Here is a 68837-nt window from a genome sequence, read left to right as displayed (position 1 = left end):
AAACAAACCACTTAAAGTGGCTTCTAAGAAATAGACTGCTGCCATTTTGCAGTGATTTTTTACCGCACCTATATATTAATTTATTTATCATGTAATAATTCCCAGAAAAAAACTGAACTGACAAGTATGTTTTAAAAATTGGATAGCTAAAGTAACCATCTCAAATTTAGCAGTGAAGTAGCAATTCTGAAATTATAAACCCCAGATATTCCTACTGTCATATATTTTGCATACTATTAAGTCATCTCACTTGATAGAACATTGAAAATCATCATCCATCTACCTTGACAAGATAGGTCTCACATTTCATGATCTGTGAGACCAATTCATAAGCTGCGTGTCCCACTTGAGCAATAATGCTCCTGATTCCCTATGAGTACTATTATGGCCCATGAAAAATGTGTTTTCTTTTTTGAGACAGCACTTTGTAGTAGGACATGTCAAAAAATTCACTGCACACACTAATCATTTCAATGTATAGGTCATCTTCTCCAAGCCAAACAATCACCAACACTCTGCACAGTCTAGGGAATGAAATTAAAATATCTAATCCACTCCTACTGCCCTCAGGTTAAATAAATTAATCTCTCAATATATAATCCAAACTGTGTCAAGTCTGATTTTTACATAGAGGTAGCTGCATTTTCTGCTTAAAAAAATAATTAAAAAGTGGATTGTATGTCAGAGACTCAGATTCACACTTCTAAGACTTCTTGGACACTGTGTATTCACTCCTAAAGCTCTGTGTATCCACACAGCTAAAGGTTACCAAGATTTTAAAAACAGGGGATATTAAGAGCAGGAGAGCAGGTGCTTCAGGTGACTTGTTTCCTCAAAGCTAGCTGCCTTGCAGAACCACACCAGTGCAGTTCTGTTCAGTACCAAGGCTGTCTGCATGTCATTTTTTGCCTTTTAGAAAGAGGACGACATAAAATGGTCTACAGCAGCTGACAATCCTAGAGTAGTGCTGCCCTCTCAGTTCTTGCACTGCAACAGCAGCTTGCAGCCTTTCCACCAGCCTCAGGACAACAGAATGCATTTGTGCCTGAACACTGCAACTTTTGAGTATTTTCAGGCTGGCTCCTGACTTACCCTGCAATGTGTGTAAGTCAGTGGTGTGATGGGTCACTGTGTTATTTTGCTGTAAAGAGCACAGGTTGTGGCCATGATGCAGTACCAAACACAAATCTCCAGGAAGCTTTCCAGACATTTTTTTCGGGTTATTTCCTGTTTCAACTTTTCCTCCAAAAGGTCGCCAAACCACCAAACAAGCTATCAGTGGGCTAATCTGACAATTAACTGATAGGACACATCAATGTCAGACCTGACAGAATTTTCTGCAAATACAATTGTTCTTACTGTTTGGAAGCATCTAAATCTTCATCGACATTGCTAAGAACTTGTCAGAAGATTTTACATCTTTCTTTACATCTTTATTTTCCTTCACTTTGTGGGGGGGAGAAGCCTGGGCCTTCCTCTCAAACCCTTGACACACTTCAACATAAATTAATACGTAAAAGGGCATTACAAAAACTGCTTGCATTTGAGTAATACTGAAAGAAATAAACTCAAGTAACTACCTAGGTTCACTTTAAAAATCATCTATAGTAATCCTTTGCAAAGTACACAGACATAAAAATAAAAGCTAAATGACTTGTTTTCTCCCTTCTTTTCTCACGGTCTTTCCCATTGTGGAAGGCAGCAAGCACCACATAAGATGGCCTGTAAGAAAAGCACCTGGCAAAGCTCCAAACCAGTGTTAACCATAGGAGAACGTGCCTACATATGATTAAATATAGACACCATAGAATAGAATAATAATAGAATAATAAACCAGATTGGAAGAGACCTTCAAGATCATCATGTCCAACCCATCAACCAATCCAACCCACCTAAACAACTAAACCATGGCACCAAGCACCCCATCAAGTCTCCTCTTGAACACCTCCAATGATGGTGATTCCACCACCGCCCCAGGCAGCCCATTCCAATGGGCAATCACTCTTTCTGTATAGAACTTCTTCCTAACATCCAACCTAAACCTCCCCTGGCACAGCCTGAGACTGTGTCCTCTTGTTCTGGTACTGGCTGCCTGGGAGAAGAGAGCACCATCTGCCTGTCTACAAACTCCCTTCAGGTAGTTGTAGAGAGTAATAAGGTCACCCCTGAGTCTCCTCCAAGCTAAGCAACCCCAGCTCCCTCAGTCTCTCCTCATAGGGCTTGTGTTCCAAACCCCTCACCAACTTTGTTGCCCTTCTCTGGACTTGTTCCAGCAAGTCAACATCCTTCCTATACTGAGGGGCCCAGAACTGGACACAGTACTTGAGGCGTGGCCTAACCAGTGCAGTGTACAGGGGCAGAATGGCCACCCTGCTCCTGCTGGCCACACTGTTCTTGATGCAGACCAGGATGCCATTGGCCCTCTTGGCTGCCTGGGCACACTGCAGGCTCATGTTCAGACTACCATTGACCAGTACCCCCAGGTCCCTCTCTACCTGGCCACTCTCCAGCCACTCTGACCCAGCCTGTAGCACTGCATGGGGTTGCTGTGGCCAGTGTGCAGAACCCGGCTTGGCCAGGAGTTTGCTATGGGGGACGGTGTCAAAGGCCTTGCTGAGGTCCAGGTAGACTATATCCACAGGCCTCCCCACATCCACCAGGCGGGTCACCTGATCATTGAAGGAGATCATGTTGGTCAGGCAGGATCTAACCTTCCTAAATCCATGCTGGCTGGGCCTGATCCCTTGGCCATCCTGTAAGTACGGTGTGATTGCACTCAGGATGACCTGTTCCATAATCTTGCCTGGCACTGAGGTCAGGCTGACAGGCCTATAATTCCCTGGCTCATCCAAATGGCCCTTCTTGTGGATGGGCACCATATGGGCCAGCTTCCAGTCTTCTGGGACCTCTCCAGTGAGCCAGAACTGATGAAAAATGATGGAGAGTGGCTTGGCCAGCTCATCTGCCAGCTCTCTCAGCACCCTAGGATGGATCCCATCCAGTCCCATGGACTTGTGGGGACCTGTGGTGAAGAGGTTATTAAATTTATTAATATGAAATATGAATTATGAAAATATTATTTTTATTAATAATTAAACTATTAATAACCGATGAATCACCAACTTATATACATGTTCTAGTGCACGTTCATGAAATAGATTCCACAAGTGGCTTAATGTTATGATTAGGACTTAATTGAACTAGTTACAGACTATTTCTATATTTAGAAGGGTGCGGTTCCGCCGCTTGGCCACTAGATGTCGACTCGGCAGGACGCGGGCGGTTTCTGGCTATACACAGCAATATTACAATCTTTCTATGTGTCAGTGCTTACTCTGCTAGACGCGGATACTTTGAACTGAGTGCTAATAGATGGAAAGCACGTGGAAGATATTCGATTCCCTTCAGACAACAGGGATCGGTCCTGGTCGGGGTCAGCCCATGGCTCGCACGGCAGGGCGGGACGACGGTTGCCGGTAGGTGGGCTTTGAGGACACAGCAGGCAAAGCTACGGGGGTTGGCCCAAGCACGGCGATTCTTGGCGCTGATGCAAACAGCCTCGGGGAGAGAATGCGGCTGCGTTAGGCGGCGGATTCTCGTCTACTGAGCTTAAAGGAGCAGCGGGACTCTCGGAGTGGTCCCGGGTTCAGTGCAGTATAGGCACGAACAATGCTTTAGTCTTCCCTGAGATGCACAGGGCTCAGAGCGACACATGGCGGCTCCTCCTGCTGCGGCGGGGCTAGGCATACGTGGACTCGGTATCGATCAAGTCCCTTCTCCCCGGTAACTGGGCAGATCTTACCCTCGGGGGTTGGTCCAGTCCTCCGGTGGCACGGTGGGCTCTCCCAGTCGATACGACTGGCTGTGGCAATGCTGGATTCCTCAGAAACAGCGAAGGTCCTCCCTCTGGGCTTCTTAAACGATGCAGAGGCTTCCAGTACGCGTGCATGTATAACAGAAGCTAACAACAATAAGCTCAATGGCAAAGGCTGCAGCTCGAGAGTTACTCTCCCGAGCAAGCACAGAGACAAAGTGAATGAGGGGGCAACTTGTTTACCAAATGGGGTGATACTTATAGATTCCTCGAGGCTGGGCTTGACCAATGGGCACTCTCATAAACAACTGGCCTATAGAAAGCGTGAAGCAAGAATTATGCCCATACTTGGTGTCAGCACGAGCACTGCATGCGCTGGGTGCATGCAAGCCTGGCTAATGCCTTGGCTTTTGTCTTCCTCCAAGGGAGGGGGAACTTGCCCACATGCTGGGACAAGATTCAGTATCTGGGCATAATGTGCCTTCACCACAGGATCCAAGTGTCTGAGGAGAGCTCCAACTACCTGCTCATGGAATACAGGGAAACTATGCAGCTCCCTGGCTCCTTCTGCCAGCTCTGCAGGCCAGCTGTCTGGAAGACATCCTGTCCTCCTAGTAAAAATTGAGGCAAAGAAGGTGTTAAGTACCTCTGCCTTTTCCTCATCCTTTGATACAATGTTTCCCTCTATGTCCACCAAGGAGTAGAGATTGTCCTTGCCTTTCCTCTTGCTATTAATGTATTTATAGAAGGACTTTTTGTGGTCCTTCACAGCAGAGGCCAGTTTAAGCTCCAAATGTGCTTTTGCCTCCCTAATTTTCTTCCTACATGATCCAGCAACATCCTTAAACATTTCGTGGGTTGCCTCACTTTCCTTCCAAGGATGATACACCCTCTTTTTTTCCCTTAGTTCTATTAAAAGTTCCTTACCCATCCAGGCTGGCCATCTGCCCCAGCAGTTCATCTTCTGGCACATTGGCACAGCCTGTTCCTGCGCCTTCAACAGTTCTTCCTTGAAGCAGGTCCAGCTCTCCTGGACCCCTTTGTTTTTAAGGGCATTATCCCAATGAACCCTCTAAGTTAGTTCCTTGAGTAACCGGAAGTCTGCCCTCCGGAAGTCCAGAGTCGAGGTGTTCTTGCTACCCCTCGATAAGCTTGACTGAATACTGAAAATTCAATTATCTCATGGTCACTGGACCCCAAACACCCTCCGAGCACTACATCACCCACCAGCCCTTCCCTATTGGTGAAGAGGAGGTCAAGCATAGCCTTGCCCCAGGTAGGCTCACACAGCACCTGGGATAAGAAGCTGTCCTCCATGCACTCTAAGAACCTCCTAGACTGTCTCCTCTCCACTGTGTTGAGATCCCAGCAGATGTCAGGCAGGTTGAAATCGCCCATGAGAACAAGGTCAGGCGATCCTGAGACAGCCCTAAGCAGCCTATAGAATGACTCATCAACATCTTCCTCCTGGTTGAGTGGTTTATAACAGACTCCAACCAGGATGTCTGCCCTGCCGGTCTTCCCTGTAATTCTTACCCACAAGCACTCAACCCGATCATCCCTAATCTCCATCTCAATGGCATCTAATGCCTCCCTCATGTACAGGGCCACCCCTCCACCCCTTCTTCCTTGCCTGTCTCTCCAAGAGCCTGTAGCCGTCAATTGCAGTGCTCCAGTCATGTGAGTTGTCCCACCGCGTCTCTGTGATGGCAACTACATCATAACTTTCCTGCTGCAACAGGCTTCCAGCTCCTCATTTGTCACCCATGCTTTGTGCATTAGTGTACATGCACTGCAGCTGGGCTGCTGGTTTCACCTCTGACTCTAGCTTATTGCCCCCAGACTCCTGCCTGAGGGGACTAGTTTCAGCCCCTTCCCCCTTCGAAACTAGTTTAAAGCCCTATCAATGAGACCTGCCAATTCCCTTCCCAGAATCTTTTTTACCTTTTGGGGACAGGCCATTCTCATATACTGTGACATTTCCCCTCCTCTGGGACAGATGTACTCCAACTCCTGAGCCGTCGGGGAAGGCGACCAGCCTGGATGAACAAGCAGCTCCTGAAGGAATTAAGGGATAACAAGAGGATGTATCACCTTTGGAAGGAGGGGGAGGCTTCTCCTGATATGTTTAAGGAAGTTGTTAGATTCAGAACCCCGCACGTGGCTGAAAAGAGGAGGCAGCTTGAGGAGCTCAGCTCTCGGAGTTTGCTTTTGGCTTTGCTTCCCTTCTTTTCAGGTGGTATGGGGCTGGTGGCTCGGGACCTCCCGAAGAGGGGAGGAGGGGCAGCGGGCTCGGGTTGCCTACGTGCCGGGGGGTTGCTGTGGAAACCATGCACCAACCAAACAGAACCTAGCGCGTTGCTGAAGAGAGATGAGGCACCTTGAGGAGCTCAGCTCAGCCTTCTCACTGACAGGGGGAAAATAAAAATAAATATTAAAAGCCAGGTGGAGAGGGTGGTTACTGCAAGATGGTTACTACTAGAGCAAAGGCTAACAGAAGAACAATGGGCACCCAAACAGAGACCACTCACAAGCATGCAGACGTTCAGGTAGGTGGCTGCAGTGAGTGCTGAACCTGATACTCAATATGGAGGATGGAAGGAACAACTCCTGTGTTAGGTGTGAGCAGATCAGGGATCTGATGAGTATGGTGGCCAAACTAAAAGAAGAGGTGGAAAGGCTAAGAACTGTAAGAGACAGCGAAAGGAAAATTGACTATTCCCGTAATCTAATCTCTTCAAAACCAGAACAGGGGGTAACTCTTAGTGGAACAGGGAGTTTAATACCTTCCCATCAGCAAGCCTTTTAGCCTTCCTGTAGTAACCCACATGAGCAGGGCCAATGGTCTCTGCCCAACAGAAGAAATGCAAACGGAGAAAGTCTGCTACTTTGAGCAGCATGCTGCTTACAGTGCAATTCCAGAATAGGTATGAGGCTCTGCAGGAGGAACAGGTCATTGGTAAGGTTGAGGACTCAAGAAGGTCAGAAGCTGCACCAATGACAGGTTGCCTCAGGCCAGCCATCAAAACTTATCCGGAAAAGAAACCTCGTAGGGTCATCGATATAGGAGACTCCCTACTGAAGGGAACAGAGGGCCCAATATGCAGACCAGACCCATTTCATAGAGAGGTCTGCTGCCTCCCTGGTACCCAAGTAAGACATTGTAGATAAATTCCCAAACTTGTGAGTCCTTCAGACTACTACCCACTTCTGGTCTTTCAGGTGGGTAGTGACGATGCAACAATGACAGGCTCACAATCAACTAAAGGAGATTTCAGAACCTTAGGGCAACTGCTAAAGGGATCAGGAGCTCAAGTTGTGTTCTCTGCTATCCCTCTAACGTCAGCAATGGATGAGGGAATATTGAGGAAGAGCCAACAGGTCAATTCATGGCTCTGGGGCTGGTGTCATCGACAGGGCTTTGGGTTCTACAATCATGGATAGGCTTTCAAGGCACCAGAGCTGAAAACAACTTATGGGACACACTTGTCCCAGAGGGGGAAAAGGATCCTGGGGCAGGAATTGGCAGGGCTCATTGACAGGGCTTTAAACTAGATTTGAAGGGGGAAGGGGTTAATAGTCTCCTGCTGGCCTGTGACAAGCAGAGGGGCAGCTCACCAGCAGCAGAGAGATGGAGAGCTGGTAAGGGCTCTCAACTTGCTGCCCTGAGGCAAGCCACGAATGATCCACCAGGACATTCTGTGGAAACCAAGGGGAATTGGCACAAGAGGACGACAGGGCCAGCCCAGCTGAAGTGCTTTTATGTGAATGCGTGCAGCTTGGGCAACAAACAGGATGAGTTAAGGGCCACTGTGCTGCTGGGATGCCAAGATATAGTGGCGATTACTGAAACTTGGTGGGATGATTCCCATGTTTGGAATGTAGGGATAGATGGGTATAAGCTCTTCAGGAAGGATAGGCAGTGAAGGAGAGGAGGAGGTGTTGCCCTCTATGTCAATAACCAGCTGGAATCAGTGGAGCTCCACCTGGGGAGGGATAATGAGCTGGTTGAGAGTGTATGGGTTAAAATTATAGGCAGGACAGGGGAAGGAGATATTACTATGGGGGTCTCCTACAGGCCACCTGACCAGCAGAACCAAGCAGATGAGGCTCTCCACAGGCAAATAGAAGCAGCTTCCAGGTCACAAGCCCTGCTCCTCATGGGTGATTTCAACCACCCGGACATCTGCTGGAGGGACAACACAGCAAGGCACCAGCAATCCAGGATGTTCCTGGACTGCATAGAAGACAACTTCCTCCTTCAATTGGTAGAGGAACCAACAAGAAAAGGCGCTATGCTGGACCTTTTTCTCACCAACAGGGAAGGGCTGTAATCAATATGAACCTCAGAGACAGCCTTGGCTGCAGTGACTATGAAGCAGTTGAATTTAAGATCCTCAGGGCAATCAGGAGGAAGTATTCTAAGGTTACTACCCTAGACTTTAGGCATGCAGACTTTGATTGCTTCAGGGATCTGATAGACAATGTGTTGTGGGATAAAGCCCTGGAGGGAAGAGGGACCCAGGACAGCTGGTCAGTATTCAAAGACCACCTCCTCTGTGTCCAGGAGCTATGTATACCAACAAAGAGAAAAGCAGGTAGGAATGCTAGGAGGCCTGCCTGGATGAGCAAGGACCTGCTGGACACACTATCACTTAAAAAGAAACTCTACAGGAAGTGGAGAGAAGGACAGCTAGAACAGGGGGTATATAAGGAAGCTGCCCGAGCAGCAAGAGTCCTGGTCAGGAAAGCCAAAGCAGAGTTTGAATTTAATCTAGCCAGGGAGATTAAAGGGAACACTAAGAACTTCTACAGGTACATTAGTGGGAAGAAGAAGACTAGGGAAGGTGTGGGCCCCCTCAGAGAGAAAACTGGTGAAATGGTCACAAGTGATGAGGAAAAGGCTGAGGTTCTCAATAACTTCTTTACCTCAGTCTTCACTGCAAGGGCTTCTAGCCACACTCCTGATGTTATGGAAGACAATGCCAAGGACGGGGAGGAAGAACTGCCCATTGTAAGTGAAGATCAGGTTCGTGATCACCTGAAGAACCTGAAAGTGTTCAAGTCCATGGGACCCGATGGGATACACCCACGGGTACTGAGAGAACTGGCAGATCAGGTTGCTAAATCCCTCTCTATTATATTTCAATAGTCATGGCAGTCTGGGGAAGTCCCCACAGACTGGAAAAGGGGAAATATTACCCCCATTTTCAAAAAGGGTAAGAAGGAGGAACCAGGGAACTACAGGCCAGTCAGTCTCACCTCTGTGCCCGGAAAGATCATGGAGGAGATCCTACTGGAAGCACTACTGACTCAGTAGAATAGTGAAGAGGAGATTTGGAACAGTCAGCATGGCTTTGCCAAAGGCAAATCCTGCCTGACCAACCTGGTGGCCTTCTATGAGCAGGTGACAAAATTAATAGATGAGAGGTGAGCAACTGATGTCATTTACCTGGACCTGAGCAAAGCCTTCGACACTGTCCTGCATCACATCCTGGTCTCCAAACTGGTGACACATGGGTTTGATGGGTGGACCACTAGATGGATAAGGAACTGGCTTGATGGCCGCACCCAAAGAGTGGCTGTCAATGGCTCCATGTCCCAGTGGAGGCCAGTGACAAGCAGAGTCCCTCAGGGATCAGTCCTGGGACCCATCTTGTTCAACATCTTTGTGGGTGATATGGACAGTGGCATTGAGTGCACCCTCAGCAAGTTTGCTGATGACACCAAGCTGTGTGGTGCAGCAGACACGCTGGAGGGAAGGGAGGCCATCCAGAGGGACCTTGACAGGCTGGAGAGGTGGGCACAAGCCAACCTCATGAGGTTCAACAAGACCAAGTGCAGGGTCATGCATCTGGCTCAAGGCAATCCCAGGCACAAATCCAGGCTGGGCAGTGACTGGCTGGAAAGCAGCCCTGAGAGACTTGGGGGTGCTGGTGGACAATAAGCTCAACGTGAACTCTCAGTGTGCACTTGAAGCCCAGAAAGCCAATCAGATCCTGGGCTGCATCATGAGAAGTGTGGCCAGAAGGTCAAGGGAGGTGATTCTCCCCCTCTACTCAGCTCTGGTGAGACCCCACCTGGAGTACTGTGTCCAGTTCTGGAGACCCTATTACAAGAGGGATGTGGAGGTGCTGGAATGTGTCCAGAGAAGGGCCACGAGGATGATCAGAGAATGGTTGGCAGAGAAAAGGAAAGCCTATTTGGGCTGCTATCTGTGTCAGGACATTGCTGATCGAGTTCAGAGAACTCCAGTAAAGGTGAGACACATTGATGCTCACATTCCTAAAATTACTAAGGAACAACAACACAAGCATCAGGCAGATCAAGCTGCAAGAGACATGAATAAAGAGACACATGAAGTAGACATGAACTCTGATCTTGATCTTGACTGGAAACACTGAGGTGAGATGTTCTTAGCTCAGTGGGCTCACGATTCATCAGGACATCAAGGCAGAAATGCAACCTACCAGTGGGCTCATGATAGATTCATAGACATTTCCATGGATGCAATCACACAATTCATCCATGAATGTGACATTTGTGCTACTATTAAGCAGGCAAAGCATTTAAACCCTTGAGGTATGGTGACTGATGGTCCAAGTACAAGTATGGTGAAGCCTGGCAGATTGACATCACTCTACCTCATTCTCAATCTGGTAAGCAATATCGGCAGCACTGTGAGCTGGGTTAGGAACTGGCTGGATGGCCGAACCCAGAGAGTGGTGGTGAATGGTGTCACATCCAGCTGGCGGCCAGTCAGTAGTGGAGTCCCCCAGGGATCAGTGCTGGGCCCCATCCTCTTTAACATCTTTATTGATGATCTGGATGAGGGCATTGAGTCTATCATCAGTAAATTTGCTGACGACACCAAGCTGGGGACAGGAGTTGATCTGCTGGAGGGTAGAGAGGCTCTGCAGAGAGACCTCGACAGGCTGGACAGATGGGCAGAATCCAACGGCATGAGATTTAACACATGCAAGTGCCGGGTTCTGCACATCGGCCACAACAACCCCATGCAGAGCTATAGGCTGGGGTCAGAGTGGCTGGAGAGCAGCCAGGCAGAGAGGGACCTGGGGGTGCTGGTTGATGGTAGGATAAACATGAGCCTGCAGTGTGCCCAGGTGGCCAGGAGGGCCAATGGCATCCTGGTCTGCATCAAGAACAGTGTGGCCAGCAGGAGCAGGGAGGTCATTCTGTCCCTGTACACTGCACTGGTTAGGCCACACCTCCAGTACTGTGTCCAGTTCTGGGCCCCTCAGTTTAGGAAGGACGTTGACTTGCTGGAATGAGTCCAGAGAAGGGCAACGAAGTTGGTGAGGGGTTTGGAACACAAGCCCTATGAGGAGAGGCTGAGGGAGCTGGCGTTGCTTAGCCTGGAGAGGAGGAGACTCAGGGGTGACCTTATTGCTCTCCACAACTACCTGAAGGGGGGTTGTAAACAGGCAGAGGTTGGTCTCTTCTCCCAGGCAGCCAGCACCAGAACAAGAGGACACAGTCTCAGGCTGCGCCAGGGGAAGTTCAGACTGGAGGTCAGGAGGAAGTTTTACACAGAGAGAGTGATTGCCCATTGGAATGGACTGCCCGGGGAGGTGGTGGAATCTCCATCACTGGAGGTGTTCAGGAGGAGACTTGACAGGGTGCTTGGTTACATGGGTTAGTTGATTAGGTGGTGTTGGATGATAGGTTGGACACGATGATCTTAAAGGTCTCTTCCAACCTGGTTTATTCTATTCTATTCTATTCTTACTACGGTAGAGGCGAATACTGGAGGTTTGGAAACTCACCCAGTTCCACATGCAACTGCATGTAACACGATTCTTGGTCTGGAAAGACAAATCTTATGGAGACACGGAACTCCAGAGAGGATTGAGTCAGACAACGGAAATCCTTTCAAAATAATCTCGTGAAAAACTGGGCCAAAAAGCTCAGCATTGAGTGGATATTCCACATCGCCTACTATGCACCAGCTGCAGGGAAGATTGAACACTACAATGGTTTGCTGAAGAGCATGGGGAGTGGATCTTTGAAAAACTGGGAGAAACATCTAGCACAAGCAGCCTGACTGGTAAATAGTAGAGGTTCAGTGAATCGCGCTGGACCTGCACAAAAGGTAGAATGTGATAGACTTCCTGTTGTTAAAGAATCTGTTGGGCAAAGCTGTTTGGGTATTTTCTCCTTCAGGAAAGGCTAAACCTGTCCAACGGGTGGTTTCTGCAGAATGCTCTGGTCACACTTACTGGGTAAATGCAAGAGAATGGTGAAACTCAAGTGTGTCCCACAAAGAAATCTAACATTAGCTGAGAGAGTTTCAATTCAGAGTGTTGTACAGATACAACATCGCACCCAAAGGAAGAATCCATGAGGAATGTACGGTGTACGAATCCAAAGGACCCTGAGTCACCTGCGAGTCCCTGACCCTTTTCTTTGCCTCATCTGCAGAGAGACAAACTGTTTTCTGTTTTCTTGTTTCCAGGTTTTTGGACTTCTGAATCATCTACATCTCAGACAGCCAAAATGGACTATGATTTTTATTTACTCGTTATTATAGATATTGGTTTAGATTAGATGAATACCATAATTGGCCAATGAAATGGTTTAGAAGGGGTGGATTGTGGCAGTTTTAGTCTGTGCCTTTAAAATATAGTTACAGATTTTGAGCAGAAAAGTAGAAAAATATAAATAAATCACTCTTGGGTGTTAAACAGAAAACAAAAGATTATTGTAAACAAATTCATTGGCTAAATATCTAGATTAAGAGGAGCTGTACTATAACAATTCTTGTTTTCTCTTGTCTTCTGATCTCTGACTGGTTTTACTTCACTTGGGAGAGACAACGCGCTCTTGGCTGGCATTGGTTTAGTCTAACTTCTCTGCTCCTTTCTCTAGTCCCTTTTGTACAGGGGGGCGAGTGGGTGGCAGTGAGGGAGAAACTAATAGCTTCCCGTGGTCCTTTGCCAGGGGGATCCTTGTGCTGTTTATTAATTGTAAGTATCTGTAAATAATGTAAATACTGGGGTTTTTTTTTACATATTCATTGCATTCCATTGTAGAGTGTAGATTTTGCTTGTAAAGACAGTTTCATTTGCTTCTAAGTTGGTCTGGCAAAGTTAATGTTGGGGGAAAACTTCAACCCACCACAAACAGGAACAGTCTTTTGCTGTGGGGCATCAGGAACAGGTGCAGGTGAGATGATGCAGAAGTCCAATAGAATAGAATAGAATAGAATAGAATAGACCAGACCAGGTTGGAATAGACCTTCAAGATCATCACGTCCAACCTATCATCCAACACCACCTAATCAACTAACCCATGTAACCAAGCACCCTGTCAAGTCTCCTCCTGAACACCTCCAGTGATGGAGATTCCACCACCTCCCCGGGCAGTCCATTCCAATGGGCAATCACTCTCTCTGTGTAAAACTTCCTCCTGACCTCCAGTCTGAACTTCCCCTGGCGCAGCCTGAGACTGTGTCCTCTTGTTCTGGTGCTGGCTGCCTGGGAGAAGAGACCAACCTCTGCCTGTTTACAACCCCCCTTCAGGTAGTTGTGGAGAGCAATAAGGTCACCCCTGAGTCTCCTCCTCTCCAGGCTAAGCAACGCCAGCTCCCTCAGCCTCTCCTCATAGGGCTTGTGTTCCAAACCCCTCACCAACTTCGTTGCCCTTCTCTGGACTCGTTCCAGCAAGTCAACGTCCTTCCTAAACTGAGGGGCCCAGAACTGGACACAGTACTGGAGGTGTGGCCTAACCAGTGCAGTGTACAGGGACAGAATGACCTCCCTGCTCCTGCTGGCCACACTGTTCTTGATGCAGACCAGGATGCCATTGGCCCTCCTGGCCACCTGGGCACACTGCAGGCTCATGTTCATCCTACCATCAACCAGCACCCCCAGGTCCCTCTCTGCCTGGCTGCTCTCCAGCCACTCTGACCCCAGCCTGTAGCTCTGCATGGGGTTGTTGTGGCCGATGTGCAGAACCCGGCACTTGCATGTGTTAAATCTCATGCCGTTGGACTCTGCCCATCTGTCCAGCCTGTCGAGGTCTCTCTGCAGAGCCTCTCTACCCTCCAGCAGATCAACTCCTGTCCCCAGCTTGGTGTCGTCAGCAAATTTACTGATGATAGACTCAATGCCCTCATCCAGATCATCAATAAAGATGTTAAAGAGGATGGGGCCCAGCACTGATCCCTGGGGGACTCCACTACTGACTGGCCGCCAGCTGGATGTGACACCATTCACCACCACTAGATTCACCACTCTAGATTGGTGCTTGTGTGTGGTGGGTTCATGCTGAATCCTGGATGCTAGGTTAGTATTAAACTAGGAGGGAAAAAAACTTAGAACATCTTATAACTATTATACAGTGACTATATTACATTAAGCTGCATTACCCCTCTGAGTTTATCCCCTCCCAGCCAGGATTATATTTCACTGTGGGATACACTGAATGCCCCCAGTTTCTAGCATGACCCAGCACATGTGACCAGGCCCCTCAGCAGAGACCACCCCTTGGGTTGGTTTGCCCCCACCCCACATCAACTTCCCCAGCAGGTTTTTCTCACAAATCACAGGAACTCCATCTCCATCCACTGTTTGCAGCATGTGGGTCTTTTGAACAGGCAAGGCAGGAGCAAAGAGAGCACATGGCCACAACATCTTCCTTTTTATAGGCCTGCTGGACAGGAAGGGGTAGTGGAATAGACAACCTTTGATCTGGGGGACCCCTCCTTCTGGGAAGTGACAACCAAGTCCCTCTCTGTTCACCTGGATCAGGTTTCATTTGTCCCCTGGGGAAACGGCTCTTGCAGCCCTCCCCCAGGATGGGTGTAACCCAGCACAGACCTTTAAAGGTCATCTAGTCCAGTCCCCCTGCATTACGCAGTTTTCAATGGATCAGGTTGCCCAGAGCCCCGTCCAACCTGACCTTGAATGCTTTCAGGGATGGGACATCCACCATCTCTTTGGGCAACCTGTTCCTGTGTTTCACCACCCTCACTGTAAAAAGTGTAAAAGTTCAACCTCAGAGAGCACAATTGATTACACTTCAGAAGGCACAATAGCAGACCAATGAAAATGAGGCACACGCAACAAAAAAGATGAGGCGCACTAAACAGTTAAGAAACCAAGAGTCTGTACCCGTTAATCAAAATTTATGAAGATCTATATCTAACTCTTTCAGTTAAGTGTCAAAGAAACTACAAAGATAACCACATATTCAAGGGTGGTATTTATGGAAGAAACAGATTGTGATGGCCATTACAGTACACTGTATCTTAATGTAAAAATGCATCCAATTTCTTTTTTATATGTTCAAAAGCATCTTTCCCCATATAGTCCATGTGCCCTTCCTCCCATTTTCTCCGTTCATCTTCTGGACTTGGTTCTTCTGGTTTGACATGAATAGACAGCTCTGAAATGGAATGTGCAATCTCGTTCTGTAGGAAGAAGTAGAAGAGTGGGAAAATAGTCATTTGGTTGTTTGCATTTCAGTACTGTGAAGTGCTGCATCTACAGTCCCAGTTAAAACAATAAACCGAACGGTATTCAAACATTCATTCTTGTTTTAATAAAGTGATCTCATTTTCCCATGCTTTTATTCCTTGTCACAGCATCTCTGAACATACCACTTATTTCACTTGTCTTCACTCAGATTTTGGCATACTAAGCCACAACACAGTATTACAAATACAACCTGTTTAGAGCAGAGTATCTTCTACAATAACTGTAACCATCTATCTGTGCAAATTTTGTCTTCAACAGGCTTTCATGTGAACATAGGTTCCTAGAACTTTTGGTCATTTGTTCTATCTGATCTTCAGTGAGATCAGTTTTATTTAGAAGATATCAGACATATTATTTATATAAATGACTTCAAAAGATCGACACTATTCATTAAACCCATAACCAGCTTGTTTTGAGTCATGGTTCAAAATGGTGCATCCTGGTTCAAGACCAAGTTATAATGTGCTCAAATGCAAGATGTATTATTAATGATAATTTCAACTACATAAAATCATATGCATGACCAAGTAGTGTTAAAACTGGAACATTCCAACAATTATAATAGGTAACAAAGCTGGAATACACCAAGAACAAATGGAGGCAGCCACTGGAAACCTGCTTTGAGTACTACTCCCAAGAGACTCCCAGACAAACAACTTACCTCACGTTATAATCAGTATTGACATTGACCAGAATGGCCTTCTAGCAAAGCTCTCATAGATTCAATATAAAAATGTTTCAGAATAGATTTTGATGCAAGAAGCAGTATCTTAAACTGCCTAAATGCTCTGGAATAACCATTAAATCTGGCAAATTTGGGCTTGTGCAAGACTTGCACCTGCAGGTAAGGTATTTCAAAGAGCCAACATGATACTAAATACTTAGGCATCTGCATCCTTCCATATGTATCCCCACCTGGGTCTCGCTCTGTACCTGACTTTGAAAAGGAATAAAGTGTCTTGGAATTTCCTATATGTGCAAACATGCAACAATACTTGGTAATTATTGTTCAGGCTTTATATACACATAATTGCAGTAATTCAAGAAGATTCCTCTCTTTACCATTGGCAAGCCTTATCAACAGCTTTGGACATCATTAACAAGAAGACAGGAATTATCATGTTTTTAGAAATTAAGGATTTTAGATAGGGCCCAAACAGCCCTGGCTGTATGGGAGCTAGTTTCCCCTACAGGTTGTTTTTTTTTTTTCCTCAGTCTTAAGGTATTTCGCCACCATACAGAAGACCTCATACGGAAAACGGCAGTGTTGTGAACCTTACAAGCTACACCTTGTCACCCCCAGTCTGGGTCTGGCAGGGCAATGTTGTCACACTGCCCACAGATAAAAGCAGTTCAAGATGACAAAGGAAAGCCTAGCAGCTTAGGCTCAGTGCCCAACTCACTAAGTTCATTTTCCACTTGTTGGGAAACATACTTCAGCAGAACAGAACAACAAAACCCAAACAGCTTTGCTTGCATTGATTGGAGAGCTGAAATTAATACCATGTTTTTATTACTTGAGAGCTAGCAAAGGAAAATACACATTTAAAAACTATAACTAATAGAAAAGGAAAATACTGCAGTACTGGAAGGAGTAAAGGAATTATAGCTAGAAGATTCAAGATTTGATTTGAAAATTGCATCATAATTAGTTGAGATTTCCCAATATTATGTTGGCAGCAAAGACATGCATACAATTACCAACAGATATACAATGCAGAAAGGTACCTGTACCAGTTCTGAGGTATCCTGAAACGCAGGGTGAAATACAAGTGGTTCTGAAGGTCCCTCAGGCTCAGCGAGATGGACGTTAGAACTGCTTTGTTCAACTCCACACAAAGTTTGCTAAAAATACAGCCACTGAGTTTTTATTAGGATAATACTTTTTCATAGTTTTCTTATCATGTGAATTCATACAGTACAAATCAATTTCAGTCTTTGGGTAGGGAAAAGCAGCAGACAGGAGGAAAAGGAATGAAATACGTTGTCACCAAGGACAAAATCCATCTCACCCACTTTTGCTATCAAAAATGGCATTGAATTTAATCTCCTGCTATGGTCAATCTAGCATAAGTACCTCCAGAGAGCAGCTCATCTCACCCTAAATTAGGTTCAAAAGTGTCTGCCATTCTTCAATGTCTACAGAAACAACCTGGAAAGCTAGCTGACAGTAGATACCTAGCATTCCTGAGGCCAAACTTCAATGAGGAAAATCTTATTTTAGGATAATAATTTGTTCTATAACTCATGGACTTCTCATATGTATAGAATGTACACAAAATAGAGACAAAACATATTGCCCAACACATGCCGTCCCGAATATTTGCTTTTGCCAAATATCAAAACATAAGTAAGTAGACAGGTCCACCAAACCTAAGCAATCCCACAAGACTACTGAAGCTAAGCAACAACAACAACAAAAAAAGTGGAACAATGGTGCTCCTAAGTAAGAAGACAATCATGGTATTAATTTTATAATTAATATGCTCTTCTGATAAACCAGTCTAGTAATTAAGAAAAAAATAAAAGAAGTTTAAACATCAATGTCATCACTTTAAGTGAACAATGGGGGTAAAAAAAACCAAACAAATAAATAATCATAAACAAATATCTTGAAAATGTGTTCCTCTTTGAACATTTCCAATGGCATGAGATGCATGAGGCACACAAGATAACACACCTTTTGCAAAAAAATTACTCTTAAGTTAAATATCTGGAAGGCTTGTAATTTTCTTCCAGCCTCTCCACATACTGTAGAAGGAAAGGAAGGAAGAATACAATTTTATTTTATGGAGTAACTATAGTCTAAAGGGATGAAGCACTAAACACAATAAAAACTGTCTTCATCTTACTAGAGAGTAGTCCTCAAGTTACAATAGCAGATGACATTAGAATGGTACCTCCCAGTGGTACCTCACTGCACTATGCTTTATGAAACAACATGCAATGACTTGCAGCTGAAGAACCATTCTACTATTGTGTCCAACTTAATTCCTGCATAAAGTAAGGGGAGTTAGTGCAACAGAAACACATGAATACAAAACTTCAAACACAGGAAGAGTGAAAAAATAACCAGGACCCCTACAGTGATCATTAGTGGATTCTTTTAGGATATTCCTTGTTGCCCAAATCACAGAAATTTGGGGAACAGTTTTCCCAGTCAACACTTCTGGGGAAAAAAGAAATAAATGAAAAAAATCTACAGAGAAGTGATAGAAAGGATTCTAGTTGTAAATACATAAATTTACAGGAGTATTGATTTTTTTTTAAAAAAAACTTTAACAAAATCTAATATAAAAATTATTTTGCTAAGTATCTAACAATGTTCAATAAGTAATCTATTTATAAAGTTCAATGCAAATTCTTTCACTCTCCAGACACATCACACATGAATAAATAAAGCCTAAAGAAAAAAAAAGATACTCTTAAGATGCTTTCTCATGCTAGAAAGAAAATTCAATAGCTACAGCAAAACTGGTAAAGATATAATCTCCCAGATCAGAGGCATAATTGAAAAAAAAATAAAATTTCATTGTAGTATATAATTTTATTTTGTTACTGCACATAGTAATATGCAATATACTTACAAAAGTGAATTCCTCAGGTGAACATGCTGTGGCATCTATTTCATATACCTCCTCTGGAAGCACAGGCATTTGCAGTGTATTGGCCACATAAGGACTGACCTTTTTTAGGGTGATTTCAACTCCATTGGAAGTGTGCTAACAAAAACAAGAACATACCACCATTTAAAAGCATTTTTAGGGGAAATTCATATCTAATTTACAACAGTTCCACTTCCTTACAAGGATCTCGGCATTAAATGAGTAAGTTAATAAATTCCACAAAGTTTGTGGTGCCAGATTCAAAGAATGTTGCAGTTTCAGTTTCACCATTCCTAAGGATCCAGAATCACCAGTAGGTAAATCCAACAGGTATTTCCAGCTTCATGTTGTCACGGCTGAAATATTTCTTTACTGCAGATTTTCTTAAGAATTAAAGCATGCTAAAGTATGAGATCAAAATCTTCCCATTCCTTCGTCTGCTTTCCAATGTGTCATGAGGTAACAAACCAGACTAGTTTCTGGGGCTTTGATGGGAATTGTCCAACAGACCTTACGGACCTATGCAATTAGGTCATTGATGGTAACAGTCCAATATTTAAAAAGCCATTAAGAAAATATTTACATATGTATAGAAGTGATCCTAAATTATCATGTCTGAATACAAAATTAAAAGTCATACTTCTGCTACTCATTACTTTATCCTGCTGGTCTCCAAGAAATCATGTATGTATTAAAACATTTTTTACTCATGGAAACTATACACTGCTGCACTTTCTTTGAAGAAGAGGTATAAAGAGCTCAGTAAATGCTTAATAATATATATGAGTAATGAATATAACATCCTAAATGAAATTAATATTGACTCTGCAAATCTGATTTTTTGTTATGACCATAACAAATTACATAAACCAAATTACAACACAGTTCTGAAAAAATTTACTGTAGTTTGAGGATTAGTTTGATGCCCTACATCAACTTAACTTTAAAGAATTGAAAGTCCACTTGTTTCATAGCCAGATTATCACCTTCTCTGACTACTTCATATTTAATTTGCAGTATCTATACACACACATTCCCATACAAGCTCTTCATCAATGAAGAAGGGAGCTGGGAGAAATCTCTGAAAAGGCAATAGGGCTAAAATTCCTTCCTAAGCTGCAATCACTGCTTCTACATTTTTCATTGCAATTCCTTCTTCCAGCATATTCCCATTAATTCCTTATCAGTTACCTTGCATTCCTCAGATTCTGATTCTTTCATCTTTCCAAGTTTTTCTAACAAAGGCAATACACTGTCACTGTATATATTCCACCAGAGGGCAAGAAATGACAGCTGATGAAATGATCCAGAGGTAGTGTCATCATGCATAACTCTCTCTGTTTGAAGGTTGTATCTGTAGTTCCAGGGCTTCATCGCTCCCAAGAAGTGAACAACCTTGGCATCTCTACCAAAACTGTAGAGATAAAACATAAAGGTCTATACATTAAACATTGTGGCAGTTCGGGCTGGGTGCCCCCCTGCTGCAGCCACCTAAGACACACCCGCAGTGTACCAAGGGTCCAGCCCAGTGGGTGGACATAGGAAGCTGTGTATTTCATCCCATAATGTCCTGCTCCAGCAAGGTCTTACACTTTCTCTTTCTTCCCTTACCACTCCTGCAGAGATGCTCCCTATCTGGTAATGGAGGGGGAGTCATCTCATGGCCTCTTGGGCCTGGTTAGGCCTAATGCCTGGAGGAGAAGGGGGAAGGGTAGTCTCAGATCTGGTCAGCTGAGATTAGCCTAACAGTGGAGGGGGGGGGGGGGGGGAGGGAGAAGGGGAAGAAAGAGCCCTGGGGGGTTTGGGTGTACCCTCAGGTGGGGAGAGGGGAATGTTGGGATGCTTCTGGGTATGCTTCGAGATCTTCTTTTGTCAATGTGCTTGTGATTTTCTGTAAAACACTCATTGCTTTTCCATTTAAACTTTCCGTCACTTCTGCAATCCGTTTGTCTGAGTCTCGGTTTTTTTGCTTTGGTGGGAGGCAAGGGAGAATCTGCCTCAACCCACCACAAACATACATATTTTTAGCCTATACAAACTGTGAAAGGAACATGCTTACTCTCACTGGTAAAGTACTTTCAACATTTTGCAACAGCAACATACTGAATAGGAGTATATATTTACTCTGTCTGAGTAGCTTTAAAGTATCTTGTTTAGCATACAGAAAATAAAGAAACAACAAAAGACTGCATTGCCATTTGCATCCAGCCGCTGATTCTAGTAGAAATGCTCATGAAAGAAATTGACAGGCTCCTGCAGTACGATTTTCAGTCTTCCTCCATATACCACTTCAAACACCAAATCAGAAAAATTGGTTCTTACTGATCCCATATTAAAAACTACTAATAAATATGTCACACTAAGATCAGCTTCCAGTGAGAGTGTTTTGCACAACTGGAGCACTAATTCATGACAGCCTAAATAAAACTTTCCTTCTGTCACAAGGCAGAAGAGTTTCTTATCTGCATTTTGTGAAGTATTTTAATTACTAGGACAAATTTTGTTTCACAGAAACTTCAAAATGGCTTGTAAAATGATTGTAAAAAACAAAACAAACAAACAGAAGATACTACACCAAAACCAACCCAACCTTTCCCATAGAACTGACTGGAAAAGAAGGGAACAGCATTATCACAGTATCACCAAGGTTGAAGAGACCTCAAAGATCATCAAGTCCAACCCGTCACCACAGACCTCATGACTAGACCATGGCACCAAGTGCCATGTCCAATCTCCTCTTGAACATATCCAGGGATGGTGACTCCACCACCTCCCTGGGCAGCCTATTCCAATGGTGAACGACACCCTCAGTGAAGAACTTCCTTCTCACCTCGAGCCTAAACATCCCCTGACACAGCTTGAGACTGTGTCCTCTTGTTCTGGTGCTGGTTGCCTGGGAGAAGAGACCAACTCCCTCCTGGCTACATTCAGCCTCTCCTTGTAGGGTTTGTGCTCAAGGCCTCTCACTAGCCTCGTTGCCCTTCTCTGGACATGTTCAAATGTCTCAATGTCCTTCTTAAACTGTGGGGTCCAGAACTGGACACAGTACTCAAGGTGTGGCCTAACCAGTACAGAGTACAGGGGCACAATGACTTCCCTGCAGCTGTCAGAACCTAACACTAAAGTAATCTATGTCTTTTCAAATATGATAAAAGCTTCTCTGAAATAACATATAACACAGTGCTGCCAGCTATGGGACTCTGTCAACATGGAAGACATTCCTATTGCATGTAAGCTTCTACTGCATGATTTTTACTTCACATCACTGTGACTAATTTATAATTGACAGAATATGTTTGTTGGTAAACTATAGGGTTTATAGCCCAAAGTGTTATTACTTACTGATTGAAAGCAGGGATGTAGGTGTATACAGCACTGCTGCTTAAGTTATAGAGAAAAGGTAAGTGTTTTCCAATATCTGCGGTTGCCCAATTGCTGAAGAAACTATTCAATAAACCTTGATCACCCCCTGAAAAATATATGAACCAGTGTTACCATAATGATGTGTACACTCAAATTTATATCAGAATTTCACATCCAAGGATGGGAGTGAGACTGGTGTGTTCATGGGACTGCAACTTGGATTTGACAACATGGCCATGTGAGCAGGTACAAGCAAATAATACTCTTGCAAGTTCAGTGTAAATAGAGTCCTATTGTAATACATGAAGAAAGGTGAAGGATAGGATTTTGGTCCCACTCAGAGCAGAAGTCTGAAGATCAGCTGTATTTCTTTTTCCTAAACCAGACAGCAAAATTAAAACTTACTGAGCAATACTAAGACACAATGTCTCCTTATTGCCCTTTTCTGGGATGCACAGTCCACATTATGTCAAATAAGAGGCAAAGGTCTGCACCTTACATTTTTGTGGGGGCACATATACATAAAGAGCAGAGAACTCCCGCCTTTTTCTGTTCTGCCTGAGAGCTTGGAAGCTGTGGAAAAAAGAGCTTACTGAGGGGGAATCTGACATATTTGTCTTCATTCCTTATATCTTGCCCCTTACCATCAAAGCTGCCATGTTCAGCAGCAAACTGAAGCAGAAGGTTGTAAGTTTTCAAAGAAGGTCGGAACACAAACACACCACTATTAAAGCAGTCAGGCCAGCCAGAATCAGGAGCTGCAGAAAACTCTTCTCGATCAAATAATTCATCAACATTGCAAAGCACCTTACATGCAGTAGGAAAACAAAAGAAGTAAAAAATGTTAGTGCGAATGTATTTCTAGAACATGAGCAGATAAATCAGTACCAAACAAGACAAACCCTAGTTTGGCCAAATATCTAGTTTGGAGACCATGAAAGCAGGGGCAAAGAAAAATATGCTAGGGGTCAGAACATCAGAACCTCTGTTTTTAATATAGTAAGGCAACATTAATTATAGTTCTCCATGATTTCTCTGATAGAAGCATGAATCCTATGAAATTATTTCATGAGTCTCAGAGATTCTACCAAAGATCCCTTTAAATATTATAATATACCATGAAAACACACTATTTCTTTATTGCGTTATTCACCTTCCCAGAGCCCACTATCCTCAGTAACTGCAACAGAGCTTCACGAGGAAATGGGAAAATAAAAAATTTTCAAAAATCAATCAAGTTAAGGTCAAGACCACTTTTAAAGATGGTGGAAACACAATTGTGCAGTTGACATGTGGACCTCACCCAAAATTGAACTACTGTGAGAAACAGAAAAAAATTATTTTCGGAGAAAGTGAATTTAAAACAAAAGGAAATATTTGCATTCCTCCTTTAACTCAAAAGTAAAGCACAACATCATAAAACTCCCCACCTCATTCTCTGATAAAAGTAACTTAATTTGCTTTCTAATTCAAATACAATCCTATTAAATTAAAATGCATCCATGTCTTTCAATGTAAGCCATCTAAATGCAGGAGAAGGCTGACAAGATTGTCCTTGCAAAAAAAAATATGTCTATTTTAATCTCTAGCCCTCTAATTTTTTTTTTTTTTAAGAAATTAATACTTGTTATTGGGATTTTCTCCTCCCTTTTAAAACTGTCTCCCTGACTAGATTAAATCCAAGCAGAAGAATGTTAGAGATCTATTTTAAATGTCTGTCACAAGCCATTTAGCATAGAGTGTGCTTCTGACATCTTTTGAGGACAGACCTGAGACTACTCTCATAGCAGGATTTCTTCGCAAACAGCAAAACTGTGAGCCTTGACAAACCATGCCAGCTGGAGCTCCTGTAACCTCATGACCACTAGCAAATCTAGTCACTTCATAGGCCAGTGGGCCACCTGACAAGCATCCCACACTCAGAGTAGCTCTTTAAGACACAAAGGTTTCCACAGCTCCCACTCTACTCACCAATGTGTCTGCATCCATGAAGACACATTTGCTATAATGAGTAAGAGTCCAACAGTGAAGCTTACTGAAAGTCACACCTAGTTCTGGCCTCTGCATCAGAGCCAAACGAACTGAGTCAGCACTGTCAAGTGTATCCACCTCAATGACTTCATCAAACACGCTGCAGAGGACAGACCTACCAGAGCAAGCAGTGAAGAGAGAATGGAATTTAGAGAAGTTCATCGAATCTCACTTCTGGCATGGAAAGAGAGACACACAGGAATACATTTATTATGAAAATAACCCAGGCTAGATTGATTGGTTAGAAGTCAAAAGTGAAGTCCTTGTAAACAATTTGCTGAAGTGACAGCTACCAATCAGGCCATAAACCATGAACTCTTCCACTACAGGCCAGCAGCTCAAAAGTGACAGGTGTTACATGTAGGAAAAAAACAGTCCTTATTTAGTTACTTAATCTCCTATAGAAATACCAACAGAAATTAAAGCAGCTTTCATCCTGCACAATTATCTCTAAAGAACAGCACCATGCTGTGTTCCCTGTGCACTGCACAGGATGTGGCATGCAGTGCCAGGGCAGTCATCTGCACCTATTAAGCCCAAGTAAATGCAGCCTCAAAACTGCACCTTTTAAACAGGCAATCTTACACACTTCCCAAGACATTGAAGAATCAAGAGTCTGAGTAGCTATGGCATGTCATGTTCCTTTTAACAAGCACCATAGACCTCCAAATAACAGCGCCTGAGTTCAACAGATCTGATGTTTCTGTACATGCAGTTCTGTGATGCCTGTAAAACCACAACTCAAAATGGAAAGTGATTAAAAAAAAACAAAAAACACAACAACAAAAAAAAGCCACCCAACAGAAGTGAAAATAAACTAATTTCTCATCATGAAAGATGTGCTGCACCAGTATTCTAACATTAGTCATCTGAACTGAGTCTCTAAGGTTTCTGGAAAATTGTGAGGTTGCAGAGAATCACAAAATATTAGGGATTAGAAGGGACCTCTAAAGATAATCTAGTCGAACCCCCCTGCCGTAGCAGGATCACCTAGGGCAGGCCACACAGGAACACATCCAGGTGGGTTATTAAAGTCTCCAGAGAAGAAGACTCCACAACCTTTCTGGGCAGTCTGTTCCAGTGCTCTGTCACCATCACAGTAAAGAAGCTTCTCCTCATATTGAGGAGGAACTTCCTGTGTTCCAGCTTGTAGCCTTTGTTCCTTGTCCTATTACTGGGCACCACTGAAAAGACACTGTCACCTTCATCTTTACACACACCCCTCAGATATTTATGACATTAATAAGATCTCTTCTCAGCCTTCTATTATCAAGATTAAACAGCCCCAGTTCTCTCAGTCTTTCTTCATAACAGAGATGTTCAAGTCCCTTATCTTGCTCTTTCTAGAAGATAAATGCTTGGGGAAAAAAACGGTAGTGCCTTTATTTAATTTCAAAAGCAAGATACTAAAATCACAGTTCCTGAACTTTCAGCTTATGTTCCTAATCATGGGCTTAAACCAACTCTCACCTACAATCTCCACTTCTGCAAGTGAACTCTTACTAGGCTTATGATCTTATCATGAATGTTAGACAAGGGGGAACTTCTAGGCATAATGTTGTGAAATCTACAGGAAGCATACTAAAATCTCTCATGTTTGTTGTTTATTCCCTCATATCATCAACCTCCAAAAACATACAAATCCTTACCTCATCCCACTGGAAACCTCTGGTGTAATTAGTACTGCCAATTTTCTAGATGTCGTATGGTTCCTCAATGACTGTCCAAGAACCAGCGCACCTTGACAGTACACATCATTGGTAGCAAGGGTCACAAAGGCTTGATCTGTTACTGTGAGCAAATATTCATAAAAGTCACTTTACAGCTTTAACATAAGCCATTTCACACGTTCCTATCATCTCCCTCCACTACTACCAACCAGCTGCGACCCATAACAACCTGCAGTTCCTGTGACAAGTAACGGAATAGAAAATTCAGTGAATGTACTTGCAGAATGCACATTATTTTTTGTTTACCTGATTTACGTAACAGCAGCTATGAAGCTCTCCTACTAGCCTTAAATAAATGATTCCCCAAGTCTTATTGCCTAAACATAATGTTAATCAAAAAAGTTGATCTCCACACAGTACAATACAATCAATAAAGAAAAGTTTCCTGCTTATACGCTGCTAAAAAGCTAAGGGGGAAAAAAAACACCACAGGATGTTAAGTACTAGCCAGAAATGTCCTTCTGAGATTGGTACACCTCTCAGAAGTTAAGGATCTCTACCTCAGGCAATGCCAGGAAATTCAGGAGTCCTCACTGTCAAGAAACCCATGGGGGAAAAAAGTTACAGTAAAAGAGAATACAAGCTATGCCCCTGTACAACAGGAGACATAATGTATTTTGTAGAGATAACAGGCCTGTGGCTGCTCCTTCAATCTGTCTTCTGACAGAACCACCATTATATCAGGGTTCTCCTGCAAAAAACCAGAACCTACAACTCAGGAAGGTGTACAGCATCCTCAGTGCAAAAGGAAGACCTCAGCTTTCTAGGCAGCAAAATCAACCAGAACAGGACGAGCAAGTCACACAGATGAGAGGAATTCCACTGAGCTCTACAGAGCTTCAATAAATAATTGTGTTGAACTACTTGTTTAAAACCACCATCATCTTAAAGGACATGTTAAATTAAAACAACCAAACAATAACAACATAAACACCCTGTCATACAGTTTCCAGGCTCTGTGAGAGATACTAGGAAAGAATCTCACAGAACTACTTGCAGAGAACCCAACAAATGACCTCATGGCTGCCTTTGCCAGAAGCTGCCAAAATGAATGAGTTTGAGCCCCTAACCATAAAACGAAGAATAGTCGCTGTTGATGACAAGCTCTTGTGTACTAAGTATTCCCATTTTTCATGTTTGCCAAATCTAGAGCAAAACACTGACCCACTGATGTGTTGTCTCCTTCCACCCTTTTGCTCTGCATCCCAATCATTTCTAGCCAGGCCTGAACTTGAATCAAACACGTTCACTGCCATTGCAACAGATATCTCCCTGCACCTCAGGAGTATCCCAGTAGTGTTAAATGTGGGAAAACTGAATTATCTGTCCAAACTAAGCAGCTAAGATCATCTTAGCAAACTCCAGCAACGTTTTTAGTCACAATTTCCAGAAGAAGCAAATGAAAAAAAAGAGTTTTCAAATATCCTGTTATCATAACAGCTCAAGCAAGTTATGGTTGTTCCAGAAAACAATGAATAAGAAGTTGCTTACATGGAGTTGTTTGAAAAGATAGTTGTGCAACTCAACTGCTCCTGCTGCAGTATTTCAATAGGTTTAATGAGGTTAAACATAAGCATACATCAAAAAAATACAAAACAAAAAAACACTGAAGGCTACTTCAGCAATAAAACTGTTCTCAAAAGACACAGTCAGCAAAGAAAAACACTTTTGTGTTAGGCAACAAAGCTCTTCAGCCAAATTAAGTTAATAAAACAACTAGTGAGCGAAATGTGGGAGGTAGGTGAAGACAAAAAGCAAACTGTGAAATGAGTGGGAGTTTAAATCTTAAAATACTAGTTTAAATAACAACCACAAAACTGAACACAATCTTCTTACTGCTTCTGCAAATTCTTTTAGCTACAGAAGCTGAATCTTTGCTTAAGTAACACCTCTAAAACTACACAGATTATTCATCAAAATGTTCAGCAAACTGGTGTGGCAAATTACCACATTCACCGTACGCTTTCATTACCTTGAGGTAAAAGGTGTAGTCAACACCACAAGGATGCAAACTGATGAACATATATTAGCAAGAGTTTCTTAGAAGTTGTATCTCACACAGAAAATAAACCAACTGTCTGTTTTGAGAACCAGATGTGGGATACATATGCCACTCTTCTTAACAGTGTGAATCTTTATAGAGGTAATTACATAGATAATCAAACCATTATCTGAAACCACACAATACTAAAATACTTCTGGTGCAAAAAGAGAAGGGTGTCCTAGCTATTTGAAAATTGTACATGTCATCACTAATCCACTAAGGGCCAGAGGGGGTTTAAAGTCAAAATATTTTATCATTACTTGTTTTTTCATCTAATCCCTATTTTCAAGGAAGATGTGTTACCTGACTTGCTTCATTTATAAAATTCTTTGGAACACTGCATATAACTAAATGTTATTTTTGTAACTGAGAACTAAGGATCAGCTTTTCATATAAACCTATGAAATTAAATAATTTACCTGAGAATCCCCATTTAAATGAAGTCAAGTACAATGCTGCATTAAATCTAGTGTACACAGGGTTTCACTCACTGACTTTAACCTGCAAAATATTTGATCTTATAAGTGCAAAAGTCAAAGGTTTAGGCATTAAAATTCATTGCAACTGGAACTTTTTTAAGTGTCAAGTGCACCACTACGCATAACTTTCAATTCTTTGTGCTGAATGGCAATAGGATTTGTCACGGAAAACACCCAGTGTGAACAGTATTAAGTTTTCAAGCAAATTGTTTTCAAGCTGCAGGATCCTATGGTTAATACCATCAACTCTCTGTGAATTATGGGAAAAGCATATGATTAGAATCACATTAAAACTGTCATGTGAATTTATAAATCTGCTCACTTCTAGTCTGAATTACCATACAGCACATTAAGATGCAAATTTAGAAATCACTATCAAGCACTGGCTCCTCATTTTTCATACCTAACAATAGTTTCCCACAACAAACCAAGAATTTTCAAGCATGTCATTTTAGACCCTGCTCTGCAGCTAGAGATAGCAACACAGAGAAGACAGCAAAAGTAATGTGAATCACTAAGGTCAAGGTGACTTTATGTGAAATCTGTTACTTTTTTTTTAAGCTAAGATCATCAAATTCTTATGGTGCTTATTCATAGCAGTACTTCTGACACTGCCAAAGGCAAAATTCTTCAACAGGCCTGACAATCAATTCCAGGGCAGCTAAAAGCCTTACTTAGAATCCATACCAGCAACGAGACAGGGTGGTGCTCACTTTGATGTTCTAAGGAAAAGGAGAGAAGGAATGAACAAACACCAGGTACCCTCTGAGAATAAGGAGTGACTCATAATAACAAGTACTAAATGAACCACATGCACCTGTCAGCTTTCAGACAAGTAGAGGGTTTTTTTCTCCATCATCCACTAGACATAGCTTTTTAAACATACTTCAGTCTTTCTTCTGATAGACATAGCAAAGATAAATGTGCTGTAGCTGTGGTTTCTAGAGTAACAACTCAAATTTGCCAAGTTGCCCACTCCAAAACTGTAGTTGGAAACCAAAGACATGCTATAATCTTCCTACAAGCATAGGCTAAACAACACATTGCTATCTCATGCATAAAAAGAGTAACTAAACCAATAGCTAAGCCTCCCACAGGCTGGTCAGGTCCTTGACCCGTACTACCATTTATACTAACCAGTGCTACACAATTGCTTTCTTAAATTCTACCCTGGTACCATCTGCGGCTCTCATTGTCTTCATCTCTTCAGACATGATCTGCAGGACAGTCTGGACCTGTGCCTGCTGAGCACCAAACCACCTCCCTGAAATCCCCAAGAAACTATGACATAACACAGTCCCAGCTCACATCTCCTATTCTAACATCATTGTTATTCTCTCTCCCACCCACACAGACCTCTATGCATGCTCCCTCAGAACCATGTCTCAGTGAAGATCCGTCGGACTGTTGCAAAGATAAAGCAAGCCACTGGCATTCTCACTTCTCTGACCTAGCACAACTGTTATCAGAAGAACCTGAAAAAGAAAGCTGTGCTCCAGCTGACACCCACAACCTTAAAAGTAATCAAGAACTATTTTGTTATAAGTAGGCAAAATGAGTAATGAATAATGATCCCAGACACTATCAGAAATTATCAAGCAAGTTTTCAGCAAAGAATCTGTTCTTGCCCTAGTAAACAAATGACAGCTGGCTTATTTAACTCCTGTGGTTTCTCGGTCAGGATCCAATAGTAGAGTCATTTACATAACTGATGAAGATGGCACAACCAACTCTTTACAGAGACCTTTTTACAACAGAACATAAACTGACATTTGATGATAAGCTCTATTTCTCCTGGTGTAACAAAGTTCTGTCAGATCCAAAACCAGCTACTCTTATCCTTTATTAAAGCAATACTGAATTTTAGTAGATAGGATTACAATTGTTACATTGGAAAGCTACAGAAAAGAACTTTTTTGTATGGCTTTTACTTTATACCTGTTAAGAAGTTACATCCTGCTCCAATGCCCTTCAATTTTGTTATTCAACAAATAGTAAACTACCCTTATGAGAAAACAAATGTAACAACTATAATATGCAAACACGCATAATACATAGCGCCTCAAACTAGTTCCAAACCAGTAATATGAAGAAAATAGTAGTAATAATTGCTTAAGCAATCCAAAACCAGCACAACTTGCTACATTTAAATGTTTCCAGGTTTCCACTCATCTTAAAAAAAAAACCAAAAAACAAAAAACAACAAAAAAGCCCTCACCAAACAGAACAAACCCACAATTCTGTAATCCTTGAATCTGCAGACTCCCTCTCTGTATTTCCCTCAACGCAGAGGTGGCACATACATTAGTTCAAACTCAGGATCCATCAGGCCAAATGCCTGAGAAAGGTATGTTTGTGACACCTGCATATGGTTCAACAAACCTAACTTCGGGAGGCTGCCGTCCAACTTTTTCCCTCAGTTTTGAGAGCACGTTCAAGTTATCAAAGACCTACCTGAACTAGACTCCCTCATGGCTTTAAGGATAATCGCGAATAAACATAATACCACTGCTATATACGAAGGGGCATGAGAAAGGTTTCTCTCAAGCTGCCTCAGGCTGAAGAACCTCAGCCTCAGCCTGTAACCCTGCCGATCCATCAGGAAGGCCACAGGGGGCCTGGGTAGGCCAATCTGTACATACAAACAGAATGCAAAAATGAGTTTAACTCTTTCTTCCCACCAGCTAGTCGGTTAAAATCCTAATCTAGAGACTGATAATTACAGCACAGTACTCTGCTGGTAACGAGACAGCGGAGACCCCCACCCTGGCCACAGTGAGAGGAGGGAAGCGAAGGCCCCGAGACACCAGCCTGCGCTGCGGGTGCCGCTCTGCCGTCCACCACAGGCTGCGGAACACAAACGCGACGGCAAGCGCCAAACGCGACGGCAGCCCCTCATAGGGAGCCCAGCGGCCGGAGCCGCGGTACTCACCAGACATCCTGCAGCAGGCGGGTGCCAGCCGGGTAGGGGCACGGCCCACGGCCCAGGCCCACGACACACACCTCCGCCGCGGCCTCACCTGCTCGCGGCGGGCACGGTAAATCGCAAAATGGGATTAGCCTGTTTCCTGCTGAAGACAGTGGTAGGTGAATTATACTCCCAGCGAGTCCTGCGCAGCAGGAGAGAAACGGCATTAGTGGCAGAGACTATTTGGGAGGGTTGGCACGACCCACCTCCTCCCCCGTTTCAGGCGCTGGCTTTACTGCAAAGGAGCCATCCTCCTCTCGTCCACTGCCCCGCCGTGCGCCACAACAGCGCCCTGCCCCTAAGGCAGGGCAGAGGGTCCGGAGCTCGGCTACAGCAGCCCGCCTGGCCGGATCCCCGCACCTGTACGCAATTCCGGGACCGCTAGTATCGTATCGTGTCGTGTCCCGTTCCCATTCCCGCGACCCCAGCATACGGTGGCGGCATCGCGGCGCCTCCTGGCGGCGCGGCCCGACGCTCCTGCCCCATTGGCCACCGCGGGGCAGCGCCCACTCCCACCCTCTAAGAGCGCTCCAGTAATGGGCGCTGTGGGGGGTTGTATGTATCCTGGTTTTCCTTCCGTTTCCCGTCGTGTTGCCTCCCCTGCTTTCGGGGACAAGGGTTTCAGCGGGGCTTTGATAAAGCTTCTCCTCGGGCCAGAGGTCTTCACTGCCTAGGAGCGCAGGGAAAGAAGAGGGACCTAGTCCACAACCCCGCGCTGCTGTGCCCAGGCTCTCGGGTGAGGGGCTCTGACTGGACCCTGCGATGCTGCACAGCGGCGTGATATCAGGGAGAAGAGCAAGCGCTGTGGGAGGGCCCCGCACCGTGGCTGCGCAGCCGCCGCCTTGGGAGCGGCCGACCCGGCCGTCGGTGCAAAGAGCTGCAGCCGAAGGAGACGAAATGGAGACCGCGTGGTCTGCATCCCGCCATTCGTGCTGCTTCCACTGCGCAACTACCCTGCCATGCTCGGTGCAGAAACGGAGCGGAAGAAAGGTCATAGAACGGTTTGGGTTGGAAGGGGCCTTTAAAGGTCATCCAGTCAAACCCCCCTGCAGTGAGCAGGGGCATCTTTAACTAGATGAGGTTGCTCAGAGCCTTGTCCAACCTCGATTTATTTTCAGAGGTGGGGTATCTGTCTGCCACTTCTCTGGGCAACCTGTTCCAGTGCTTCATTTCAGCACACTCATTGTAAAAGATTTCCTCCTAATATCGAAGGTAGATTCATAGAATAGTTTGGGTTGCAAGAAACCTCAAAGATCATTTAGTGCCAACTCCCCTACCATGGGTGAGAAACACCTTCCACTAAGACCAGGTTGCTCAAGGCATCATTGCTACCCTCATTAAATTTAGAACCATTACCCTGGTTCTGTCTGAAGAGTCCCTCCTCATCTTTCCTGTAGGCCCTCCTTTAGGTACTGGAAGGCTTTTGTAAAGTCTCCAAAGACACTTTTCTTCTCCAAACTGAACAAACCCAACACATTCAGCCCTTCCTCATAAGGAAGATGCTCCAGCCCCCTAATCATGGCCCTCCTCTGGACCACTTTGAGCAGGTCTATGTCTTTCTTATGCTAGGGGCCCCAAAATTGGGCGCAGTGCCCCGACTCAGGTCTCAGTAGAGCAAAATAGAGTGGGAGAATAACCTTCAGCCTGCTGGCCATGCTTATTTTGGTGTAGCCCACAATACAGTTACAAGCACACCTTGCTATCTCATGGCCAGCTTTTCATCAGCCAGTATGCCCAAGTCCTCCTCAGGACTGCTTTCAGTTCCCTCATCCTCCAGCCTGTATTGATACCAAGGATTGCCCCAACCCATGTGCAGGACCTTGCACTTGACCTTTTTCCATGCAGCCCTCTGAGGAAAATGTCAACTGCTTTGTGGTGAAGATTGCAGGGTGTGGAAGGAAGATCTTTGAACACTAGTACAATGACTCCAGTGCCTTATTGTAATCCAGATGCAGGCTATCCACCAGGTTAAGGGAGTCTACCCAGTAATTTCATGTAGCAGCCATAACCCCTATAGGTATGCAAGTGTGACAACTTGTCACTCAAATAGATACATGTTTTCAGAGAGCTTTTTTTATTCAGAGTGCTATATGTATTTTCAGATGCATATATGTGCACAGATATTCACACAGCATATCTCTGCAAAGTAGTTTTAGGCAGACCTGGTTCACCAGAAGCATCAAACTGTTCTGTGAACATCAATAGCTGCTTAGCAGAGGACAGCAGTTCGAGACTGTGCCTCTGAAGAAAATGCACACATGCTTAAAAATCAAACCTCTGTTTACCATAGTTTGCATGTGATCAGTATTGCCAATCCGCTCTGCAGCATTTGTTCTCTCACGCACTGGGAGTATCCTAAAAGTGCGCTGGAGAAGTGGATGTCATTCCTGCAGTTGTGGCAGAGGTGTTTAAGGAAGAAAGAACATACATGCACAGGGAATCAAGCTTTGTTTATCCCACAGAAACAAATTCTTGAAAAAATTAGTTTATCTTTTTATGTAGTCAGGTCAACTAACAATATGAGTAGCGAGGTCACTATTATAGATGTTTTTACTGGCACATATGTTTCAATTTGGTGACTTTGTAATCAATAAAAATATTTTCTTGATAATAGAAGTGATGTTTTGGATAATTTTGTGTTTTGTGTGCAAAGATCTTTTTTAAAAGTATGTAGAACAGACTTTAGATGCCGGAGTGAATAACACAAGCTAAAGTTCAAATGGTCTAACAACCAGTTTGTATTCCTTCCTTCTCCAAATTTAAGTATGTTATTTCCCTGCGTAACCTCCTAATTATCTGACATAATAAGAGTAATAAAATTTCAAAAACCATCATCATCATCATCACTGTTCTGGTTGAGGGGAAACATTTGCCTGCAAACTGGTATATTGTTTGTTTGTTGATGTCATTAGACTAAAGAGCTTCAGAAGCATAAGCACTGGGTTTACCAATTCAAGTTCATGTTTTTTTCTCAAGTTCTCCATAATAAAATCTGGTTTTTGGCTAACAATATTAACACAAAAAATTTCAATTTGAGGAAGAAATTATTTTGAAAATATTGTGAACAAATCTAAATAAATTGTGGTAATATAACAAAGTAATACTGCACAAAGATCCTTCTTTGGACAGTGCTCCTGGTACAAAAATGATACTTATGTCGTTTTCTTTTTCCCCCCTTCCTTAATGTCTTTAATTTGAAACTATTTTTAAAATCTTTGTTACCAGGACTTAGATGAATTTGTATATAGAAGGTATCAGCGAACATATGTCCCAGAAAGTAAGAAGAAATAAAACAGGTAAAAGATCATTGTAGATAAAACACAGTATGTGTTTACTGAAATTTTGCAAGAGAAAGAATTTAAATATGTATTTTCACCATTAAGAAAAAAGTGAAGAGAAAGCAACAAAACATTTCAACATTTCATTAATCAAAACTTCATATACACCTGGCTATATATATATATATATATATATATAAAAATCTGTTTTAACTATTAACAAGGGAAAATAATATTTTTAAAGAAATATTAAGTGTCCTTAGAAGTTATATTCTCATTCATAGTTGAAATTCATAGCCACAAAAGTGGTTGGTTGTTTCTGTATTGTCAAGGTGTTTCCTTATTTAAACAGATGTACGTTATAATTTCTTATCTTCAAGATAAAGGTTAAGATTGTCATAATCTCGGTAACTGATATATATTCACTCAAATATAATTTAGATAGAATAGTATTTTGTGAGAATAATATGTGATCATATTGTCTTTCTCTCAATAATTTAATAAACACAAAATCATGTTTACCTCCATATATATGGTATTTCAGTAAGAAAAAGCATCCATCACATATATGATGAAGAGAAAAATATTCCGATTCCCTCTGTGTTTTGAAGAAGTCACCAAACTACTAGTTTTGCCAACTTTCATCTGTATTTTATTCATTTGCTTGTATTTTGATTCAGTTAATTAAATGAAGACAGAGAAACTGGAAAATTATGCTTTCTGGAGAAGTGTTATTCTTTCTTGACAGATTTGTCTGCATAAGGGCATCTGTTAGCACAACAAGGCTGATCAGAAACAAGAGAAAAAGATGTGAGTAAAACTATATCATACCTCTGCATATGTGTGGTTTAAAAGTTTGTGTGAGATAGATTTTATGGAACAAATTATCAGAGATTCATTCTAAATAATTCTGAAAACTTTGCCCCTATTTTCCTTTTGCAGAAATTATGAATGATATGATTGTTTTAAAAAACAGCCTGGCAGATAAATGCCTTTGAAGGCTCCTAGAACAGGACCTGGGTTTTAAAGAAGAAAACCAAAATTTACATCAAATTCCTGTTCCTGATAAGAGCTAAACACTGTTTCAGTAATAAATAAATAAATATCAGCATGTGTTCCTTCTCATTTTTATTATTTTAAACAGTGGTTTGTCAGTCTACATATTCTTTATGCTATATTTTAAAATGAAGAATGAATTTTCCATCTATAGCACCTTTCACTTTCCTAGAATTCAGACATAAATACAAAGTAAAGGCATTAGCATTTTCAATACCTTGCACAGCTTTGAGTCCTCCTTAAACACTATACACAATACAGAAATACAGTAAAGAAATCCAACATGTATGAATGGAAATGGCAGTTATTTCTGTTCTACCAGAAGGATTAAGTATTTTAGCTAATTTATGAAAACAGGAAAATTGTTCTCACAAACCAAAATCTTTCTGGTTTTAGCTCATATTAAACTTGATTTATTTGCTAAAATAAATTCTGAACCAAAACTCATATCAAACCTTTATGAATGCCAGTAGGATAGTCCCATACAATCCACAAGTGTGTTTTAAGCACATCTTTGACATAAAGCTCAAGGTACAAGAGTGGTGTCAGGTAAGAGAGAGCAAGCCTGCAGTGTCTCCATAAAATATTCACTAGAGAAAGGTTTTCTTTTGTCAGAATTGTGAAGTAGGAAGGAAAAAAAAAAAAAAAGACAGATCTCTGTGTCAAATGCCACCAACCAAAGGAGCCTGTGGTCAGAGCGCAGCTCTTCTTTCAGTGCTTTACACTGTAGCTCCACCTGAAAAATGAAGATTGGACATTCAGTATTTCCAACATGGATGCCCTCTGTTATGTTTTCTGGTCTCTTTTTGCCCCAGTTCTTTGAGGCAGCAGGTGGGAACCTCCTGTCTCCAGAGATGAATAGACAGCCTTCCCTGTTTGTATCCCCATTTCCGGAGGGCTGTGGGATCACTGACCTAATGCTTTAATTACACCCTGGCCATAGAAACAGAGAAAAATAAGTGACTGTCAGGACAGAGCACAAGCAGCTTTCACAGCCCAGATGAGCCTTCCCCTTCCCCAGGGCATCCCAGGCCATGCTCCAGCTGGATCTGCCCTGTGTAGCCCTGTCCAAGCCTTGCCACAGCACCTGGGCAGGAGCAACCACCCTGGAGACTGCCATGGCATCCTCGGGCTGCGGCTTTCTGAAGTGCTGGAGTATCCCAGATATCTCAGAAATGCCTGTAAAGCTTCTCCACACACCTCTTGCATTTCACTCATGTTTTAGTCATTAGTCCCATTATGGAACAGTTAATGTAAAAGTTACAAGTTGAAATTGGCTCTTACGGCAGCTAAGGGTCATGGCTGGGCTGTTCCTGAAGAGCTGGGACCTGTGGACAGTGCCAGGGGGCCCAGGATATTGCCTCCCCAGTGGAAGGTGTATACAGAAGGGCAGTGATGGCAGATGGGCCCCATGAAAGGCCATCTACCATCAGATGAAGACAAAGCAACCAGCCTGTCCCAAGGCCACGCCAAAAAACACAGCCATCCATCCAGGCTCACAGCCAGGACAGGTGTCATGGCCTGATTTCTGGAGCCTGCCCCCAAACAGTGGGGAGGTTGTGCTAGATTAAAAAAATTCTCTGCTGATTTGCATGCAGCCCCTGCAGTGTAATGCCTATCACAGGCCTTTCCATGGCACACTTGCAGTGGTTTAGAACAAGGAAAAGTCAGAATTCCACTTATGAAGAACTTATCATTTCCCATTGTTAAACCATCTGCCAGGAACAGTTCTGGTCTGTCAATACAATCCACAATGTGTTTTAAGCACATCTTTGACATAAAGCTCAAGGTACAAGAGTGGTGTCAGGTAAGAGAGAGCAAGCCTGCAGTGTCTCCATAAAATATTCACTAGAGAAAGGTTTTCTTTTGTCAGAATTGTGAGGTAGGAAAAAAAAAAAAAGACAGATCTCTGTGTCAAATGCCATCAACCAAAGGAGGTCATTGACAGCCATTGAAAGCCATTGTCTTGTCTATTGAGACTACTGTTTGAGACCCTACATTGTTTGAGACAATAGAGTCAGGTTCTCACAAAAGGCAAGCTGGGATGTGGTGCAGACCAGGACGGGAGGCACACACAGGCCTGGGGTACCCCGAGTGAGGTTGGTCTGGGCCACACAGGCTATTTTCCACATACATAGCCATTATGGTCAGTCACCTCTCTGATGGCAGGGACTTCATGTCATGCCATTTCCTTCATATAGTGATGTATATCCACCTTCTGGGCACATTACAGGTTCCTATACTTCTTGATGAAGAATATTATTTACTAGGTTATCTAATAGACCAGTAAGGTTGTTTAGGATGAGATTTTCAAATGCCCTTGTCCCTGACCTATTTCTGCTCCCACTGAAATTGTAACATTTCCATCTACTTCAGCATTTAAATCACTTCTGGAAGTGGGAGACCAGTTTGATCTTACCACGTGGTTTGAAACAAAGTTTCTTGTTCTTGTAAGCGGAGTAGGCTGCTATCGATCCTACAACTAATATTACAAAAGCAGAAATTATAGGAGATGTAAGTCCAGCTACCAATCCTGAATCTGTGGAAAAAGAGAGAAAGGTTTTTGTCAGAGGCACTGAATCAGTTTGACTTAGGCATATTCTCTCATTGCTTTTGCCAAACTGTGAGAGATGTTTGGTTAAAGATTAGAAATTCATTAAGACATTACAGCTGGTTTGAAGATGATGTCTTAAGCCTAATTTAGTATATGTAGTACATTTATAGGACTAACATTTTCTTACTATTGGTGGGAAACAAACTATAAATTATTCACTGTACCTGTGTTTCCTCCATGATTGAAATTATGCTCATCTTGTCCTGAAACAGAGGGTGGAGATTCATCAACAAATGTTTTACATCTTGTTTTGAGAACAAAGTCTTTACTCAGCAAAGTATGATTTTGTATAGAAGGCAAAAGGGAGCTTCTCAGCAGGACTGTGAGTGAGGATCTCCCCTTCTAGTCCTGACTGACAGCTGAGCTGGATGGTGAAATAACTGTCCATACTCTTGACACCTGTGTTTTTTGGAGAGGAATATTATCTTCTAAAATAAGGATAATACTTAGCAGTCTACATCAAGCTGATTTCTCAGGGAGTGGGAGGCCAGTGTGTTCTGACAGACAAGGTGATGATTTGTCAGTAACTTAAGTCAAGGGCACAGGCCCACTCCGTATACTTTCAGTTCTCAGCAGAAGCCCCTTGCTTTTCGACAATCCTAGATTAATTCAGAGACAAATCCTGCAGGGTTCCGAATGCTACAAGATGTTTAAGAATGTGTTTCAAGTTTGAACTTCAGGCTAAAAGCTATTGTTTCTGGAGAAGGAGAACTAATCTAAATGAAAAGAGTAGACTCTTGTCCTATACCTCCCATGTCAAATAGATTATTGATAAAGTAAAACCAGCCAGCTCTAAGATACAAGTATTAGAAAGAAGACACAAGGAGAATTAGCAAATGCTACCTGCTACATACGGCGGTAAACTCTTCCCATCAAGGAGATCTGAGTCATCAAAACCTCCTGCAAGGTAAAGATTAAGTTTTCTGTTGCAAAATTTTCTGAACAATGTCATTTCCTTCAGCTCTGTTACCTAGTCTTTTTGTAATGTTCTGTGGAGAATGAGGGACCTTTGAGATACCAGCATTGACATGGTGGATGGGTCACATGTCTTTCACTGGAATGGTCACCTATTCAAATTCACTTGGGAACTGGACTACTAAAACTGTTTGTGTCTACCTATTTTGTGTGTGTATTGGCACTTGTGAGATGTGTGGGTTTGGTGGTAGCACAAATCCTTATATAATATGGACATCTCAAATCCCATCTGTTTCTGGGGCAGGAATTCAGTGGATGCTTTACCGGAAGGATTCCAGAAAAACCTGTCCACTACAATCATACCTGAAGTAAATATGGTGCCCATGGTGGTAGCAGGAATAGATGTGCCACTTACACTTTATTTAAGTGTTTGTCTGGGACCACACCCAATAGCAGCACAGGCTTGCACTAATCTCCCCAGTCCCATCTGTTGTATGTAGCAGGGCCACCTCAGATGCCCTTCTTACTTATGGTTTTGAACATAGGCATAACATTTGGCTCAGTGTCAGATTTGAACCTTAGCAAGGTTCAGTGTGTACATACTCAAAATAAAAAGGCAAACAAGATGAGTGTTAATCTCATGACACTTCACAGTCAGCATCCCATATTTTGTGGAGACAGAAAGGCTTTATATTACTAAGATCTTTCCCAACACTGGGTCAGGAACAGTGATTACTAAAGGGAGGTAGAGAAATAGAGAGCAAATAAGAGAGTAAATAATTTAAACCATCTGTCTGAACAGCTTATAGTGTTGGATTTTCATAGGAGAAAATATTCTTACCAGAATTACTATAGCTTCCCGGTCGTGGTGGAAGAGGGGGGTATAAAGGTTTCCTTGGAATGTCACCTATTGATAATTAATATAGTTAGATGGTTGGATAGGCAAAACTGGGAGCTTTAAATAAGGAATATGAGCATTTGAGATTTTATACCTATTTCTAATTTGTCATCTAGTGAATTAAGAAAAGAACCTTTTCACTAGTTAGGAAATCTCAGGTAGGTGCTGGTGGTGCAGTTATGCAGAGCCAACAGAGAAGCTGATGTTCTGGGCTGGGCAGAAGGCAACAAGTTATCTCTGTGCCCTCAGCAGGTGTTAATAAGATCTTCAGATTCATAGTATCATAGTATCATAGTATCAGTCAGGGTTGGAAGGGACCACAAGGATTATCTAGTTCCAACCCCCCTGCCATGGGCAGGGACACCCCACACTAGATCAGGCTGGCCAGAGCCTCGTCCAGCCTGGTCTTAAACACCTCCAGGGACAGGGCCCCTACCACCTCCCTGGACAACCCATTCCAGTGCTTCACCACTCTCATGGGGAAGAACCTCCTCCTCACATCCAGCCTGAATCTCCCCATCTCCAGCTTCATTCCATTCCCCCTAGTCCTATCACTACCTGAGATCCTGACAAGTCCTTCCCCAGCCTTCCTGTAGGCCCCCTTCAGATACTGGAAGGCCACAATTAGGTCACCTCAGAGCCTTCTCTTCTGTAGACTGAACAGCCCCAACTCCCTCAGTCTGTCCTCATAGGAGAGGTGCTCCAGCCCTCTGATCATCCCTGTGGCCCTTCTCTGGACACGCTCCAGCACCTCCACATCCCCCTTGTAATAGGGGTTCCAGAACTGGACACAGTACTCCAGGTGGGGTCTCACCAGAGCTGAGTAGAGGGGGAGGATCACTTCCCTCGACCTGCTGGCCACACGTCTCCTCGTGCAGCCCAGGACCTGATTGGCTTTGCGGGCCACAAGCGCACATTGAGAGCTCATGTTGAGCTTCTTGTCCACCAGCACCCCCAAGTCTCTCTCCTCAGGGCTGCTTTCCAGCCAGTTACTGCCCAGCCTGGATTTGTGCCTGGGATTGCCTCGACCCAGATGCAGGACCCTGCACTTGGTCTTGTTGAACCTCATGAGGTTGGCTTGTGCCCACCTCTCCAGCCTGTCAAGGTCCCTCTGGATGGCCTCCCTTCCCTCCAGCGTGTCTGCTGCACCACACAGCTTCATTTAACAGATACTGAATTACCCTAATGCATGATGGATTTTCTACTCTTGAAAAATGCAAAATGAACTCAGACTCCAGCTTTGTTGTTTAGGACTTTTTGCTGGTATTTGTCCTTAACTTTTTCCAGAGTATTAGAAAGAGATGCTTTGGGAAAAGTGGGAGAATCGATGGCTAATAGCAGTTTCCAAACTGCACATACAATGCTGGAGTAGCAAGAGCTGACTTAGGTCAAAACCTGCTAAAATTAAAGCCCAGGGCTGTTGCAAGAGGTCCCCTCTTGCTACCCTTTCTCCAACCAGTTCAGTCATATCTTTAGCTGTTCTCATAGCTGGAGAGTGAATTTAGCTCTGGGTAAAGTTACGTTAGGTCACAGAAAAAAATACCAATTGCTCTCCCTCTCCTTAAATATTTCATACACCTTTAATACAATCCAGTTACCCTTTTGCCATGTTTTCTTCTTGCCTAGCTGCTAAATATAGTGTGCCTGTTTGTGAGTAGCATTTAGGTTCTGATTCAGCAAATTATTAAGATGTATGCTTAACATCAGGTGAGTTTAGCCTACTACAGTCAGTGGATTTTAGGTAAAGTCTGAAAGCTTTGCTGAATCAAATTTGCCTAATTAATTCTATTCAGTAGAAGAAGAGACTTATTCTGTTCCAGAGCTGTGTGTAATGAGCTAAGACTCAACCATGGTGCAACTGATTTTTTTATTTCTATTCATTTCTATTAGTGATGCTGCAATTATTCATTCTTCTCTAAGCATAAGAAGACATATTCTATGGCATAGCTAGGAAAAAAAAAGTCTTCAGAACTATTGTCAGTGAGGTCCATATCACTAATCCCATACTATGTATAAATGTCAGTTAGAAACTTGAAATTAAAATGTGGCAAAGAAATAAAATCTGAGGGAAACATAATTTGCCATGCTCTGAATGAAAAAGTGGGATTTACTGAAGATGCTTAAGCTATTCATTAATAATTTCATCAATGTTGAGGATTGTCTTGGGGAAAAGGGGACATAGGTCCCAGGAACACCTGTGCAATTCAGGCCGTGAAGGACTTTCTGTTGAAAATATAGCAATGGAGTAGGAGTTGTGGAAAAGTGCTGATTGCTTGGTATGCTGAGGTCAAGATGCCCCTGAGAAGAGGCAAACAAGATAAGGAGGTGAGATCTGGGAAAAAGAGCAATTAGACTGAGTAGAAAAAACCACAGAGTAGTGAAAATAATGATGTAACCTTTTAGAGATAAACCAATAGTATGTGTTAAATTAGAATAGAATTAATTATGCATAAGACTATAAATAATGAAGTGTGGAACAATAAAGTTGGATGATTTCTATCACTCTCATTGAGTGCTGTTGTCCCTGTCTCTGTTCTTGTCACTTCAACATGCTAAACTCATCATCTCATAAGAGAACACATTCAAAACTTGCAAGGATGGAATAAATGAGTATGGGCAGGAAGATGTTACAGTATAAACATGGGAATTAAAAAAATAGCTTCATCTTTATAAAGTGTGGGCTAACATGTCATTCAAACAGAGGCATGAAATGCCACAGGGGAAACTGGAAATGTTGAAAGCCCTAGAAATTTGAAAGAATAATAGAAAAGTTATGATTCCCTAAGACTGAAACATGAGTAAACCAGACCACCATGACTGGAGTTGTAATTCAGAGATTCTGTGCAATGGGCTGAGAAGTAATTTTTATTTTGTGGAACCCTAATTCCCGTGGAATTTTATATTATTTACATTTTACATAATTTCATTGGAAAAGAACCTTTCTAGAGTACTTCACATCCTTGATATACCTCTAAACATACTGGACAGAATGTGGTGTGAAAATTTCCAAATTCAAGGATTTAGTCTGTTTACCCATCTCAGCACAGCATGGTGAATACTTTCTAGATGAGTTCTGGATGTTATGGAAATATCTGAAAGTTATAGGAGTCATGTCCATCAGTGCTTATCTCTGAAACATTCTTTCCTGCATTTCTGATTTGGGATTATCAAGGCTACAAACTCACACTTCTCTCTATCCACCATTACCTTCATTCCTAATCTTAGATTCTTTTTAGGTAGCTGAAGGAACTACTGCCATCACCTGTTATCTTCAGCTTTCTGCTAGAGGCCACCATCTGAATGGGCAGTACATCCCTTCCACAGCCATGATTGTGGTAGCCTGGCAGAAGGTAATGTAAAATGTAACTGACTTTTGTTCTGGCAGGTAGGCCAGCCTACAAGTTTCTATAGCTGGCAACCACAGACCATTCTGCTGTTCCCTCTCTGTGTGATGGCCTCTGGCTGAAAGGCTGCATGTACATGAGTTGTAGTGACTCTTATTGCTACAGTTCCTCCTACAATCTTGACATGTCTTTTCACAAATTAGTCATACTTTAGAAAAAGACCATATTTGAGGAAAGAACTCACCCCCATCAAGAGCATCTCCTAGGTGCAGATCATTGTCTGAAAATGAAAAGGAGGAAAATGTACAGAAGTAAGTTGCACACAACTTTTGAGGGAAAAGAGATGTTTGTTTTAATATAAAATGTACAACAATATTTGACAAACACTTTTTTCTTGAGATTAGTCCCTCAAATTGAGAACCCTTATAGGATTTAATATTTGCCCAAACAATAATTGTCAAGTGATACCGTATTTTCTACTCAAAATATCAAAGATGCATTCCTTCTTTAAGTAAGTTCAGAATAAATCTCACAATAGAATCAAGATCAATACCTTCTGATACATTTTCACGAACATAAATAAAATTATCTATGGTAGAATCTTAAAATGTATATTTGTTTTTAATATACCCATTTATTAACATTTATGTCAGTGCTTAAAACTGGTATATGCATGTTACGCTCAAGTGCAATTTGTTGAATTGCAAAAATGGAATACCCATTTTGAGAACAAAACCTGACTTAGGGAGAGAGAATTGAATCAGCTAATTTATTTAGCTGAGAGTCATGGCCACATAAAATTTTTTTGCTTCAAGTGATCATAGATAGCTTTTTGAGGTTGGGTGACAGTCTGTTTTTCTTTTGCTGAGTTATAAAGGTTTTTAAATATACTTAAAGGTATGCATGTGCATATTGTGTAGTCAGTCGACAGGCTATTGGTATTCCCCTGGCACTGTGCACATGTCTCACTGTACCTGGGATGGAAGTTTCCATCCAGTATCAATTTTTTCTGTGACCTGAAGACTTGTAAACAAGAGGAACTCCACTTCTGATGTGCAGGTGTGAATATGAGTGTGTCAGTGGCATTTTAGGGTGTGCAGGGAATGACAGTCACTGAGCAATAGGCAGAAGATAAACATCATAACTCCAAGAGTCCCTTTCTTTTTCCTTATACATGTGCAGCACTAGAATGAAAACAGGAGAAAAGGTACAGCAAAATCTGTTGGATTTTGATACTGATGTTTGTTGACAAAGAAAATTAAATGGACCCACAACTATTTATTTTTTTTTTCCCCCAATGTGTCGGAAGTCCAGGCTCTGGGCAGTCTGGTCTAGCTTACTGAAGGGGTGGGGTTTGGACTAGATGACCTTCAGAGGTCCCTTCCAGCCCAGACCATTCATGATTCTATGATAAGGTCAAATGAATCACTGCGCAGAACTCTGCCTTTTTGTGTTCTTTGTAACTGGAGGGTGTGAAAGTCTGCTTTCCAACAGTATCTAGTCTCATTTGTGTAACAACTCAGAAATGCTTTGATGTCACCAGGAAATCTGGCAGGAAAATAATGAAATTCATACTATGTGTCTTGGCTTGTTCTTACTGAGTGTTGATCTAGTCTATGTCTAGCCAGCAGAGACTTGTATTTCAAAAATTCATTTACCTGTCAAATGCTAACACTGTAAGAAGCAGTAAATTGCAGAATTTAGGTAAAATGCAGAGGTTCCATGCAGAAATTTGTTGCAGAAATGCTAAAGTTGTTATGAATGAAATACAAATGGAAATACCTCTGTCTTTAGGGACCAAAAATAACAGCAGAGCAAAATGTTAAAAGAACAGAGAATAAAGGTCACCATCCTCAGCAGTAAAATTGAGGAATGTGTTTTTTCTGTCAAAATTAATCAGGCCTGTGATGACTTGTCAGAAGAAAAAAAAGGAAAGGTCCCTCTAGAATCAAAGGTTGCAACATTTCACCTATACCATTACTTTTCCTGTTTGCTCACCAGAAAATAGACTGTAGACATAATCTGTGTACCCTAAACAACCAGACAGTGGGCAGCAACCTGGACTGGGGTTCAGAGATACTGAAGTATGCAAGACTGAGAGGCAAAGGAACTCTTCATAAAAACTGGTGTCTCCTAAATGGTATAAAGGATCAGGCAAATACTAGGACGTATTTTATCATCTTTCAGGATGTTTCTAAATCTAGTAATTATTTTATAACATTATAGGAGGAAGAAAAAAAGTTATAATTGTTTTTAAACTCACTACAATCCTCTTCCATGCCAAAGGAGATTCCAAAATGGTCAAAAAAACCATGGATTTCCTCATTCTCAAGAATTAGCAAAGTTGATTCAGGTAGGGTAGATAATAATTTGACTGTCGTATCTCTCACAGATTTAGGATTCCCTAAAAATCAAATCCCTTTCACCTGACTGAAGCAGCTTCATTGTAGATATTAGCATCTCTAGGTTACTTTTAAACATGACTGACAAAATATTTTGGGGCACGATTCAAGTAACCTACTTGAAAAATCTTTATTAGCATCAGAATAAATCCACATTTAGAGTGTTATGAACCATCCCCAGACATGCTGATTTTTTCCGTGTCTGTTAACAAGCATCAAGAATATTTATGTGAAAATATTGGTAGGGGGGAAGTGGAGGAACAGTTACCCATTTTAAAAAACTGTTACTCTTTGCTATGTTCCCCAGGGAGTTCAATGAAGATTGTAAAAGTATGAAGAAGGTCTTGAGGAAATAAAATGTTGTCAGAGACCAGTGACCCTCTCTCTAAAGGATTACTGGTGTGATGAATATACTGGTGATTTGTGTTAAAATTTTAAGACTTAGAGTGCACTGGGATTATGCTGGGCCCATAACCCAGAGGTCGATGGATCGAAACCATCCTCTGCTACCAGGACAGTGTCAAAAGCCTTGCTGAGGTCCAGGTAGACTACATCCACAGGCTTCCCCACATCCACCAGGCAGTCACCTGATCATAGGAGGAGATCAGGTTTTTGAAATTGAAAGGGTTAGTAGAAGGAAAAAAAGTAAGGAAGACATAAGAAAAATTATTGTAGAGGATTTTGAGGGAAGAGGAATTGAAATAACAAAAGCACAATGGGAAATGGTAAACAAGCCAACTGAGGAAGTAGAGAAGAGACTCCGAATGAAATCTTAAAGTGAGTTAAGGAATCTGTGGGGCTCCTGAAGAATGTAACTGCTGCCAAGAAGACATAACACCTGGCTGCTGGTTGCACCCAGTAGGCTAAGGAGGCAGAGTTAACATATACTGGTGGAGCCTAATCTTGATCCTAACCCTGTTTTTGTATAAGGAGTCCAATCAAAATCAAAGACCATGTTCCCATGTGTGGATAAATTCTCTTCTAATATTAGTAATGACAGGTAGGTTGAAAGGCCATTATGGAGCTAAGATTATAACATCATCTGAAGTAAAGGTATGAGAACAGAACACTTATCTGCAGTTGTTGAAAGGGAGCACAGTCAGCTCAGTCAGTGGAGCATGAGACTCTTAATCTCAGGGTTGTGGGTTCAAGCCTGCATCAGACAGGCAGTAGTGTCCTTTTACTGTTGGATATGTTCCCAGCTACCTGAGAATTCAGCATACAGGTTTCCTTTGATAGGGACAGTCTTTCCTGATGTAACAGAAATACAAAAAGCATTCCAAAAGCCCAGCAACTTGAGGATTGTACCAAGATTCCACAATTTCAGTTAAGGGGGAGATTACAATTTGAAGAACCCTTGGATGTAAATATACCTGTACCCTGGATGTGGGAATGTAATTTTTATAGGACAGTAATCAAAGTGTTCACAATTTATTAGTTAGGAAGAAGGAACTATGGGGAGCCATGATCAGACCAGAAAGAAAGAACACATACCTAAAGGATGGCTGATACCTATTGGGTCAGGATGGTATTGGATATGTGATAAAAATGCTTATAAGGTATTACCCTTAAGCTGGTAAGGAAGATGTGCTATAGGACTGGCCTGTCCTCATATCTTTATAGTAAATCAGCCACAGGAATTACTCAGGAGCTTTGCAAGAACCACCAAAAAGGGAGCAAATCCACTACCAACCAGGCATAGCAAGTTTCATAGTTTTGCTAGGAGTTTTCTACCTTGGTTTGGGGTTAGTGAACTTGAAAAAGCGATGGTAAATTTTTCTGCTACAGCTGAAATTATGATGAATGCAAGCATAGATGCAATAAAAGCTCAATAGCTTGAAGTCAATAGTCTCTCAAAACAGGTTAGCTTTGGATTTCTTACATGTTGTATGTGTAGACATAAATGTAAGCTGTTGTAGTTATGTTAATCTGTAGTTTTGTTAAGTGATTGTCCATCACAATCAAATATTACATCAAATTTCTATGGATGATACTTCTTCTGGATTTAAAGAAATATGGGATAAGTTAACTTCTTGCTTATCGAATATAAGTTGCTTTAAAAAATTGTTTGTAATACCTGTCGGACTAATTGTAATACTGATCTGTGTAATTCATTGTAATTGTTGGTTTAAAATGGTAAGACCTTTAGGTAAAATTGTTTATGCCAATAAGTTACAAGCAGATGGTTATGATCCAATTAAGAAGGTTCTGAAATATCTGGAAATTTAAACACAAATCAATGGTGACAAAAAGAAAATGGGGGATTGTGATGAATATACTGGTGATTTGTGTTAAAATTGTAAGACTTAGAGTGCACTGGGATTAAGGGTCAGGATCTTGTGAGGCCTGTTTAGAGGGTAAAGGGAAAGAAACCTATCTTGCAGACTTGCAAGGACACTGTCTGGTTAATTGGAGACATCACGGCTGAGAAGGAGCTGTCTTAAAGATAAACATTCAGAACTGGGAATTTGTTTTCTTCAGATAAGAAGCCTGCACAATTGAGCATGCGTGCAAGTGGATACTTTGACCCTTACCACACTGAATGTAGGGAGAAGGGATTTGACCATCTATTCTAAGACTAATTATCATATGCCTGCCTTCTATTTAGCATAAGTTTGATTATGTAGATGATGTAACTATATAAGATGAAGAAAACTATTGTAAGGTTGCTTTTTGGGTGAAGTTTTGTACCCTCACATGCCCAACCGGTTGCTTTGCTTGCTTTTATTGCTTTTATTGCCTTTTTACGATCTTTTAGTGCCAATAAATCTGTTACCAAAAACTTTTACCTGGAGTCATCTATAACACTGGAATTATTAAAACATGTAATTGATAATTGTCAAAAAAACCACTTGCTTTACATGCAGAAGACAGGTACTATTCACAAAAACATCCCAGATACAATGCATTTGCAAATATGATCCAGAATCTCATGGGACACAATTTCTATATATCTAAAATCAGTTTTGGCCTGTTGGCTTCAATACTCACTCAAACCAGGCCTCGTCGGTCTTCTGATCACCGTAGGCTTCCTTGTAATTATGTCATCTATGGGACACAATGACATCCTGATAAACAATAACAGCTTAAACTTTTTCAGCTTAGCAAAAGAAGGTATCTGCAAATCTAGAGAGAGCTGCATTCAGTAAATATGACAGAAAAAAATGAGACAAGCTAAACATGAGAGGATATCTTTTCAAAGCTTTTTTAAATTATTTTAAAGAAAATTTTAATGTTGTGACAGAAACATTGAAATCTAGCATTTTGCAATTCTGTATGTCTTTAACTGAAGTACTAGCCACTTCATATTCCAATCCTCATGGAAAAGGACTCAAGATTTATTATTGGTGTAAATGCCGTAGTAAAATAAGGATATGAGATTTACCTACCTGGATGATCAAGTGCATCAGCTAAATCAAAATCACGTTGACCTATAAGGAAGATGACAGAAAGAAAGAAACTTAAGTCAGTGGGCAGGTTTCAGTGGCCTCCAAATCTGAGGGCTCTGTTCAAAGCCAGAACACCAGTGAGAGGCAAAATAAAAAGATCCATCCAAACAGGAGCAGGCACAGAGCAATCTGTCAGATCTTGTTCCTGTGCCATGTAGTCCTGAATGACCATGTGAGATGGGCTCACTTAATTCGAAGATGCTGTTTGTTCAGGTAGTGCAATGCAAGTCCACTCTCTCCTGTTATCCATATTCAGCTCCTGTGCAAACACACCTTTGAAGGGCAGAGGTTGCCTGTCAGAGGGCACAAGGGGTATTGCCAGGAGATGGCTGAAAATATCATTCAGCACAGTATTTGCAAACCAGAATCATTATGTGAGAATTTTTAATATCTTCATTTTTGTTTTACTAGCTCAGCTTCAGAGAGATGCTTTACTGGCAAGCCTACCTTGTGATCTCTTGTAACATGAACCAGCTGTTTTTTTAATTCTTCCTGTGACGTGCCAGCAATAAAAGATACAAAGATATTTTTCCCTGATTTAGTTTCTGCTGCACCTTAAAAAAAATCTGAAAGGGGATAAAAGAATCTTCCCCATTCTGTGTTAGGTGACAATGATGTCATTAAATCATAGAATTGTTTTGGCTGGAAAAGACCTTCAAGATCATTGAGTCCAAAAATGTGACAGCAGAGCAATTAGCATCCAAACCTTTGAAGTTAACAGGTAAATAAAAGTGGAGAATGTTTAAAATGTATAACTTGAAACACAAGACTTTAGACTGAACACAGTTATTCATGTCAGTTTTACTTTCACCCCCTACAATCTCCCACTTCCTTTTAATACACAGCCTTTATGAAACACCTCTTTGCAGACAATGTGTACATTAGTTTTCATCCAGACTGAAACTTCAGTATTTTTCTGTTTGCACAAACCCTCACAAAGTCATGCCATGGATTCCCAGAGCAGAAATGTATTACTAGGCTCCATTGAGTAAGCCTCCTCATCCGTGTCTGTTAATTATGCTGTCTAAAAGGCTTAATGCCTAAATCTTTCAATAAGTGTTTTTCTTGGTAAGTCTTCAACACTGCACAAAAGGTGTCACTCTTTGGGCAGAGAAACTGAGGAAGAGAGAGAGGCTGTCAGAAGTTCTCCAGCATCATAGCACTTTGAGTTCAGCTCAGCTCTCTCTTCTTGACAGATGCTGTCCATCTTCATGGTATTCTTTGCATTAATTACCAGACATGTTTAATAGCTTCTGCCTGTGTCAAAAAGCTCCTAGAAAGAATAGTTATGAGTAGTAGAACACTATGTGATCCTTAAATAACAGTCCTTGCAGGAGCATAAAGCACAAATGTTTTGATTCTCATGAGGATTTTCACATATATCTATGAAGTTAATTATAGCTGGTGTCTGATGGAAAAGATAAAACAAGGTTGTAATGCAAAATGGTGAATGGCTTCTATAGCTAAACTGTCCCTATAAAACATTATGACAAACCTGTGTTTGGAAAGTGAAAGAGGAGAACAGCAGAACTCTTTTCCAGTAATGTTACTAGAGTAGCCTTTGATCACTTATTATTTAAACTGGTCCTGGACAGTCATCTTATCCAAACACCTCTCCTGCCCCTGCCCTGGCTGTTCACCCAATCTTGTCAAGTGTAATAGCCTTTTTTTTAAAATAGGAATTGATTGAATCCATAAATATATAACATTGCCAAGTAGCTTCCTTAGAAGATAGTCCCTGCCAGAGCCCTGAGGGCACCACCAGCCATTACTGGTCCTGAGTCCTTCCCATGTCACTGCCCAGCCATGAACCACAGATTCACAGATTGCGTTGGGTTGGAAGGGACCCTCAAACATCATCTTGTCCAACTCCCATGAAGTCAGCAGGGACACCCCCAATTAGATCAAGCTGCCCAGAGTCACATCAAGTCTGATCTTGGATGTCTCCAGGGACAGGACTTCAACTACATCCCTGAGCAACCAGTTCCTTTATTTTACCACTCTCATTGTAACAAGCATTTTCCTTATGTCCAACCTAATTCTACCCTTCTCCAGTTTAAAACCAGTTAATAGTGATGCAGACCCCTACCCACAGGGTAATATCCTGGCATTGCCTCAACTTGTATGTCCAAACTATATTTTTCTGAAGCATTTCTTCAGTACCAGCAGTATGAGCAACCTGATATGCTGAGTTACACCCATCCTGAGGGAAGGGCTGCGAGAGCCCTGCTTCCCCAGGGGACAAAAGAAACCTGATCCATATGAACGGAGAGGGACTTGGTTTCCCCCTCCCAGGAGGGGGCGTCCCCCAGGTCAAAGGTGGTCTATTCCACTCCCCTTTCCTTTCCAGCAAGCCTAGAAAAAGGAAAACACTGTGGCCATTTGCTCTCTTTGCTCCTGCCTCGCCTGCTCAAAAGGACCCACAGCCTCTGCTAGCCTCCTGTTTCTGCCACATGGTCAGGCCTGGTCTTCTCCCTGCTGCATCCACACTTCCCTAAAGGACTGAAATCCACATACATCAAAGGAGATATAAGGCCATCCAAATTTGGTTTTTGGTTTTGTACATTTTCCTATTCTTCCTTATTCCTGACTCTTGTAAACCCTTTCTGTTACTGTTATATATATATATATATATATATATATATATATATATATTGTTTTTTAAAAAATTACTTCTACTTCCAAACCAACTCCAAATTATTTTTTGGTAGATTTACCTCTTTCCCTTTTTTACTGACCCCTTTTTCTTTTTTCTTCTCCGCTTTTCTTTCCCCTTTTTTTCCCCTATTGGGAAAAAAGGAAGGATGAGCAGGGAGGAATACTTGGTGTTCTACCATCTGAGCTCTTAAATTCCAGTTAAGGTTCAAACCACTACACCTAAGTTTACCTGTCCTTTGATTTTGTCCTCTGGATAAATCTTCATTCTTCATCAGCATCCTGTCAGACCTGTGCCCTGCTGCTTCAGGATACCACAGCTCAAATCATTTCTCATCGAAGAGCAGTTGGCCAAACCAGTTCCTTTGTTGCAGGAACTAGTATGGAAAGCAGCTACCAAAGTCCCAGTTTTGTAAAGAGAATGTGGCAAAATTGCCTTGCGAAGGAAGAGACTGGAAATTATTCCAAGTATAATATTTCTTTGAAGTTAAGGAAATTAAAAAAAAAAAAAAAAAGGAGAAATCTGATTGAAAGAAATTCTGCAGTTCAGACAAGATGATGCAGATCCTTCCAATAGCCTGAGAATCAAAGCAAAACAGCTAACTGAAACAGTTACTAACATATGGAGTGCTGTGTCAAGCTCTGGTGCCCTCAACACAAAAAGGACATGGACGTGATGGAACCGATCCTGAGGAGGGCCAATGAAAATGGAATACCTCTCCTGTGAGGACAGGCTGAGGTAGCTGGGGCTGTTCAGCCTGCAGAAGAGAAGACTCTGGGGGACCTAATAGCAAAGTTCCACTACCTGAAGGGGGCCCACAAGAAGCATGGAAAGGGAACACTCACAAAAGCATGTAGTGGTAGGATGAGGGGCAATGGTTTTAAATTAGTGAAGAATAGATTTAGGTCAGAGATTAGGAGGAAGTTCTTTACCGTGAGGGTAGTGGAACACTGGAAGAGGTTGCACAGGGAGATGGTTGAGGTCCTATCCTTGGAGATATTCAAGGTGAGGCTTGACAGGGCTCTGGGCAGGCTAAGCTAATGGAGGATGTCCCTGATCACTGCATGAGTATTGGATTAGATGACCTTTGGAGGTCACTTCCAACCCAAACCATTCTATGATTCTGTCTGCCCTTCTGGGTATTACTGACATGTCCCTCTCCTGTTGTAGGTCTGATCTGTTATTAAAAAGATGGGACAAGTCAAAGTGGTGATGTTGTGAGACAGCAAGGGAGAAATAGAAGACAACAGGAACCCTACGAAGAGAAAAAAAGAAAGCCTGAAAATCCCCCGCAGAAATTACTCAGATTTTAAAATCTATTTTTAATGATAAACCCAGTAATAAAATAGACACCAACACAGAATGACTGATTGGGAATAGGACAGGTATCTACACTGAAAGCTCTTTGGCTATGCAAATATAAACCTTGGCAGATGGACACATTGTATGTAGACATCTGTGCAGCATGGTAAATGATATTCCCACAAATTGAAAGATTTCTTGGTCTTCCATCCCGACTTCCTCAGGTAATAACATCAAATGACTGCAAGGAGCAACATTTTGTGGAGCAGAATTTTAAATGCTTATTACCATTTCTGTGACCGCACCTAGGCACTTTAAGAATCTAATTTGAGAGCATAACAGATGGTTAAATAGCTGAACAGCTCAGATTTAATCTACAAAATGGTGGGTCTAAGAGCAAAAACACATTAGAGACTTGGAGAAGGTTTGGCTCAATTGGAACTGCAGTCACTTCAGGGAACTCTGAAGATAAATGACAGAGGAAACAAATTAGTCAAGCTTCCTCATAGAATAGACTGAAAGAAATAAATTTTCCATGTATAAAAATGGTCTCTTTTATTGGACCACCTTCCATAACAGAAACAACTGGAAATATACTGATGAAAATGAGAATGAAAGAAATTTTAGTGGTTAGAAAACACCTTTGTTCCTTTGGGGTATTTTTATTTGGTTGGAGGTTTTTGTGTCATTTTGGGGGTTTTGCTTTGTGTTCTTTGTTTTTTGCTTTTAACCTGGATAAAGTCATGAAGATATTTAGCTATGCAGGAAGTATTATCTCAGAGTTATTACTGTCATGATTGCTTTGGGCTTGGCAAAATTTCTTGGCACCATTTCTAGCCTTTCTTCTGGGACCATCTCTGTTTTTTACATAGAAGTAAAAATGTTGGTATAGTTGGGTAGTCTACACTGGCTCATAACAGAATTTGAAAAAATGCCTGTAAGCTGCAGCCTGATGGACCTCGACAGGCTGGACAGATGGGCAGAATCCAACGGTATGAGATTTAACACATCCATGTGCCGGGTTCTGCACATTGGCCACAGCAACCCTATGCAGTGCTACAGACTGGGGTCAGAGTGGCTGGAGAGCAGCCAGGCAGAGAGGGACCTGGGGGTACTGGTCGATGCTAGGCTAAACATGAGCCTGCAGTGTGCCCAGGCAGCAAAGATGGCCAATGGCATCCTGGTCTGTATCAAGAACAGTGTGGCCAGCAGGAGCAGGGAGGTCATTCTGCCCCTGTACACTGCACTGCTTAGGCCACACCTCCAGTACTGTGTCCAGTTCTGGGCCCCTCAGTTTAGGAAGGATGCTGACTTGCTGGAACATGCCCAGAAAAGGGCAATGAGGCTGGTGAGGGGTTTGGAAGACAAGCCCTATGAAGAAAGGCTGAGGGAGCTGGGGTTGCTTAGCCTGGAGAGGAGGAGGCTCAGGGGAGACCTCATTGCTCTCTACAGCTACCTGAGGGGAGGTTGTAGATGAGCAGAGGTTGGTCTCTTCTCCCAGGCAACCAGCACAGAAAGAAGACACAGTCTCAAGTTGCGCCAGGGGAGGTTTAGGCTGGATGTTAGGAAGAATTTCTACACAGAGAGAGCGATTGGCCATTGGAATGGGCTGCCCAGGGAGGAGGTGGAGTCACCATCATTGGAGGTGTTTAGGAGGAGACTTGATAGGGTGCTTGGTTGCATGGTTTAGTTGATTAGGTGGGTTGGCTGATAGGTTGGATGCGATGATCTCAAAGGTCTCTTCCAACCTGGTCTGGTCTATTCTATTCTATTCTATTCTATTCTATTCTATTCTATTCTATAACAGTCCTTATCTGCAAATGAGGAAATGCTAAGAAAGCAAGCCTTCCCAATGGATATAGAATTTGTATTGTGAAAGGACCCATTTTAATTATGTTTTACCAGCTGTTCAAACATGATGAACTCCACTAACAGCAGGACTTTTTCTGGCATGGACAGTCTTATTTGGAATGTAATTCTCTCATCGCCACCCAACCCATGCAGCTGTGCCATTAAAAGTCTGAAGTGTAGCTCTGGCCTACCCAGCTAACAGCAGACTTCTCTGTGGCAGCCTGAGAAGAATAGACTCCATAAAGTCAAACACCAAAACATCGTAACAGATTTCAAAGTTGCTACCTTTCTTTTTACAGGCATGATTCTCTCAGGTAGACATTTGCTTTTACTTATGTCCATACATTCTATGAACCTTTTTGAAATCACGTGTTCAGGCTGGTGAGATAAAATTCTTATTAGGTCGCTTGCTCTACTGTGTAGACTGTTAGGTGTTGGGTTTCTTCCCGATATGGGGGCCATGGGGTAATGAATGAAGGCATTCTGTTGCTGCCATATAGCAACAAGATTCCAGAAATGCAGAGAGCAAAGAATCTCAGAAGTCCTCCCAGAAGTCCTTCATTGCTGCATTGTAGAATCCCCAGCATCACAGAGTCTCAGAGTCACACTTAGAGAAGAACTTCCAAAAGCCCTTAACAGATGAAGCAGCTAACAGAAGTCATGAGCATATCCCTAGCAGCATCCCTACACTGAAGCCTTAGCCAGAAATAGCTAACTAACAGAAGCAGTAGTCCCTAGCAGCCTTAACTGAAGATCCATAACCTAAGTCCTTAACTGAAGCCCTAATCCAAGATACCTATTACTCAGAGTGGCTGTTTATATATTCTTTGTTAACCAGTAAAATCCAACCACATATATAAGCTAAGATCTTTTCCCAATAAGAGGTGCTGGCATGGCAAGGAGGTGGCTTCTGCAGCATGTTCCAGTCAAAGGGTGCCAACATAAGGATGTTGTTCTTGGCTCACATGGAATGTTACTGTTTTGCTCTATGCAGCTAAGGAATTGGTCAGCCCTCTGAACAGTGGCTGAAGCACTTAGGGTTGATGTTTCCCACAGAGATGCAGAACAAACTCCTGGTAGTTTTCCTTGAATCTAAGATGAAGCATCATGGAGCTGAAGTCATCTCACCCTGCCAACAGAATCTTACGCAAGGTGGTATCCTCAACCACATATGCATGTAATGTTTGCAAACTTTTGCTCATATTAGTCTTCTGAGAATGTGACTAAAATATCCAGTCATAAAAAAGAGAGAAAGCAGTGTCCTTTGCCTATGGTTGAATTTGTGACCTAAATGTTAAATGGATCCATGACCCATTGGCTGTGTAGCTGACATAAGGTTCTGTTATCCCAAAGCTTTGAGGAAGATTCACAAAGAACAGGGCTGGGTTATGTAGGTGTATGTTACCTGTTCATCATTGCAACTCTAGTCAGATGTTTTCTGATAAAAGCCTACCATGGCATCACTCAGCAGTTTTTAAGCTCCCTAAGTAGGCTCAGTCCTGCACTGGATCTATTTGAACACAACTTGTGACCATTAAAAATGATGCATATTTAGATAAGAGAGCATGATTATTTCTAAATAAGAATCAGACTATAGAGCAAATTAAACTATTTCCTCAAAAATATAATATACATAGTCCAGGATTAAAAATGAAACAAAGATCCATAAGAAAATGTGTTTATATGTGTATATACACGTGCATGGACATGCATCTTAAAGACATACCTGCACATGTATGTTAGATAAATCTTTTGTTGTTAATATGATTAAATTAATAGTCTTTGAGTGCATTGCTATTAGTTGTATGATTGGGATGAGATTACTGGTATAACAAATGAATTAAAAGCAACTTATAAAAGTGTGCTAGATAGAGAGGGAAAATAAGTTTGGTTTACATTATTTAAAAGTGAGAACAACCAAAAAAAAAATTCTTAAGTATAATTGAAAAGAATTGTTAGAATTGTTTTGTGAATACAATGAGTTTAAAACATGAAGCTGGCAGAGACTGAGAAAGAAGTGGGTGATTCACAAATGAGAATACAGATTTTCTAAAAAGGAGCAAATCACTCTTGGGACACATTTTATGTTCTCTTTAGCTGAAATAGCAAGTTATTCTTTGTATAGATAATTTGTGATTATTATACAGTCATGAGATATATTCCCCTTATAATGGGAAAGCAGGATATATTCTCCTAGGTATGTGGTTCGGAATATACCAATTTACCAGCCCAACTTTATACAGGGAGCAATTAAGTTTGTTTAAAGGAAATTACTCATGTAGGAAAAATGGGAGAACAATAAGGTCTACACCCCAGACTGGATGATTTGGATAAAATGCCAATGAGTGGGTACACTTTCTTTGATGTAGTACCACCATGATCCATATTTCCTGATGAGATTACTGTACCTTTTTTAAACACAAACACACACACACACCCATTGTAGCCCTTTCATTCCATAAACAACAATTGCCATTACAACCTCTTGATGTTGGGGTGGAAAATGAGCATGCTTTAAAATCTGTAATTAAATCAAAGTTTTAGTCTGTAGACAACAGTGTATGGACCTGATTATTTGCTTCATGCTTTTTGCTAGGCCACTTCTGTTTATAGTTTGAATTCAAGGGAAATGAAAAGGTCTCTCTTACTTATTAATAAAATAACACATTTAAATAATTACCAGATAATAAGATGTGCTATTAAAGCAAGAGTGGCAGTATGCTTTTAGGTCTGTGCAGCGTGGTCCATCAAACATGAAAGAAAATCTTCTGATTCTATGGTGTTTGCTTTGCCGTGGAAAAACAACATCTGTTCAAAGGTAACTATTTATGATGTGATATGCCCTGATATTTTTATAAAATACATATAATTTTCACATTTTGCTTCAAAGTGAGTGCAGAAGAAGCTGATGTGTGCTGTAAAATTACAGGCTGACAAAGCGATGGGAGCTCTTATGAAGCAGCACCATGTGGCTGGGCAGCTTATTGAAATTCAGATTTTCAGACTTGTGTCACAAGGAAGTGGCACTTAAGCTGCAGCATGAGCTGTTCAAACAACTTTTTTCTCTGTCCTTGTGTGGCTGGTCAAGCTGTCAGCTCTTTTGAGTCAATTAGTCTGAGAGTGTCAGGCTTAATAATGGTGATACTACATAAGATGGGCTCAAAAAAGAGACCTGTATGAGTGTTCTTACTGAATCCCTGTAGTGCAGCACAGTCAACAGCTATGTTAAGCTCTCTGAGTGACTACTCACTCCCTAAGTACCACCTGGCTAGAAGATTCCTGGATCGCATGGAGGACAGCTTCCTGATGCAGCTGTTAAGCAAGCCTACCAGTGGTCAGGCTCTGCTCGACCTGCTGCTCTCCAATAGAGAAGAGCTGGTGGGAGATGTGACGATGGGAGGCTGTCTAGGGTGCAGTGATCATGAGATAGTGCAGTTTTCAATATGCAGGTAGATAGGGAGGAGCACTAACGGAACCCTCACCTTAGACTTCCGGAGGGCAAACTTCAGCTTGTTTAAGAAACTTATTTGCAAAGTTCCCTGGGTAGCAGCCCTCAAGAATTGAGGGGTCAAGTATGGTTGGACCTACTTCAAACAGGAGCTCTTGAAGGCACAGGAAGTGGCAGTTCCCATGTGCCGAAAGATGAGCCGGCGGGGAAGGTGACCAGCCTGGATGGGCAAGCAGCTCCAGAAGGCATTAAGGGGAAAAAAGAGGGTGTATCACCTTTGGAAGGAGGGGGAGGCTACTTGTGATATGTTTAAGGAAGTTGTTAGATTATGTAGGAGAAAAATTAGAGAGGCAAAGGCCAAGTTAGAACTTAAGTTGGCCACCTCTGTGAGAGATAATAAAAAGCATTTTTACAAATATATTAACACTAAAAAGAAGGGCAAGAAGAACCTCCACTCCTTATTAGACTGGGAGGGGAACACTATAACTGAAGATGAGGAAAAGGCTGAGGTCCTGAATACCTTCTTTGCCTCAATCTTTAACAGTAAGGCAGGAGTTCTGGACAAGTGGCCTCCTGAGCTGGGTGATGGGGTCAGGGAGCAGTGTATTGCCCCAGAAATCCATGAGGAATTAGTTTGGGACCTGCTGAGCCACTTGGACACTCACAAGTCCGTGGGACCAAATGGGATCCATGCTAGGGTGCTGAGAGAGCTGGCAGATATGCTGGCCAAGCCTCTCTCCATCATTTCCCTACAGTCCTGGCTCACTGGAGAGATCCCAGAAGACTGGAAACTGGCCAATGTGATCCCCATCCACAAGAAGGGGCGGATGGAGGAACCTGGAAACTACAGGCCAGTCAGCCTGACCTCAGTGACAGGGAAAATTATGGAGCAGATCATCTTGGTGGCAATAACTGCTCACCTGAAGGATGGCCAAGGGCTTGGGTCCAGCCAACATGGATTTAGGAAGGGCAGGTCCTGCCTGACCAACCTGATCTTCTTCTATGATCAGGTGACCCATCTGGTGGATGTGGGGAGGCCTGTGGATGTAGTCTACCTGGACCTCAGCAAGGCCTTTGACACCGTCCCCCATAGTAAACTCCTGTCCAAGCTGTCAGCTCGTGGCTTGGACAGCAACACCATGTTGGGTTAGGAACTGGCTGGAGGGCTGAGCCTAGAGAGTGGTGGTGAATTGTGCCACATCCAGCTGGAGGCCGGTCACCAGTGGCGTTCCCCCAGGGATCAGTGCTGGGCCCCATCCTGTTCAATATCTTTATTGATGATCTGGATGAGGGGATTGAGACAGTTGTTGAGCAGTTGTTGATCTGTTAGAGGGCAGAAGGGCTCTGCAGAAGGACCTCGACTGACTGGACAGATGGGCAAAGTCCAACATGATGGCATTCAACAAATCCTAGTGCCGGGTGTGCACTTTCGCCACAACAACCCCATGCAGAGCTATAGGTTGGGGTCAGAGTGGCTGGAGAGCTGCCAAACAGAAAGGGACCTGGGGGTAGTGGTTTACCGCCACCTGAACATGAGCCAGCAGTTTGCCCAGGTGGCCAAAAAGGCCAATGGCATCCTGGCCTGCATTAAGAATGGTGTGGCCAGCAGGAGCAGGGAAGTCATTCTGCCCTTGTACTCTGCACTGGTTAGGCCACACCTTGAGTACTGTGTCCAGTTCTGGGCCCCTCAGTTTAAGAAGGACATCGAGACACTTGAATTTTTCCATAGAAGGGCAAGAAGGCTGGTGAGAGGCCTTGAGCACAAACCCTATGAGGAGAGGCTGAGGGATTGTTTAGCCTCGAGTAGAGGAGGCTCAGGGGAGACCACATTGCTCTCTACAACTTCCTAAAGGGAGATTGTAGCCAGGAAGGGGTTGGTCTCTTCTCTCTGGCAACCAGCACCAGAACAAGGGGACACAGTCTCAAGCTGTGCCAGGGGAAGTTTAGGCTCGAGGTGGGGAGAAAGTTCTTCACCGAGCAAGTCGTTTGTCATTGGAATGTGCTGCCCAGGGAGGTGGTGGAGTCACCGTCCCTGGAGGTGTTCAAGAGGGGATTGGATGTGGCACTTGGTGCCATGGTCTAGCCATGAGGTCTGTGGTGACAGGTTGGACTCAATGATCTTTGAGGTCTCTTCCAACCTTGGTTATACTGTGATACTGTAATGCCTACTCTGGCTCTTGTTTTCATTGTCGCCTTTTGAAAATACGCTGCTGTGATTTGGCTTTTAAAATAAATTCCTCATGAATTAAAAAATGCATTGATGACAGGCAAATATTATACAGTGTAAGTGGGACTGTTATATTTTTGTAACCCATTCAAATTTTCTTTCAGTTGGGATGGCCATCTTTCAGATCTTAGATAGTATTTTCCCATAATACTCATAGCTGTCATCCCCCTTGTGAAAACAAAGACAGACTCTTGTAAAAGCAGTCTGAATTTCCCTCCTAACCATGAGACAAACATTCATAGAAAGGCATGCTTTTATTGATTTTTGATCCTGAAAGGATTGCGGGTGTAAAAAGTAAAAATTATTACCCTCAGTGGGATGGGAAGGGAATGATAATTGCTGATGCAAATGATGGAAAAACACATACTGAAAACAAGTAGTTTGGGCACTGCTAACAGACATGTGAAATGTGGAAGCAATGTTTGAGAAGTGAACCCAAGAAGCTGAGTAATGGGTTGCTGGCTCTTCTCCAGTTCTGGTCTACTGTTGCTTTAGCATTTCAACCAGTTCACATATGTCCTCTTATCAAAGTGCAATCACACCATTGGATGATAGCACTGACACGCCTACAGGTGATAGCAGCCCTGGTATTTGGAGTGAGATAGTTTTTGACACCCAGCAACAGATTTTTTTCTCTGATATATCCTTGCTGATATGATGAGTGCCTCAGCACATACACAGAAGTCTTAGCTTAAAAAGTGGACAGAAATAATTTTACTCCTGAAAGACATACAATAAAGATGCTCTCATAAACTTGGAGAGAAATACAGCATTATATTCAGAAATATACAGGAAAATACAGAATTCATGAATCCTTAACACCTAATACATATATGGGATACATGAAAAAAACTAACAAACCTTCCCCCAACCAGACTAAACCACAAATCCTGGTGCTTGTTTTTTCCCCTCTCTTGTTGTCTCCCTTCCATTAGGCCTAAGCAGGCCAAGATTGTGTAGGGAAAATTAGTTAGGCCTCCAAAAGCCACAAACAGACCTACTCCTCCATTGTTACCAGATAAGGGACTCCCTCCGGAGAGCCGAAAGGAGGGAGAAAAGAAACTGAGTTGGCCTTGCTGCCAGTTTACAAAGAGATAGCAAAATTATGGGATTAAATTAAAAAAATTACAATTTTCTGGTCCATTCCTGGACCTTTCTGATCCTCCTGAAGGACTCAGGAGGACTCCTCAGGCCCTTCTGAGGGACTTAGGACTGGTTATTTAAGCAACTAATTCGGAGAGTACACTGGGTAGCAGCCCTTAAGAACAAGGGCGTCCAGAATCGTAGAATAGCATAGTATAGCATAGCATGGCATGGCATGGCATGGCATGGCATGGCATGGCATAGCATAGCATAGCATAGCATAGCATAGAATAGAATAGAATAGAATAGACCCGGTAGGAAAAGACCTTCAAGATCCTCAAGTCCAACCCATCACCCAACACTATCTAATCAACTAAGGCATGGCACCAAGCGCCTCATCCAGTACCCTCTTAAACACCTCCAGTGATGGTGACTCCACCTCCTCCCTGGGCAGCCCATTCCAATGGGCAATCACTCTCTCTGAGAAGAATTTCTTGCAAACATTCAGCCTAAACCTCCCCTGGTGCAGCTTGAGACTGTGTCCTCTTGTTCTGGAGCTGGTTGCCTGGGAGAAAAGACCAATCCCCATCTGGCTACAACCTCCCTTCACGTAGTTGTAGAGAGCAATAAGGTCTCCCCTGAGCCTCCTCTTCACCAGGATAAGCAACACCAGCTCCCTCAGCCTCTCCTCAGAGGGCTTGTGCTCCAAACCCCTCACCAGCCTTGTTGCCCTTCTCTGGACACGTTCCAGCAACTCAACTTCCTTCCTAAACTGAGGGGCCCAGAACTGGGCACAGTACTCGAGGTGTGGCCTAACCAGTGCAGTGTACAGGGACAGAATGACTTCCCTGCTCCTGCTGCTCCTGATGCAGGCTAGGATGTCATTGGCATTCTTGGCCACCTGGACACACTGCAGGCTCATGTTCATTCTACTTACAACCACTATCCCCAGGTCCCTTTCTACCTGGCTGCTCTCCAGCCACTCCAGCCCCAGCCTGTAGCACTGCATGGGGTTGCTGTGGCCAATGTGCAGAACCCGGCACTTGGATGTGTTAAATCTCATGCTGTTGGACTCCGCCCATTTGTCCAGCCTGTCTAGGTCCCTCTGCAGAGCTCTGCTGCCCTCTAACAGCTCAACACCTGCCCCCAGCTTGGTGTCGTCTTCAAATTTACTGATGATGGACTCAATACTCGCATCCAGATCATCAATAAAGATATTGAACAGGCAATTCGAGATATGCTTAAGGATGTTGTTAGATCATGTAGGAGAATAATTAGAGGGGCAAAAGTCCAGTTAGAACTCAAGCTGGCCACTGCTGTGAAAGACAATAAAAAGCATTTTTTTAAATATATTAATGCTACAAAGAGAGGCAAGAAGAACCTCCACTCCTTATTAGACCTGGAGCAGAACATTGTAAGTAAAGATGAGTGTGACCGTTTGAGGCTGTGCCTTTAAGAAAGGGACACTATGGCTGAATGTTTTGTAAACAAAGGACAGGTCTAAACGGATTTCCTTGGTGGATTGGTAGAGTGCAGCTTTAAGTTTTGAGTCCAGCTGAGACTTTCCTCAGTTCACTTTCCCTCCTCCCTTTTCGCAGCTTGTGGCTTCTAGGCTCTCTGCCAGACTGACCTTGGACTGATAAGCGTGAGGCCTGCAAACCTACTAACATTTTGCTCTAATTTATAACTGCTTTTAATTAACAAGTGCTCCTTTCCTCTTTTTCTAACCCTCTCTGGGGAAAAAGGGGAGAGAAGGGGGTACAGGGGGGGAACCCTCCTCCAGCAGGGGGAGGGGAATTTTGTTCCTGTATTACTTTGCTGTATATTTCTGTGTATATATTGTAAATACTGTAAATTGTGTATATATACCCTGCATTCTCTAATACTGCTTGTAAATACAGCATCCCTTTTTGCTTCTCTGGCTGTGGTTAGCTGTGGTCATTTTTTTCCTTCATTTTGTGGGGGGAAGAAGGCTGGGCCTTCCTCCCAAACCCACGACAGATGAGGAAAAGGCTGAGGTAGTAAACACCTTCTTTGCCTCTACTTTCAACAATGAGGCAGGAGGAGGTGCAGGTGTCCCCCAGGGATCAGTGTTGGGCCCCATCCTGTTCAACATCTTTATTGATGATCTGGATGAAGGGATGGAGTCCACCATTAGTAAGTTTGCAGATGACACCAAGTTGGGAGCAGATGTTGATCTGTTAGAGGATAAAAGGGCTCTCCAGAGAGACGTTGATAGGCTGGACAGATGGGCAGAGTCCAACATGATGACATTCAACAAGTTCAAGTGCTGGGTGCTGCACTTTGGTCACAACAACCCCATGCAGTGCTATAGGTTGGGGTTAGAGTGGCTGGAGAGCAGCCAGGTAGAAAGGGACCTGGGGGTACTATTTGACAGCCACCTGAACATGAGTCAGCAGTGTGCCCAGGTGGCCAAGAAGGCCAATGGCATCCTGGCCTGCATTAGAAATAGTGTGGCCAGCGGAAGCAGGGAAGTCATTCTGCCTCTGTACACTGCACTGGTTAGGCCACACCTCGAGTACTGTGTCCAGTTCTGGGCCTCTCAATTTAAGAAGGATATTGAGACACTTGAATTTTTCCAGAGAAGGGCAACGAGGCTGGTTAGATGCCTCAAGCACAAGCCCTATGAGGAGTGGCTGAGGGAGATGGGGTTCTTTGGCCTGGAGAAGAGGAGGCTCAAGGGAGACCTTATTGCTCTCTACAACCACCTGAAAGGCAGTTGTAGACAGGAGGGGGTTGGTCGCTTCTCCCAGGCAGCCAACACCAGAACAAGAGGACAAAGTCTCAAGCTGCACCAGGGGAAGTTTAGGCTTGAGGTAAGGAGAAAGTTCTTCCCTGGAAGAGTGATTGCCTGTTGGAATGGGCTGCCCAGGGAAAGGGTGAAGTCACTGTCCCTGGAGGTGTTCAAAAAGTATTGGACATGGCACTTGGTGCCATGGTTTAGTTAGTCATGAGGTGTTGGGTGATAGGTTGGACTTGATGATCTCAGAGGTCTTTTCCAACCTTATTGATTCTATGATTCTGTGATTATATTCTTCTGTGACTCAGTTTTTTCTTAAAGGCCTCAAAGTACCACTGCAGGCACCTCACATGGAGCAACAGTGAGGACTGGGGTTTGATGGAGCAGTATAACAAAAACAGCACAGTGAGGATCCTGAGAGGATGGAGCTAGGCTCTTCTCGGTAGTTCCCAATGACAGGACAAGGGGCAATGCGTGAAAGTTGAGACATAGGAAGTTTCATGTAAATATGAGGAATTTTTTCACTGTGAGGGTGATGGAGCACTGGCAAAGGCTGCCCAGGAAGGTTGTGGAGTGTCCCTGCCTGTAGATATTGAAAACTTGCCTGGATGCATTCCTGTGTGATCTGGTGTGGGTGATCCTGTTCTGGCAGAGGGATTGGACTAGATGATCTTTAGAGGTTCCTTCCAGCCCCTGAAATTCTGTGGTTCTGTGATTCTGTGATTTTAATCTTTCTCATTCTGTCTATTCACTCCAGTGAAAACTACCCAATGGAGCACACTTAATGCATCTTGTGGTCCTTGGTTATGCCACACTTTTGCTGAGATGTGTCCATCAAGGGAGTCTAGCCAAATAACTGAAGATAGTCAGACAAAAAAAGAAATGCTAGATGATAAGAGCAGTAATGTGATCTGGCCTGGCCATGGTGGCACAGTAGTTTCTAGAGGTTAGCACAGATGATTACATCTTAGATTAAGAATTAAGGATGCATATAAGAGGCATATAGGCATTCTTACCATAAGGATTTAGATCAGCTTTTCACCAACATGACCAAGCTTTTTTCACATCATGTCTTTATTAGGACTGAGATGAAGTTCCTGTAAACATCCCTTGAAACATGATAAATAACTTGATGATAAAATCTAGTGGCTCTTCCCATAGATTTAGAATAATTAATTTTGCTTTCCAATGTGGATTAAATAGTTTCCACCATCATAAGACTCTGTCCAAAGCCTACAAGTGGCTTTCAGCAATGATGCCTTCTCCAAAGTAGGGCCTGAACTCGCTCTAAATTAACACATGTATAAAGCAAGAATGGTTAGGCTGACCATCCATGTAATTAAAATGATAGCATGTGTGAAAATTGGCTTGCCCATGTTCAGATGGCTTAAACAATAATATACCACAGAAGGGATTCATCCAGAACAAGAAAATCTGCATTCCAGTGATGAGACACTGGGTGAATCATTGCTGTTACAGGGCAGGCCAGCACAGTCCTACTGCTCGCCTGTTTCTAGGCTATTTTAGTTGCTGAAGATCTCTATAGTACTTCCCTATTTGTTAAAATGGAACTATGGTAGTAATTTAAGACAAGACTTTTTCACTGCCCATCACTGCAAGATCTCCTAGGAACTCCATTTAAATTGAGGGTGGTGGGAGGGTGAGAAGCAGAAGCTACTGATTTCTTCCTGCAGTCAAACTGTGCTACAAGTTTCTGAAGTAATGCTAATGCACATGAGGTGCGCTTGGTTTGGTATCAAAAATGTTTTACACAATGTTTTGCTAAAAGAAAATTATGTTAGAGCATAGGAAACTGACTTGATGTGAAAGGAAAACATTTTCCCAAGCACTATTGATTCATTGCAAAATACATTAAAATTTCATAGAATTCTTCATTAATCCTTCATGAAAAAAAGGTAGGTAAGTATGCTGGTATGTGGATTTTATATATTCAGGAATATGTTGGCTGAGGTTTATAAATTATTAATTTGTAATTATTAAAGCATGAGAACCAACATGAAAGCATGAGCACCTTTAAACTGAATCAGAATTTGTTTTTACAATGTAATGAATATATTTCATTATATGCCAATAACCAAGAAAAGCTTTAAAAATATGAAGTCAGTATTTGACTAAGGATTTCTTTGGAAAGAATGAATTCTCCTGGAAGTTCTCATTTTACAGCTTCCATTAAAAAAAAATTTATACTCAAATTCAAGCTTGTATAATTTTAGGAGAGCAATGCTAAAGATAAAACAAGAAATTATATAAAAAATTTCCAACTAGCATTGCTATTATGAGCAATGATCCAAAAGATACATATTCCTTTAGGAACTGCAGAAGTACTTATCTAAGCACTCTAGAATGCTTCTCATGAAAGCGTAGCAAACAAAAATAATGCCAGCAAGCATTTCTAAGTAAACAAGAGTACTTTTCTAGGGGCTGGTGTTTAGATTTTTGGATTTTTTTCCCCCCAGTTTTTAACAATCTTATCCTAGAAATAAGCCAAGGGAAAGATCACTTACCTCTTACATGGACTAAAAGAAAGCTGAGGCACAAAAGAAGGATACTTCTGACTTTTCCCATGGTCCTCTATGCAGTGCCTTGTTGTTGCAACTACTGTGCCACTTTGAATCAGCAGCTCTGTCCGATGAGTTCTCTATCACACTCATGCACCACAGAAGAGAGAGAAGTCCCTAAAAAACTTTTTATACTACAAGATAAATAACAGCAAACAATACCACTACAGCCAAGCTGTGATTAGCACTACAGAGGCCACCCACCACCTAAGAAATCTATTTATCTCCCTGGCAGGGTGCATGGAGAGCTGGGGAACCAGTGGCAGTACCCAATGAGGAAGGAGCCAGTGTGCTCTGAACCCACCTCCTTCCCGGAGGGAAAGCCAACCTGTTTGGCATCTTCACCTTCAAAGCAAGGTGTGGTGCTGTGAGAGCTCAACTAGCTTCTGGGAGAAGCTGAAGCTGAAGTGTGCTGGGAAAAAAGTTCTCTTAGATATACTCTGTCCTTAAAGCACTGCTTCCCTGTTTAGTTTTTAGCTAGGCAGTAATTACTGATAAATGCAATCACACCTGGAGTCCTAACAGCTAACTGAAACCACTGTGATAGAGAATTGGAGGCCAAGAATCTGCGAGACTTGGGAATTGTCTGCATAGTGATGACAAAATTCCCTAATTTTATAAACTTAAGATGTGATGTCAGACTACTGAACTGAATCACTCTCTGCATCCTAGCATATGCTCTCTTCACAAGGAAAATGTCATGATTTTTTCCCTATTGATCTAGATGTATTTTTAAATATGAATATCCCTGCATATCCTACATGGAGAGAAATTTCACATAGTGCTGAGCCTGAGAACACTAAGGTTTGGAAAATGAACAAAACTCATGCATTCATCCATCGAGGAATATACTCTAAAATTACTGATCTGATCTAAATAAGAGTTTTGTCATAGCCTCTTTCCAGCAAATTCATATGACAGTGCACTTGTATCTTGACCTGAATTATCACAATCAAGTGGTGCCTGGTGCCAGCAAAGAATCTGGTGTGTGTCCTCCCTTTTGCTGGGAGGTAAGCTGAGGGCATTTTTTGTCACCATTGTTTAACTAGGGCAGCATGTATGTCAGGAACCTGCTCCCATGAATAGCCTACTCATGGTGTTGCTGGGTGATTGATATAGGGCACAGGCTGGCCCCAGCTGCATTTCTGTTGTTACCAAGAACATCCAATACAGTGTGTGCACTGAAATCACGCTTTTATTCTAACTACGAAAAGCAGATGCAACAACAAAACTGTACTGATACAACCCAGTGATGTTGATTCTTCAAGAAGCCTGACGTTCAAGTCAGTCAGTTCCCCCTGTCCACCCTCAGATTTGAACCAGCAGAACAGTATGTAATGGCCTGGCTTATTGCAGCACATGGCTTAACTATTTTTAAGCTAGCAATAGAAGCTCTAAAGCTCAATGCATGTATCATCATTCTCCCTGTCAAGGCCGCC

At 42.5% G+C, this 68837-nt stretch overlaps 2 protein-coding genes across 7 annotated transcripts; both read right to left on the bottom strand.

Moving 5' to 3' along the window:
• Window positions 1-14870: 14870 nt before the first annotated feature.
• Window positions 14871-32129, bottom strand: GYG2 (glycogenin 2). Of its 5 annotated transcripts, none has more exons than XM_068141608.1 (11): window positions 31742-32118; window positions 31500-31638; window positions 31022-31199; window positions 25964-26105; window positions 24255-24429; window positions 22928-23090; window positions 22263-22389; window positions 20112-20334; window positions 18903-19037; window positions 17044-17160; window positions 14880-15248 (listed from the first exon to the last, which is right to left on the bottom strand). In XM_068141608.1, exons 3-11 carry the CDS (start codon window positions 31164-31166, stop codon window positions 15087-15089), a joined length of 1389 nt encoding a protein of 462 aa, XP_067997709.1. In that variant the 5' UTR covers window positions 31167-31199; window positions 31500-31638; window positions 31742-32118; the 3' UTR covers window positions 14880-15086. The 5 variants fall into 5 exon arrangements, with proteins under 5 accessions (XP_067997734.1, XP_067997709.1, XP_067997718.1 ...); XM_068141617.1 differs by having other exon boundaries at window positions 31500-31635; XM_068141625.1 differs by having other exon boundaries at window positions 14884-15248; window positions 17050-17160; window positions 31742-32114.
• A 3313-nt stretch (window positions 32130-35442) lies between these two features.
• XG (Xg glycoprotein (Xg blood group)) lies at window positions 35443-67655 on the bottom strand. 2 transcript variants are annotated; one of them, XM_068141589.1, is made up of 9 exons: window positions 67345-67651; window positions 49432-49473; window positions 49034-49090; window positions 43885-43920; window positions 40240-40305; window positions 39327-39383; window positions 38648-38686; window positions 38289-38408; window positions 35443-36605 (listed from the first exon to the last, which is right to left on the bottom strand). In XM_068141589.1, exons 1-9 carry the CDS (start codon window positions 67403-67405, stop codon window positions 36589-36591), a joined length of 495 nt encoding a protein of 164 aa, XP_067997690.1. In that variant the 5' UTR covers window positions 67406-67651; the 3' UTR covers window positions 35443-36588. The 2 variants fall into 2 exon arrangements, with proteins under 2 accessions (XP_067997690.1, XP_067997699.1); XM_068141598.1 differs by lacking the exon at window positions 39327-39383 and having other exon boundaries at window positions 67345-67655.
• Between the last annotated feature and the right edge of the window lie 1182 nt (window positions 67656-68837).

The sequence above is a fragment of the Melanerpes formicivorus genome, unplaced genomic scaffold, assembly GCF_026170545.1.
Source record: "Melanerpes formicivorus ecotype bairdi unplaced genomic scaffold, bMelFor1.0.p_v2 SCAF_1, whole genome shotgun sequence".
Taxonomy (NCBI): Eukaryota; Metazoa; Chordata; class Aves; order Piciformes; family Picidae; genus Melanerpes; species Melanerpes formicivorus.
The sequence above is the reverse complement of the archived record's forward strand: the minus strand, read 5'-3'. Positions and strand labels throughout refer to the sequence as shown.

Excerpts from the sequence above, each read along its gene's own strand:
- GYG2 (XM_068141608.1), bottom strand. The coding sequence starts at position 31,166 with ATGGATCGGCAGGGTTACAGGCTGAGGCTGAGGTTCTTCAGCCTGAGG. Across the intron at positions 26,106-31,021 it reads CATGAGGGAGTCTAGTTCAG|TAACAGATCAAGCCTTTGTG; the intron begins GTAGGTCTTTGA and ends ATTTGCTCACAG. Across the intron at positions 20,335-22,262 it reads TACATCCCTGCTTTCAATCA|TTTTGGTAGAGATGCCAAGG; the intron begins GTAAGTAATAAC and ends TTATCTCTACAG.
- XG (XM_068141589.1), bottom strand. The coding sequence starts at position 67,405 with ATGGGAAAAGTCAGAAGTATCCTTCTTTTGTGCCTCAGCTTTCTTTTA. Across the intron at positions 39,384-40,239 it reads GGGAAGCTATAGTAATTCTG|GAGGTTTTGATGACTCAGAT; the intron begins GTAAGAATATTT and ends TTTACCTTGCAG. Across the intron at positions 38,409-38,647 it reads CAATCATGGAGGAAACACAG|ATTCAGGATTGGTAGCTGGA; the intron begins GTACAGTGAATA and ends CTTTTTCCACAG.